This window comes from Somniosus microcephalus, chromosome 10 (assembly GCF_052327205.1).
Source record: "Somniosus microcephalus isolate GS21.2 chromosome 10, FLI_Smic_1.0, whole genome shotgun sequence".
In the NCBI taxonomy this organism is placed as follows: Eukaryota; Metazoa; Chordata; class Chondrichthyes; order Squaliformes; family Somniosidae; genus Somniosus; species Somniosus microcephalus.
Window position 1 is genome coordinate 146826661 of NC_140996.1, and position 72089 is coordinate 146898749.

The following is a 72089-nucleotide window of genomic DNA, read 5'->3' on the forward strand; positions in this document are numbered from 1 at the left end:
GAGCGACTGGGGGAGGGAAGAGAGAGCGACTGGGGGAGGGAAGAGAGAGCGACTGGGGGAGGGAAGAGAGAGCGACTGGGGGAGGGAAGAGAGAGCGACTGGGGGAGGGAAGAGAGAGCGACTGGGGAGGGAAGAGAGAGCGACTGGGAGGGAAGAGAGAGCGACTGGGGGAGGGAAGAGAGAGCGACTGGGGGAGGGAAGAGAGAGCGACTGGGGGAGGGAAGAGAGAGCGACTGGGGGAGGGAAGAGAGAGCGACTGGGGGAGGGAAGAGAGAGCGACTGGGGGAGGGAAGAGAGAGCGACTGGGGGAGGGAAGAGAGAGCGACTGGGGGAGGGAAGAGAGAGCGACTGGGGGAGGGAAGAGAGAGCGACTGGGGGAGGGAAGAGAGAGCGACTGGGGGAGGGAAGAGAGAGCGACTGGGGGAGGGAAGAGAGAGCGACTGGGGGAGGGAAGAGAGAGCGACTGGGGGAGGGAAGAGAGAGCGACTGGGGGAGGGAAGAGAGAGCGACTGGGGGAGGGAAGAGAGAGCGACTGGGGGAGGGAAGAGAGAGCGACTGGGGGAGGGAAGAGAGAGCGACTGGGGGAGGGAAGAGAGAGCGACTGGGGGAGGGAAGAGAGCGCGACTGGGGGAGGGAAGAGAGCACGACTGGGGAGGGAAGAGAGCACGACTGGGGGGGAAGAGAGAGCGACTGGGGGGGAAGAGAGAGCGACTGGGGGGAAGAGAGAGCGACTGGGGGGGAAGAGAGAGCGACTGGGGGGGAAGAGAGAGCGACTGGGGGGAAGAGAGAGCGACTGGGGGGGAAGAGAGAGCGACTGGGGGGGAAGAGAGAGCGACTGGGGGGGGAAAGAGAGAGCGACTGGGGGGGAGATAGAGCGCGAGTGGGGTGGAGAGAAAGCGCGAGTGGGGGGGAAAGAGAGAGCGAGTGGGGGGGGGAGAGAGAGCGCGAGTGCGGGGGAGAGAGAGCGCGAGTGGGGGGGAGAGAGAGCGCGAGTGGGGGGGGGAGAGAGAGCGCGAGTGGGGGGGAGAGAGCGCGAGTGGGGGGGAGAGAGAGCGCGAGTGGGGGGGAGAGAGAGCGCGAGTGGGGGGGAGAGAGAGCGCGAGTGGGGGGGGAGAGAGAGCGCGAGTGGGGGGGAGAGAGAGCATGAGTGGGGGGGAGAGAGAGCGCGAGTGGGGGGGGGAGAGAGAGCGCGAGTCGGGGGAGAGAGAGCGCGAGTCGGGGGAGAGAGAGCGCGAGTGGGGGGGGAGAAGAGAGAGCGCCTGGGGGGAAGAGAGAGCGCCTGGGGGGAAGAGAGAGCGCCTGGGGGGAAGAGAGAGCGCCTGGGGGGTAGAGAGAGCGCCTGGGGGGGTAGAGAGAGCGCCTGGGGGAAGAGAGAGCGCCTGGGGGGAAGAGAGAGCGCCTGGGGGGAAGAGAGAGCGACTGGGGGGGAAGAGAGAGCGACTGGGGGGGAAGAGAGAGCGACTGGGGGGGAAGAGAGAGCGACTGGGGGGGGAAGAGAGAGCGACTGGGAGGAAGAGAGAGCGACTGGGGGGGGAAGAGAGAGAGCGACTGGGGGGGGGAGAGAGAGCGACTGGGGGGAGGGAGAGCGACTGGGGGGAGGGAGAGCGACTGGGGGGAGGGAGAGCGACTGGGGGGGAGAGAGAGCGACTGGGGGGAGGGAGAGCGACTGGGGGGAGGGAGAGCGACTGGGGGGGGAGGGAGAGCGACTGGGGGGGAGGGGAGAGCGACTGGGGGGGGAGTGAGAGCGACTGGGGGGGGAGTGAGAGCGACTGGGGGGGAGAGAGAGCGACTGGGGGGGAGAGAGAGCGACTGGGGGGGAGAGAGAGCGACTGGGGGGGAGAGAGAGCGACTGGGGGGGAGAGAGAGCGACTGGGGGGGAGAGAGAGCGACTGGGGGGGAGAGAGAGCGACTGGGGGGGAGAGAGAGCGACTGGGGGGGGAGAGAGAGCGACTGGGGGGGGAGAGAGAGCGACTGGGGGGGAGAGAGAGCGACTGGGGGGGGAGAGAAAGCGACTGGGGGGGGAGAGAAAGCGACTGGGGGGGGGAGAGAAAGCGACTGGGGGGGGAGAGAAAGCGACTGGGGGGGGAGAGAAAGCGACTGGGGGGGGGAGAGAAAGCGACTGGGGGGGGGAGAGAAAGCGACTGGGGGGGGAGAGAAAGCGACTGGGGGGGGGAGAGAAAGCGACTCGGGGGGGGAGAGAAAGCGACTGGGGGGGGAGAGAAAGCGACTGGGGGGGGAGAGAAAGCGACTGGGGGGGGGAGAGCGCGTGACTGGGGGGGAAGAGAACTCCCTCCCCCCCTCTCCCTCACACTCCCCCTCCCTCTCCCTCACACTCCCCCCTCTCCCTCACACTACCCCCCTCCCTCACACTACCCCCCCTCTCCCTCACACTGCCCCCCTCACACTCCCCCCCTCCTCTCCCTCACACTCCCCCCCTCACACTCTCCCTCCCCCTCACACTCCCCCCCCTCCCTCCCCCTTTCCCTCACACTCCCCCCCCTCACACTCCCCCCTTGAGCTGAGCGGCGGCCGGCGCCGGGAGCGGGAGAGCGGGCTCCCGCGGGCGGGCGGGCGGTGCAGGCGCGGTCAGTGCCAGCGGCGCGAGGCGGCCCGCGGGGAGCAGGCAGGGAAACCCCGCGGCCCAGCGGCCGTTAGCGAGCGGCTCGAGCGGGAAACTTCGGGCGGCCCGCCCGCGCTCCGGCCCCGGCACCGTCAAACCTCCCCGCCCGGTGGAGGAGCCCGGGCCCCGACACCTGAGAGAGAGAGAGAGAGAGAGAGAGAGAGAGAAACCTGAGAGAGAGAGAGAGAGAGAAATTTGTTGATTTTAAAAACCGCCGGTTTTTCCGGTCCCGCACTCACGGGAAGAGAGAGGGGGGGAAGTAGAGAGAGAGAGAGAGAGGGAAGAGGAGAGAAAGGGAAGAGGAGAAGGAGAGAGAGGGAAGAGGAGGAGAGAGCGAGAGAGGGAAGAGAGAGAGAGAGAGAAATTTTTTGAGCTTCAGGCCTGCCTGCAGCGGGGCCTGGAGAGCAGCCCCGAGTCCCCCCTGCGCGAGGGTGAGGAGGAGGCGGGGGGACGGCGGCGGTTAGGGGAGCACTTAATTTCCTACTGTTGCTAAACACAATTTAAAACTCAAATAAATTGTTATTTAATTCCCTAACACATAATTCAAATATTTACCTTAGTTCCCTAACACACAGAAAGTGTGGGAAAAAAATTGTGAACAATCAAGATGGCGGCCACTCACCTCGGTTCAGAACGATAAGGCCCGCCCACACACGCACCGATTGGTCGACCGTCAGGTCACCGAAGCGTAGGATTGGTCAATCGTCAAGTCACTCAACACTCAACTGTAGGATGGCACGCGCCAGGAACCCGCCGTACGATTGGTCGACCTGTCGCTAATGAGATGCTAATGAGCGGAATGTTGAACGTTTTTTGGATACCGCAGGCGCGATTTTTGTCCGGCCGAAACGTAAATACGCCTATGACCGGTCCGTAATCATAAGCTTTCTTTTGACGTGACGCGCGCGTCGGTACGCTCTATAACTTTCAAACGTATAGAGAACGGACAGACAGACAGACAGACAGACAGAAGAGGTCTTTTATATATATAAACTAGACGGGGGTGCCCGGCGGTGCCGAGGCTTTTTCGAGGGCATGTTGTTGTTGGAAGAGAGAGAGAGAGCGACTGGGGGGGGGGGAAGAGAGAGAGCGACGGGGGGGAAGAGAGAGAGCGACGGGGGGGAAGAGAGAGAGCGACGGGGGGGAAGAGAGAGAGCGACGGGGGGGAAGAGAGAGAGCGACGGGGGGGAAGAGAGAGAGCGACGGGGGGAAGAGAGAGAGCGACTGGGGGGAAGAGAGAGAGCGACGGGGGGAAGAGAGAGAGCGACGGGGGGAAGAGAGAGAGCGACGGGGGGAAGAGAGAGAGCGACGGGGGGAAGAGAGAGAGCGACGGGGGGGAAGAGAGAGAGCGACGATGGGAAGAGAGAGAGCGACTGGGGGGAAGAGAGAGAGCGACGGGGGGAAGAGAGAGAGCGACGGGGGGAAGAGAGAGAGCGACGGGGGGGAAGAGAGAGCGACGGGGGGGAAGAGAGAGCGACGGGGGGGAAGAGAGAGAGCGACGGGGGGGAAGAGAGAGAGCGACGGGGGGAAGAGAGAGAGCGACGGGGGGGGAAGAGAGAGAGCGACGGGGGGGAAGAGAGAGAGCGACGGGGGGGAAGAGAGAGAGCGACGGGGGGGAAGAGAGAGAGCGACGGGGGGGAAGAGAGAGAGCGACGGGGGGAAGAGAGAGAGCGACGGGGGGGAAGAGAGAGAGCGACGGGGGGAAGAGAGAGAGCGACGGGGGGGAAGAGAGAGCGCGACGGGGGGGAAGAGAGAGCGCGACGGGGGGGGAAGAGAGAGAGCGACGGGGGGAAGAGAGAGAGCGACGGGGGGAAGAGAGAGAGCGACGGGGGGAAGAGAGAGAGCGACGGGGGGAAGAGAGAGAGCGACGGGGGGAAGAGAGAGAGCGACGGGGGGAAGAGAGAGAGCGACGGGGGGGGAAGAGAGAGAGCGACGGGGGGGGAAGAGAGAGAGCGACGGGGGGGGAAGAGAGAGAGCGACGGGGGGGAAGAGAGAGAGCGACGGGGGGGAAGAGAGAGAGCGACGGGGGGGAAGAGAGAGAGCGACGGGGGGGAAGAGAGAGAGCGACGGGGGGGGAAGAGAGAGAGCGACGGGGGGGAAGAGAGAGAGCGACGGGGGGGAAGAGAGAGAGCGACGGGGGGGAAGAGGGAGAGCGACGGGGGGGAAGAGAGAGAGCGACGGGGGGGAAGAGAGAGAGCGACGGGGGGAAGAGAGAGAGCGACGGGGGGAAGAGAGAGAGCGACGGGGGGGAAGAGAGAGAGCGACGGGGGGGAAGAGAGAGAGCGACGGGGGGAAAGAGAGAGAGCGACGGGGGGGGAAGAGAGAGAGCGACGGGGGGGAAGAGAGAGAGCGACGGGGGGGAAAGAGCGACGGGGGGGAAGAGAGAGAGCGACGGGGGGGAAGAGAGAGAGCGACGGGGGGGAAGAGAGAGAGAGACGACGGGGGGGAAGAGAGAGAGCGACGGGGGGGAAGAGAGAGAGCGACGGGGGGGAAGAGAGAGAGCGACGGGGGGGAAGAGAGAGAGCGACGGGGGGGAAGAGAGAGAGCGACGGGGGGGGAAGAGAGAGAGCGACGGGGGGGAAGAGAGAGAGCGACGGGGGGGGAAGAGAGAGAGCGACGGGGGGGAAGAGAGAGAGCGACTGGGGGGGAAGAGAGAGAGCGACGGGGGGGAAGAGAGAGAGCGACGGGGGGGGAAGAGAGAGAGCGACGGGGGGGAAGAGAGAGAGCGACGGTGGGGAAGAGAGAGAGCGACGGGGGGGAAGAGAGAGAGCGACGGGGGGGAAGAGAGAGAGCGACGGGGGGGAAGAGAGAGAGCGACGGGGGGGAAGAGAGAGAGCGACGGGGGGGAAGAGAGAGAGCGACGGGGGGGAAGAGAGAGAGCGACGGGGGGGAAGAGAGAGAGCGACGGGGGGGAAGAGAGAGAGCGACGGGGGGGAAGAGAGAGAGCGACGGGGGGGAAGAGAGAGAGCGACGGGGGGGAAGAGAGAGAGCGACGGGGGGGAAGAGAGAGAGCGACGGGGGGGAAGAGAGAGAGCGACGGGGGGAAGAGAGAGAGCGACGGGGGGGAAGAGAGAGAGCGACGGGGGGGAAGAGAGAGAGCGACGGGGGGGAAGAGAGAGAGCGACGGGGGGGAAGAGAGAGAGCGACGGGGGGGAAGAGAGAGAGCGACGGGGGGGAAGAGAGAGAGCGACGGGGGGGAAGAGAGAGAGCGACGGGGGGGAAGAGAGAGAGCGACGGGGGGGAAGAGAGAGAGCGACGGGGGGGAAGAGAGAGAGCGACGGGGGGGAAGAGAGAGAGCGACGGGGGGGAAGAGAGAGAGCGACGGGGGGGAAGAGAGAGAGCGACGGGGGGGAAGAGAGAGAGCGACGGGGGGGAAGAGAGAGAGCGACGGGGGGGAAGAGAGAGAGCGACGGGGGGAAGAGAGAGAGCGACGGGGGGGAAGAGAGAGAGCGACGGGGGGGAAGAGAGAGAGCGACGGGGGGGAAGAGAGAGAGCGACGGGGGGGAAGAGAGAGAGCGACGGGGGGGAAGAGAGAGAGCGACGGGGGGGAAGAGAGAGAGCGACGGGGGGGAAGAGAGAGAGCGACGGGGGGGAAGAGAGAGAGCGACGGGGGGGAAGAGAGAGAGCGACGGGGGGGAAGAGAGAGAGCGACGGGGGGGAAGAGAGAGAGCGACGGGGGGGAAGAGAGAGAGCGACGGGGGGAAGAGAGAGAGCGACGGGGGGGAAGAGAGAGAGCGACGGGGGGAAGAGAGAGAGCGACGGGGGGGAAGAGAGAGAGCGACGGGGGGGAAGAGAGAGAGCGACGGGGGGGAAGAGAGAGAGCGACGGGGGGGAAGAGAGAGAGCGACGGGGGGGAAGAGAGAGAGCGACGGGGGGAAGAGAGAGAGCGACGGGGGGAAGAGAGAGAGCGACGGGGGGAAGAGAGAGAGCGACGGGGGGAAGAGAGAGAGCGACGGGGGGAAGAGAGAGAGCGACGGGGGGGAAGAGAGAGAGCAACGGGGGGGGAAGAGAGAGAGCGACGGGGGGGGAAGAGAGAGAGCGACGGGGGGGGGAAGAGAGAGAACGACGGGGGGAAGAGAGAGAGCGATGGGGGGGGAAGAGAGGGGCTAATGAGGTTATTTAGTCAGTTTTTATTGAACATTTTTACACACACTCCCCCCCCCCCCTCCCTCACACACACACTCCCCCCCCTCCCTCACACACACAAACTTCATTAAGATGGAGAATGAAGTAGTTGACTCGGAGACTAGGGTCCTCAATTTAAATAAAGGAAACTACGATGGTCTGTGTGGTGTATGTGCCTTTAAGAGCCCCTGTGTACTGTAATGCCGGTAATGGCCACTCGGGCTATATAAGCCTGTGTAGTGTCTTGTATCTGTTAGTTCACCTCCAGACTTTGTTCATTAAACACCTGTGAAACCAACTCCTGCATTCCGTGTCTCCATTAACACACGGATACAACAGTGGCGACGAATTGGAAACGGACTTACCTGCAATTCGGCAGCACCTCAAGGAGATCGAAGACAAACAAGAAAGAAAAAAAAACTGTGGTTTCACCAGCTTGCCGAGCTGGTGGCAGGTACTGCAATAATCCTTCCTGAGCGGCGGGCTGGGGCTCCATCGGCTGGCTCTGCAGCGGGGCCGAGCAGCGAAGTCAGAGGCAAACAGAGACAGAGGGGGGGAGCACTCGAGAGACGGCCGGCGCTGCAAAGCAGGTCAGCGTTCGGACCAAGCAGAGGGAGGGAAAAGTCCCAGAGAGTCCGGCGGGAACGAGTCTCCACCTATTGAAAAAAAAAACTATGTAAATAAAAACCGTGGAGAACAGCGTTGTCAGCAGCAGCAGCGGCGGGAAAGCGCCATTTTTTTCTGCAGGGAAGAAAGGAAAGCGCGGGAGGCGCCATTATTTTTCAGGATGCCTAAGGCTGGCAATATTAATGCTTTCGATAGCGATATAGAGGATTGGACCACGTATGTGGAAAGAGTGGAGGTATATTGCACAGCAAATGAAATAGAAGATGATAAAAAGGCATCAGTACTTCTAAATCTAATGGGCGCAAGGACATACGGGCTGTTATGAAACTTAATCACTCCAGCCAAACCAAAGGACAAGAATTTTAAGGAGATTGTTGACACCCTACAGGAGCACTTAAACCCAACACCGCTGCTGATAGCGGAACGATTCAAATTCTTCAAGAGGAATCAGCACAAGAATGAAAGTAACGCTGATTACCTCACCGAATTAAGGAAGCTGTCAAAGCACTGCCAATTCGGAGCAGGACTGGCAGATTCTCTTCGAGACAAATTCGTCTGCGGTCTCCTAAGTGAAGGAACACAGAAAAGGTTACTTTCTGAGAAAGATTTGACACTGGACAAGGTTTTCAGTATGGCTGTATCATACGAAGCAGCCGCAAGAGGAGCTGCAGAGATACAGCAAAAGCCACAGGACTTCGGCACCCATGAAATGACACAGGGTTTCGAGAGATGTTATCGCTGCGGCAGATCCACCCATGACCAGAGGTACTGCTGGTTCAAGGACAAAGTATGCAGGCAATGCGGAAAGATTGGACACATTGCACGTGTATGCCGATCTGGACACAAAAAATCCACGGACAAGAAAAAAATCAATAAGGAAAAGTACAGAAAGGTACAAATGATGACGGACAGTAGCTCCGAAGACCAGAAGAGCGATAGCGACTCCGGAAACAAGAGACTAAGTTGTCTCAAATTACATAATGTAATTGCCAAAGAAGATTACCAGACCATTTGGGTTACCCTCACGATAGCGGGGTCCCCAGTTAAAATGTAGCTAGATACACGATCAGCTCTGACCGTCATAAATCGACGGGATTACGAGCGGCTATTTCCGCATATACCTTTGAAAGACACATCCATTATCTTGAAAACATATACGGGGCAGAAAGTATACCCCAAAGGGAAAATAAAGGTGCCTGTTGTATACAATGGTAAGGAAATACAGAAGTTGTATTTATACGTTCTGCAAGATGGTGGTCCACCGCTGTTGGGACGTGAATGGATCAGGAAGATACGTTTAGACTGGCACTCCATTCAGGCACTGACGGTGACCAGTAAGAAAAAAAATGATGATGACGTCATACCTGTGATTAAAAGACATCTTGGCCAATGCCAAGGAAGTGTTTCAACAGGAACTAGGAACCTTGAAAGGCGTCACCGCCTCAATAAAAGTGGAAGATGCGGCAATTCCCAAGTTTTTTAAGGCAAGGCCGGTGCCATACGCAATTCGTCCAGCAGTCGTGGCAGAGCTGGAGAATTTGGAAAAGGCAGGCGTATTATCCAAGATAGATTGGAGCGAGTGGGCAACACCCATCGTCCCGGTCATGAAGAAAATGTTAAATAATGAAAAATCTGAAGAACAGAGAAAAATTCGCATCTGTGGGGACTTCAAGGTGACTGTAAACCCGGTCCTTCACACGGTACAGTATCCTCTTCCGAGGATAGAAGATATTTTCGCCTCACTATCCGGAGGGAAACGTTTCACCAAAATTGACTTGGCACAGGCATATCTACAGGTGGAGGTTGAAGAGGCCTCTAAAAAGTATCTCACGATAAATACACACAAAAGCCTGTACCAGTACAATCGACTGGTTTTCGGAGTAGCATCAGCTCCAGCTATCTGGCAAAGAGCTATGGAGCAAGTCCTCCAAGGGATTCCGGGGACTCAATGCTACCTACACGACATCCTTGTAACAGGAGAAAACGACAATGAGCACCTTGCCAATTTGGAGCAGGTGCTCACTAGGCTGAGAGAACGGGGCCTACGAGCAAATTGCCCCAAGAGCAAATTTTTCCAGAAACAAATATCATATTGTGGCCACATAATTAACGAGGAAGGGTTGCATAAGTCACCTGAAAAAATTGAAGCGGTCATAAAAGCCCCAGCACCTGAAAATGTCTCACAATTAAGGTCATTCCTGGGATTGATAAATAACTATCATAAATTTTTACCAAACTTGTCAACTCTTCTGCACCCTCTTAACAAACTGCTACAAACGGGAGTAATTTGGAAATGGAGCAAAGACTGTAAACGTGCCTTCAATAAATGCAAAGGCTTGATCACGTCCAAGGAAGTTTTGGCTCATTACAACCCATCACTGCCAATCAGACTGGCGTGCGATGCATCCCCTTACGGCATAGGAGCGGTATTATCGCATAGATTCCCTGATGGCTCGGAGCGGCCGATAGCTTTTGCGTCACGCTCATTGAACTCAGCTGAGCGTAACTATGCCCAGATCGACAGGGAAGCACTCAGCCTGGTATGGGGAGTGAAGAAATTCAACCATTACCTACACGGACAAAAATTTACCTTGTTGACTGACCATCAACCCCTCGTCTCCATATTCAACCCTAAAAAGGGGGTTCCCATTATGACAGCGCAAAGGCTACAGAGGTGGTCCCTTTTCCTAGGGGCACACCAATATGACATAGAATACAAAGGATCAAAACAGCATGGGAATGCTGAGGGTTTATCGCGCCGACTGTTGCCAACGGTAAAAGAGGCACCTACAGTGGACCCAGTGGAGATGCTCCACTCAACCATATTGGAATGTCTACCAGTAACAAATTCTGCCATTGAAAAGGAAACGAGAAATGACCCAACTCTCTCACGAGTCTACGATTTAACGGTGAAGGGATGGCCAGCACATGGCGAACCACTGTTGCCAGCATTCTCGCAAAGAAGACAACAGCTGTCAGTGTGCCGAGGAACCTTGATGTGTGGATCCAGAGTGGTGATTCCACCCAAACTCCAGGATAAAGTGCTAAAGGAGCTTCACGAGGGGCATCTGGGTGGAGTGAAAATGAAGAACCTAGCCAGAGCGTTTGTGTGGTGGCCAGGTATCGATGGAGACATCGAAGAAATGACCAAGAGCTGCCTAGGATGCCAGAAGGTCCAAAACGCCCCACCACAAGCCCCTCTACATCCATGGGAGTGACCCTCATCTCCATGGCAAAGGGTACACATCAACTTTGCTGGTCCATTTATGGATTCAATGTTCTTAATCGCGGTTGATGCACACTCCAAGTGGCCGGAGGTAATAAAGATGTCCTCCACCACCACGGAAAAAACCATCACAGTATTAAGGACCATATGTGCCAGGAATGGGCTGCCTGAACAGATCTGTTCTGATAATGGACCGCAATTTGTGTCCGAAGAATTCAGGAAGTTCTTAAAAAACAATGGGGTTAAGCACTACACGTCCGCCCCATACCATCCTGCCACCAATGGATTGGGTGAAAGGTTTGTCCAGACCTTCAAGGCGGCCATAAAGGCCATGGGTAATGAAGACATAAAACTTCAGCATAAGGTAGATAACTTCTAGTTTGCATACAGGAATGCAACACATGTGGTTACAAACCATACTCCCGCCATGATGTTCTTCAATAGAAGACTAAGATGCCGGCTGGATTTGATCAAGCCAAACATCAGAAGGGACGTGGAGAACCGGCAATTTCAAGGCATGAATGAAAGGCCAACTAGAACCTTCCAGATAGGTCAACAAGTTTTGGCCCGGGACTACCGTACCGAGAAATGGCAGCCTGGAACTATTTGCACACGACTAGGACCGCTGATGTGCACCGTGGACATTGGAGAAAGCATAATAAGGCGCCATGCTGACCAGATCATAGTCATCCGAAAAGGGACAACCTACACCACAACTCTATACGCCTAATGATGAAGCAGAGATACCCATAGTATCTACCTCCGATCCGGTGATACTGGAACCAGATGAACCAGACACTGGCATTCAAGCCAAATCGACCTTGCCAAAAGAACCTACTACACCACCAAAAACTACTACACCACGGAGGCGTTATCCGGACCGAGTCAGGAAGCCTCCAGAGAGACTGACTTATAATTGATTAACTGCAGCAAATGTGTAGATTATTGTTCTTGTAATATGTTAATTCATGATTACTTAAAATGTTATGTACTGGTTGTCTAAAAGGGGAGGAATTGTGGTGTATGTGCACTTAAGAGCCCCTGTGTACTGTAATGCTGGTAATGGCCACTCGGGCTATATAAGCCTGTATAGTGTCTTGTATCTGTTAGTTCACCTCCAGACTTTGTCCAGTAAACACCTGTGAAACCAACTTCTGCATTCCGTGTCTCCATTAACACACGGATACAACAGTCTGAGGAGCGAGTTGGGTAGGATTGATTGGGGAATGGCACTCAAAGGGTTGACGGATAGGCAATGGCAAACATTCAAAGACCGAATGGATGAACTACAGAATTTGTTCATCCCAGTTTGGCATAAAAATAAAACAAAAAAGGTGACCCAACCGTGGCTAACAAGGGTATTAGGGATAGCATAAGGTCCAAGGAGAGGGCATATAAATTGGCCAGAAAAAGCAATAATCCTGAGGATTGGGAGCAGTTTAAGATTCAACAAAGGAGGACAAAGGGATTAATTAAGAAAAGGAAAATAGAATATGAGTGTAAGCTTGCAAGGAACATAAAAACTGACTGTAAAAGCTTTTATAAATATGTGAAGAGAAAAAGATTGGTGAAGTCAAGCGTAGGTCCCTTGCAGTCAGAATCAGGGGAATTTATAATGGGGAACAAAAATGGCAGACCAACTAAATACATATTTTGGTTCTGTCTTCACAAAGGAGGACACAAATAACCTCCCACAGATGCCGGGGAACATAGGGTCTGATGAAAGGGTGGAACTGAAAGAAATCAGTATTTGTAGGGAAATGGTGTTAGGAAAATTGATGGGACTGAAGGCCGATAAATCCCCAGGGCCTGATAATCTACATCCCAGGGTACTTAAGTGGCCCTAGAAAAGTAGATGCATTGCTGGTCATCTTCCAGAACTCGATAGACTCGGGAACGGTACCTATGGATTGGCAGGTAGCTAATGTTACCCCACTATTCAAAAAAAGGTGGTAGAGAAAAGGCGGGGAATTATAGACCGGTAAGCTTGACATCGGTAGTGGGGAAAATGCTAGAGTCCATTATAAAAGATGTAATAGCAGAGCACTTGGAAAGCAGTGACTGGATCGGACAAAGTCAACATGGATTTACAAAAGATAAATCATGCTTGACTAATCTACTGGAATTTTTTGAGGATGTAACTGGTAAAATAGATAAGGGAGAACCAGTGGATGTGGTGTATTTGGACTTTCAGAAGGCTTTCGATAAGGTCCCGCATAAGAGATTAGCGTGCAAAATTAAGGCACATGGGATTGGGGGCAAGGTATTGACTTGGATAGAGAACTGGCTGGCAGACAGAAAGCAGAGTTGGAATAAACGGGTCGTTTTCCAAGTGGCAGGCAGTGACTAGTGGGGTACCGCAAGGATCGGTCCGAGGACCCCAGCTGTTCACAATATATATTAATGATCTGGACGAGGGAATTGGATGTAATATCTCCAAATTTGCAGATGACACAAAGCTGGGTGGGAGGGTATGCTGTGAGGAGGATGTCGTGAAACTCCAGTACCATTTGGACAGGTTGGGTGATTGGGCAGAAACATGGCAAATGCACAATAATGTGGATAAATGTGAAGTTATCCACTTTGGTGGCAAAAACAGGAAGGCAGATTATTATTTGAATGGCAATAGATTGGGAGAAGGGGAAGTGCAAAGAGACCTGGGTGTTCTTGTGCACCAGTCGCTGAAGGCAAGCATGCAGGTGCAGCAGGCGGTTAAGAAGGCAAATGGTATGTTGGCCTTCGTAGCAAGAGGGTTCGAGTACAAGAATGTCTTGCTGCAGTTGTACAGGGCCTTGGTGAGACCGCACCTTGAGTATTGTGTGCAGTTTTGGTCGCCTTACCTGAGGAAGGACGTTCTTGCCATGGAAGGAGAGCAGCGAAGATTCACCAGGCTGATACTTGGGATGGCAGGAATGACGTACGAGGAGAGATTGTGTCGATTGGGCTTATACTCACTGGAGTTTAGAAGATTGAGAGGGGATCTCATCGAAACCTATAAAATTCTGTCAGGCCTGGACAGACTAAATGCAGGAAGGATGTTTCTGATGGCCGGGGAGTCCAGAACCAGGGGTCATAGTCTAAGGATAAGAGGTAAGCCATTTAGGACTGAAATGAGGAGGAATTTCTTCACCCAGAGAGAGTGGTGAACCTGTGGAATTCTCTGCCAGAGAGGGGGGGTGGAGGCCAGTTCATTAAGTATATTCAAGAAAGAGTTGGATATATTTCTTAAGGCTAAAGGGATCTGGGGAGAAGGCAGGGACAGGGTACTGAATTTGGATGATCAGCCATGATCTCATTGAATGGCGGAGCAGGCTCGAAAGGCCGAATGGCCTACTCCTGCTCCTATCTTCTATTTTTCTATGAAATAAATGGAGCACTTAAGACACTATCAGGCAACTTTGAAACTGGATAATGCGGATTGCATTTTGGCCGATAATGTCCACATTTAAAATGGGCAGTCACTTAAGTGGTGGGGACTATATATACACACCGAGAACAAAAATGGACCAAGCATCGACACCTAGTGAACATTTCTTATAGCCCATTTCAAAACTGATTCTCATTATGTTTCCTATCCATCAAACAACTTTCTATCTACGCTGGTACATTTCCTCTTATACCATATGCTTGAATTTTTATAAGACTTTTGAGATACCTTAGCGAGCACCTTCTGAAAATCTGTAGACACTGCAGTCGATATTTATCCAGTCACTTGTTCAAAAACTTTAAATTTGTCAAATGACTTGCTTTTAAAAATGATCCATGCTGTCTGTCTTTGATTAACTCGTGAATTATGGATTCTAACACTTGGAATTTCTGCAATGGTTCTCCTGATCTCCTGTTGTAACTTTGATGGGCGATTGACAGAAACCCTGAAAAAATGGCTTGACTGTGGAAGATTGGGGAAGTCCTAGATCTCTACCTCGAAGAGTTTGCTCCCACTGACATTAGACTAACTGGTCTATAGTTACCAGGTTTATCTTTCTGCCCCTTACTGAACAAAGATGTTACACTGGCTACTCTCCAGTTCAAATGGCATTATTTGCAAATTTAAGGAGTATTGAAAAATTGTGGGCAGACCCTTTGTTACCTCCTCTCTGAATTCTTTCAACAGGCCAAAGTGCATGCCATCATGGCCCAGTCATGTAGCCACCTTAGTTCAGCTAATCTTTTCAGACCCAATTCCTTTTCTACTGTTATCTCTAAAAATTGTTCTATATCCTCTAGTGCACCTACATTCTCTGGTGGCATCATTTGTAAAAACTGATGCAAAACATTTAATACCTCTGCCAAACTTTTACCTTCCATAATTAAACTGCTTCATTCATTTGTAAGCGGTTATAAATTCCCTTTAAGCATTTAGTTTTTATATTTTTCTTTTATGCTTATGAAAGTGCTTATTTCCTTATTAATCTCACCTTACTTCATATACCATTAGCCCCTCTAATCTCCCTTTATCATTTATGCTTAATATTTTGAAGTATCAGCCTAGGTCCAGCAATAGTACTCTTGCCTAAATCAAGTTATGGGTTCAAAACAGGACTGAAGCACATATCTAGGCTGACCCTTCGGTACAGCCTCAAGCGACTGTTACATTGTCATAGATGCGGTCTTTCAGATGTGTTTTCAGAGGGCCCTGTCTGCTGATGGCACTATTCAAAGAGCGAGCAGGGCTGTTTTTCTGGTATCCAAGCCAATATTTATCCCTCTACACCCAAAGCCACTAAAACAGATCAACTATTCCTTCATCGCATTTGCTGTTTGTGGGGCCCTGCACTATACACAAATTGTTGCTGCATTTGCCAACAAAACAACACTGACTATACTTCAAAGTACTTTACAGCCTGTTGATTACTTCCGTGACATCCTGAGGGCATAAAGGGTGCGATATAAATTCAAGTTCTTTCTTTACTAGTTTTCTTTTCAGGAAACTGCGAAAGCCTATAATACAAAGACTACCTGGCCTATAATTTCCTGTCTTATCCAAGTCTTTTTTCAGAGTCACATTTGCCACCTCTAGGGGCATAATTTTCCTTTCCACAAAGTTTTGGAAAGTCACAGGAAAATGTATTTCCTCAGGACGCTTGGATGCAAGCCATCAGGTCCCAATGATTTATCTACCTTAAGTTTGAGCAACTTCCATTGCATCATCTCTGAACAGTAAAAACAGGCAAAATATTTTTGTATCTCTGCCAATTCCTCATTCTCTATAATCTTACCTCCTTCACTTAATTGCTCTACCCCTACCTCGACTATCCTCATACTATTAGTGTCTCTAGAACCCATTTTGATTTGCACAATTTTCTCACTTAGCCTTTTTAATCCTTTTTGTAGGAAAAATGGTTATCCTGCCTTTCATTTTCATGATCTGCCCTGTAAGCATTAATGTTTTTTGTATAAAGCTTACCATTTCAAATTTGATCCGATCTCCCCATTCATCATGAAACACCCAGTCTTCAATACTCCTTTTGTCCTCACTGGAACGTATTTGATTTGTACCCTTTCCATCTCCTGTGGAAATATTTTGGTAGCTGATCTATAGTTCTGTTTACCATTCTTCTATTTCATCTGGGCAAAGTCTTGTTTCATTATAATTTGGCTTCCACCCCCAAAAAGATATGGGTGAGCAATTTTACTGAGTCAATTTCTGGATAAAATAGGCTCTATTTGTGAAAGTTACTCCATCAGTAGCATTTACTGCCTGTTAAATATCATTCACAAGGCACAGACTTAATTTAATCAGGGATGAATACAGACTGGATCAGAAGCCACTCTTTAGTGTGCTGGAGAGGGGCTTTTCTCATCGTGAATGTCATTACTGCATTGTGTTCCTATCCAGATATCACCAAAAAAAGTATTTTCACAATTAGATAACTTGGACTTTCTCCTGTAGTACATGAAAATGTGAATGAGGAATAACTTAATATATAGTGACAAGACATTTCAGAAGTAGTTTTTAAATCCAAATAAATATATTTTGTACTTTGTATAATACATATATACACAAGATATTGCAGCATATTGTATTAAATATTTTTGAAACACAGAAAAGGCATTGAATTGAAACATAAAACATTTTATGGTAACATGCCACACGACAGTGTACTAAAGATTTTTGAACACTAAATAAAAAGATCCAGACTTTAGATTAAAAGGCCTCTGGTCACATACAACACATTTTAATGAGAAATGCTTCACACCGATCCTTGAAGCTTAAAAACATGTCAGTTTCCGGTTCAAGTTCAATGAGGTAGCATACCATGTGCAACTATAATCTGAATGTAAACTGGTCTAGGGCTTGCATGGTGTAGTTGTGTTAAATAATAAAATGCCAGATTCTTTGACCATTACATGGCATCACCTTTAAAATCAAAATAACTTTCCAAAGAATTTGCAGTGTGCAAATGAGATTTTGTATATATTACTGCCTTTAAAAAACAAAAAGTGCTCTGTAGGCAGCAATTGTATGTTAATACAGCCACAGCTGAAAATTCATCATGCAGGTGTATACCAGCTGTGCAAAACAAATTTTGCATCTGTATATACTCCACTTAATTCACAACATACACCAGAAACAATACCAAAGATCAGTACAAATTAAATCAAAGCTAGTATTATTGGGCAATGCTTTTTGTGAGCCATATTCTTGTACAAATATATATCCTTGCTCATTTTGGTTTTCAACTTCAGGAACCAATGCATAAAGCTTACCATTTCAAAATAATCCAGTGTGAAAATGCATAGGAAATTGTATAAATTCAGCAACCATACTACTACAAATTAGTGAAGCATTTTCATGTCGTGAAATAAAATACAGTAAGATGGCACAGTTTAACATTGCAAACCTCGGTAACAATTCACAGTAACACTGGATTTTTCAAGCACATAATGGGTATTTCACAAACCAAGTGTTCAACATTAAGAACAGGTAAGCTCACAGGGTTTTAACAAAGGTGATAGGAATTAGAATTAAAAAATCTAAACTGATGAATGGCAGTGTTATAGGGTATATAAAACAGTACTAATCAAGCAGGGAATGAAAGGGGGGAAAAAACAAAATTAAAATCAGTAGGTGCTAGAGAAAATACAACTGAGGGTTGGGAGGGAAGGGAAAGGGGAGAAAAAAATGAGTATTTTCCTGTACCAGTTAAAGCAATTTCTTTCTTACTAGTTAAACCTCAGTGATTCTTAACAGTTTCACTTATAGTAGTTGAAGTCATATTTCAGAGATAGGAGAAAGCTGAAAAACGATCTTAACAGAATGGCAAAAGAGGTGCAATCACTGGGGGTTCACTACCAGTCATCTGCATACAGTGATGGCAGAAACATGTTGAAGCTATACTTTTTTTATTCATTTTTAAAAATCAGAAAGCTTCTCAGGCATAGTTAGTGACAGAAAATAGATCCTTGTTTTGAAATTTAGAATTTAATTTCAGGTAAGATGGTCATTCCCACCTATACCTACACCAATTAAACAGATCAAGGTTTGCAATTTTATTACAATGGTAATAAAATTCATAAGTGTATATGAATACATACATGTTAAAGCCATGGTTTAAAAAAGTTAAGGGATTTAAACAGGAGATGTGGTTTACCAAAAAGCCTAAAGGCAAGAAACAGTTACAAATGCAAAAATAGCCAAGAGGGGTTCAGCCTCGAGAAGTCCAGCAATAGGGTGTGAGGATGTGGCTTTTCTACCAAAATTCCCCATATGGTAACTTTATAAACTCAACTAAACAGAAGTACTAGACAGAGGACAAGCAATTAGTGATTTGCTGGAGGAAAGAGTTAGGGCAGAAAGCAAAAGGTGGGTGGAATCAATCCAATCTGCTTTCATGGGCCAAACAATTTACTTAAGTGGTACTGAATAATTAGACTTGGAGCAGACCTAGCTGAAAAGGAAACAAAAAACCCACAAAGGATCAATTATGTCTCCATAAAAGGTTGCAAATATTGAAATCTTATTTTGTGATGAGTAAGCTCTCCTGATGGCCTGCTGGATAAAGGCACTGCCCAGTGTAGTAGTGAATTATATAGAGAAGATCTCAGTCAATTCCTGATGTGATTTGATGGAACTCACTTGCAAAAGCAGGTGGTTCACTTCAGTATTTGTGAGCTAGTGTGAGAACAGAAAACGCCATCAGGTTTTCTACTCTTAAAAATCGATATCCAGTGACCTGTTAGAAAGCTTGTGTGTGTGGACTTTAAATAACTGAATTGAGGCTTTATTGCAGTGCTCTCTACCCAAGCAGCCCAAAGCTCATTGGCTGGAGTCACGAGCTCTCCGTTGAGTGAGATACCAATGAGCCATCAGGTGTGGTGGAATTGTAAACCGTAGGCCATTGCCTCCAGGACAGAAGGTGGGAAATATTGTAACAAAAAAAAAAAGTGCTCTTGATGGAAATAATGTCAATATTGAGGAATAAGTTTTAACTTGCCAAACTATCCCAAATCAGAGACAGTGCATTTTCCTACAGTGCTGCACAACTTGCAGTGATACAGTTAACCCCAAAAATTAACAGCAATTTCCCTGTGCTCCTAAAAATATCATGAGGAATGAGACCATCTGGAAGCAGTGGTTTGGTATCATTTGTGCTGTGTATCAACAGCATTGTGTATGCAAAGAATGACAGACATTCCCAATCCAGAGTGCATCATACTACGCATGTTGATAAGACATGTGGACAGAACTCCCAGATCTTCAAATCTTCCTACAAGCAGTGCAAATGGACTGTGTGCCATCCACTCAAGCATAACAACTGATGCAAAGTAAATTTCCCTATACACTGCCCTGACTCCAACTTCAGAATAGCACTATGAATTTTTATGTCCCAGATCTGCCACTCTTGGCTTCTTGCAATGGACAAAGACTTCCAAATTATTGGTCAGTTCTGTGCTGTGAACTCATATTTACTAGGAGTGGCTGACTCAGCCCGAAGATATTTTATCCAGAACTCTCTGCTTTGAGAGAGAATATTTTCCAATCAGCATTGCTTGGTTTCAACTACAACGGAGGTGAAAGGGCAGTTCTAACCAATGACACTGCATCCCTTGAGTGCATTTTCTTTGACTGTAGATTTCTTTCTTGATTTATATGGGAAGGAATGACTCGCTGTTCAGTTTAATTACACAAGTCTAAGAGATAATATTATTTTGGTTTCGATTGGACTTTAAAAAGTTTTCCATATATAGATTAGATCAAAAGGCAGCACTGATACCAACACTAGTTTTTGAAAACACATTTGGAATGCAGCTATAAACCCCATCAAGTCAACATCACAATGATCGATGCCGTCGTCGGGTCACAAATACTAATACACGGCGAATGGCAATAAGGCGATCTTTGAGCGAGGTCATTGAGAGAACAGCTAGTTGAGCACGACTTTCTAAAGGTAATACAGCCAACAGCCACCAGCACCAGGCAGGACCATTTTGACTTGACTGCAATGAAAAAGACAACCGTTAAAATATTTGCCTTTGTGCTCAAGTGCCATCAGTTTCAAACCCAATTTCTACCCCATTTAGAGTCTTATTTTCCCAAGTAATATGTGACCGCCCCTCTTTCTTACCAAAATGTAATACCTCACATTGGGTTGGGATAAGTAGCAGAATGGGTAGTTAGCTGGCTTCAAGACAGAAAGCAGAGAGTAGGGATAAGGGGTAGCTATTCAGAGTGGCAGAAGGTGGAAAGTGGGGTCCCACAAGGATCAGTGCTGGGACCAATGGTCACAATTTATATTAACTATTTAGACTGGAATCAAAAACACAATTTCTAAATTTGCAGAAGCCGCCCAATTGGGTTGTGTGGGGGGGGGGGGGGGGGGGGGATTGATTGTAAATACTGAGGACTGCAGCAAATTACAACAAGACATTAATAAACTTGCAGAATGGGCATGTCATTGGCAAATGAATTTCAGCACAGATAAATGCCCTCCACAGGGAACGTTATAACACTATCTCACTGACAGACTCGGCACTGAAATCAATGCAATGGCGTGAACTTTGTGTACCTGCCCACTAGTTCCCCACTAAAGACACCAGAAAAAGTTAGGGCTGGTGCATTGAAGAGTAAGTGAATATTTAATGGCATGATAAATAATTACTGCCAAACACCTGGACCCTGAAAATTTTATTTTATAAATGTGGAGTCTCATTCCTTCATAAGTTAATAAGTGTTGGGAGATTTAAAAACATTTAAATTAATTTTCTCTACTTTTTCTGTCCGTCTCTTAATCCATCTGTCTTTTCCAATCTTTATTTCACTTTCTGTAGATGAGTTAAAGCTAACTTATACTTCCCGGTTTAGACTGCGTGTCTCAGTGAGGATTCTTCAATCTTGCCATTTCTTGTGCTACTCACAGATGCCACAGATCCCCTGTAGAGAGCGCTACACTGGATGAGACGTCAGATTAGAGCAATTCTCTGCTCAAACGCGCGAGCAAACTGTGGGCAGCCGTCAGCGAGGTGAACGGCGAGTGCCGTTCCTTCTCCGCTGACCGCAAAGGCCAGACCATTGTCTAGGGCTGGAAAACCAATTGTCTCACTATTCTGTGGTGCTTTAACATGCTGCACCATCCCAGGTTTTATTTACTTCACAAGTAAAACTGCTTTGGAACTCATCAACTAATGTCCGTGCAATACAGTTGTATTGCTAAATGATTGTGGACCTCCAACACCCTCATTAGCTAAATTGAACCTGCAGCATAGTATTGTGCAATCATATTTACCCGCGGTGTAGGCTCCTTTCCTGGCATTGCTCCAAAATGATTCAGAATTTGAGTTCTCATATTGTCCTTGAGGGAATTAAACCAAATGAAAGCTTGGTCGTATACGGAGTCAGACAGACAGACAAGTTCATTATACTCCTCTCCTTCCACCTGTTAGAACCAAAAAATAAACCATTTAAAAAAGGAAAATGAACCAATCTTCAAAAAAAGGTAGGAATAGCTTTTGGTAACATTTGACTAAAACATTTTTGCACAATGATAGCTACATCAATTTCAAAATGTTCCACTGGAACTCATACATTAGTGTATCCCAATTTAGAGAAACTGTTTGACTATCAGGTCATTTATTCATGTTATAAAATTACTACTCATTTGGAGTTGAAACTTAATCTTCTTGTTCAGTCCCAAGAAGCAGTAAAATCCACTTCAAGTGGAAGAAAAATCCATGTCTCCAGTCATGTGTTTAATTTCTGCAAACTTGCTGCATCTCAAATCACAAAAAAAATAGAAAGCCTACTCCAGTTGAGCTGTTGGAAACATTCACTCATCTTTTATTGCAAAATCTGCAGTCAGGCTCATTATCCCAAAAAAGGACAATACAGCTAGGACTTCACTAACTAATTTCCTCAGTTTAATAAAATGGGAACACTACTGCCTCTGAATATTTATAGAAACTTCTAATATGGTAAAAGCAACTCCCATTGAGAGAAGAGATGCTTAACATATCCTAGTCACTCTAGAGTTAGCCATTTGAAGGTCATCACAAGTTTCCTACTTGACATTAATGCAAAACAAAATTACATCAAATAAAATTGATCAGGGTAGAGGTTCCACTAGTTTTGCGCCCAGATACCAAAGCTATCGGCCAAACCAGTGCAAAAGATCAGGTATTTTAAGCATAAATGAGTTATGCCCAAAACCACTTATGTTCGTGTTTTCCACTGGTTCAAGATTCAAATCGCCCAGATCAGATACCACCCACAAAACTGGCTATGCCCCCGATCAAAATTGAGAGATTCCGCTCATTTTCTTAGGTGCACTAGCAGGCAAGTTTTAAAAGATTTTCATATCAAATAATATTTAATTTACTAAGTCACTATCTAATGTACAATGAAGTTATTAATGGTTCAGTATAGTTTTTTTTTTAAGTCATTTTCAGGTGATTTTAAATCAGGTTACTTACAGGTGGAGGACAGGACACCCTTATTAAAAATGCTTATCTTTGCTGATAAACCCATTTTCAGCTGTATTAATAAAACTCCAGGTTATCAATCTTAAATACATAAATGAATACTTTTTAATGGAAAGAAAAAAAACATTCTATTACGTTGCCCAATTGTGCTGCCTCATGGAAGATTAAGTTTGTGGTTCTGCAAATGAATTTTACCAGAAACTTGAACTGTAACCTAACCAGCACAATTTCAAAGCGCATTTTGGCTGCAGTTTCTCCATCTCTACCCTGTTACATTTATTGAAAATGTTAAAAACACTTCAGGTATTACAAATACCAGTTTTGAGGGGGGGGGGGGTACGGTGGCATAGTGGTTATGCTATTGGACTAGTAATCCAGAGGCCTGGATTAATAATCCGGAGACACAAGTTCAAATCCCATCACAGCAGCTGGGGAATTTAAATAAATCCGGAATAAAAAGCTAATATCAGTAATGGTGACCATGAAACTACTGGATTGTCGTAAAAACCCAACTGGATCACTAATGTCCTTTAGGGAAGGAAATCTGTCGTGACTCCAGACCCACAGCAATGCGGTTGACTCTTAACTGCCTTCTGAAATGGCCAAGCAAGCCATTCAGTTGTATTCAAGGCAGCAGCTCACCACCACCCTCGGGGGCAATAAATGCTGGCCTTGCTGGCAGCAACCATATCCCATGGGTATTAAAAACTATTCAATCTGCATAAAAGGAGTTTTAAATTGGTTACCTATATTGAAGCAACCCACTAACAGATGATGGCATGGACTAATTGCCGCTTTGCTATTGTGGAGATGCAGAACTCAAGTAACTCCTTAGGTGAAGTTAAATAGAAAAAAAAGTCACCCTGGATGTGGCTGATTTTCTATGACTAGTTTCAGGGAGTTTGGGCTATTTAAGACCTGGAAATATTCATACCCCTAGCTTCTGAACTGGGATGTTGAGTGGTACGTTAAGGCCCAAGAAGGGAGAAATTTTATATAAATCTTAAAACATTTACCTCCTTGTCTTCAAGATATTCAATGTTGGCAGTATTATAACCATCTCTCTGGCCATGGCGTAAAACTTTAAATCGACACTTGCCAATTGTATCAACTACAGAACGACCATCAGGAAAAAACTTTACATCCCTGATTTCTAGCATACAGCCATAGTCAGCAAACCTGAACAAAAATTATACATAAACTTAAACATAAAATGTTGCAGACAATAACATCTACACTTGGGCGTTACATTTGAAACATCAAGAAAATACAGAAAGAAAAAAAACAGTTCTACTCCTGCTGCCTTGAAGTACTTTGCAAAACCTAAGTGCTAGAAGGGCAGGGGGCAAGTCTATAACACAAGTCATTATATCTTGCAACCTAGGGTCATGTAGTTTGACCAAATTTAATCAAATACCTTTACTTTTCTTTTGCATCCAAAAGGCAATCATTTAAAGTTTACATTTTTTCTAAGAATGCATTCACACAATAGGAGCAGATGGCCGTGAACTGAACCACCATGTTAGTAAAAGATGTGTCCATCATTACAAACAAAGATAAAATGAACTCTGCAGTATACACTTGTATTACAATTTCAGCCATGCCTCGTTATTTTTATTTTTTTGGTACACATCTATTCTGCACGTTTGTGAAGTTTCATTCAGTACTTGCAGGTTAGTTGCATTCTTACACTACTAGATGAGCATCCAGCCATACTGTATTCCTTGGTCTCTAAAATCTGTTCTCAGGTCTTCTTCCCAAGCCCCCAGCACTCATGTTATGGTCATCTCGTCCCATAATACTTTGAATGGGTTAGATACTTCTGCTACAAAAGTATCTACCTCTTATGAAGTTTTCCAGCATCTTTTAGATCAGAGATACCTACCTAATTTCAACACCCCCCACAACCCCCAAAAAACTGTGCCCTCAATAAAATTGATTATGTGGCAGTAACAATTCCTGGCATGAAATGGCTTAAACACCTCCTCCTCGCCACAATTCCAACGTCAGCCTCCATCCATTCCTTAAACAAAGGGCTGTATAAGAATAGCCCAGTTTTGTTTACCCACTGTTTTTGTTTTTTTTGTGTTTTTTTTTAAAATTTTTAAGTCAGTCCAACTGGAGAAGTACCCATCACAATAGCCTGTTCAAGTTTACCACTGCTTGTGAAGCAGTCAACCAGCTTCCATAACCTTGGCTGGTGGGTGGGGGAAGGAGTGAAAGAAACTGGGAAAATTCCTGGCATATACAAAATATGACCATTGCAATCTACAACCCATGCCCATTAGCTTTCCTATGGTTCATATATTGTATTAATATTTTGGTAGTCAAATTTTTCAATAAACTTGTTATGCAACACATCACAAATCACTCCTTCAGCAATCACTGATGCATTTGGCAAAGTCACTGGCAAAATATGCCACTCACCTCAAAACACGAGGACTTGAAGAATAAACACACACTTATATAGTACTTTTCCCATTATCAGGACATCCAACAAACTCCTCCCAGTTAATGAAGTATTTTTGACATGTAGTCACTATTATAATGCAAGAAAACGCAGCCACCAATTTGCACACAGCAAGATCTCAACAGCAATGTGATAAATGACCAGATAATCTGTGTTGGTGGAGTGTTAAAGGTTGGTCAGGGTACTGGGTGAACCCTCCTGCACTTCTTTGAACTGAGCCATTAAGTTTTTTCACATCCATCTGAGCATGAAAATAGGGCCTCAGTTTAACAGTTCATCTGAAAAATAGCACCCCTGACAATGCAGCACTCAAGTGTCAACCTAGATTAATGCTGTCAAGTCTCTGGAGTGGGGATTGATCCCACACCCTTCAGACCAAGAGGCAAGTGTGATACCACTGATCCAAGGCTGACACTTGTGTATATATTCAGGTTATCTCTAGGAGCCTTTACAAGGTAGTAACACACACACACACACATATATATATTTATTTACCCTTACCCTTTAAGTTCATTTCCAATGCACATTCCAAATTGCTTAGTGCCCGTTTCCATACACCTGCGAATCATGAGCCGATAACGTGGTTCAAAAACATGAAGAGGGCATGGAATAGTTGGGAAGCCCATGGTGCAGACAAAAATTGGAACATCTTCAGTTAGGCTATAAAAGCAAATAAAGACACATTTCACTCACTGTTCTCTTGCTTCTATTGCTGGTTTAATTGGTTGTAGAAGTAGTAGAAAAGACCAAGTGAATAGCGCCTGCAATGTAAAACATCAAAATTTTTCATAGGGGATTGAGTGGGTGACAGTAATTAGAAAGTTGACCCTGGCGCTTTTCTAAAATTAAATTATCAAAGTGGAGTTAAATACCAGTTGTGGAGCATCCCTTTAAACTGGATTTTTTTTTTTTTTTTTTAAACTGCAGGATAGAAAGCAGTCTACACAATTACCACTAGATGGTGACCAAGTTTTTTTGAACAAAAATATGAACAGATGCACAGAAATGCATAGACGTTACAATACTTAAACAGGTCATTTTGTCCAACCAGTCAGTGTTGGCGTTACCCTTCATGCGAGCAAATGGTTCTAAACACATTTAACTTTGTTCCCATAATCCCTTCAACATTTTTCTTTCATCCACCTATCCAATCTAATCTTGAATGTTGCATTTTGGCCTCGAACAGTAATCCAGGAAGTGAATTTCACAGCCTCACAACTGTGTAAAGAAGTGCTTAAATCTCATGCATTTAATGCCCCTAGATCTTGAACCCTCAACTACTGAAAACAGTCCATTTCTATCTACCCCATCCCATCCTTTTATTATTTTAAAAACACCCATCATATCAGATGAGAAAAGACCCAATTTTTCAAGCCTTTTCATATTTTTATTTTCCCCATACCAGGCAGAATCTTGGTGAATCTGCCCTGTACCCGCTCTAAAGCCTCAACATCCCTCTGACAGTATGGAGCCCAATAGGTACTCAGGTCATTTTATATAGGCTTGGCATTACCACATGGCTTTTATATTCTATACCTAGTGATAAATCCTATAATTACCATACTAAAGACAGTATAATTTAGTCGTCTCCTCTTAGTCTTAGGCAGTCCCTCGGAACAGAGGATGACTTGCTTCCACATTAAAAATGAGTTTGCATGTGACTGACGAGTCCAATGCGGGACCTACAGTCTGTCACAGGTGGGGCAGACGGTGGTTGAAGGGGCAGGTGGGTGGGGTGCTTGGGTTGACGTGCGCTCCTTGCGCTGCCATAATTTATTAGTGCAATGAACAACAGCATTAACTCTACAACCTTCATCCACATTGCTCTGATATTCTTAACTGGAAGGGCCCCTCTACGCCAGAAAGATTTACACTCCTCTATAGTGCCTCCTGCTGAAGCAGCTCCAAAGCATATCACCGCGGTGCAATTCTGCCTCTGTCTTGCTCCTACAATTTACATAGAAACATAGAAGATAGGAGCAGGCCATTCGGCCCCTCGAGCCTGCTCCGCCATTCAATGAGATCATGGCTGATCATCCAAATTCAGTACCTTGTTCCTGCCTTCTCTCCATATCGCTTGATCCCTTTAGCCTAAATCCTTCTTGAATATATTTAAATGAATTGGCCTCTACGGCCTTCTGTGGTAGAGAATTCCACAGGTTCACCACTCTCTGGGTGAAGAAATTCCTCCTCATCTCTGTCCTAAATGGCTTACCCCTTATCCTTAGACTGTAACCCCTGGTTCTGGACTCCCCGACCATCGGGAACATCCTTCCTGCATCTAGTCGGTCTAGTCCTTTTAGAATTTTGTAAGTAATACAATAGCAGTTCCCCTTTAAGGGCAACCAACAGTCTGAGAATTGCTGATGCCAGATATTCTACTCGCTGACCAGTGCGTGCTCCCATCGAATCATGCAGCATGCACCAAAGCCACTAAAAACTTCTTATAGCACAAGGTGTACACGGAGCTAGGCACTCTTGGTGCCCAAGGAGCAATAGTCCCAGTGCCTCTATGCCAAGGATTACAGTCAAAGACTGAAAATAGAGTACACTCACCAATATTAAGATTGGTAACCTTGCATATGCCAAAAATTGTGAGCACTAAATCCAAAAAAAGAGTCCATCTGCAGGGTTCTGTCTCATGGCAACAATATTCTATGACAACTTCAAAGTTATTTTTCAGCCCTCCCCAGACGACAAATTAAAATAATGCAATTCAATGCAGATACAAAAAAAGCAAATTATGAATGTTTTCTAATTAAACCTGTGGAAGAATCAATGAAATCGTCAACACCATCCCCACTGCCATATCTTTTCCTCTTGTTCTTCCTCCTATTTTATTGTTTCCACACATTTAGTCATGACCTTAAAAGTTAGCTCATCTAAAATTTAGCTTTTTAATTACACTTGCTTTTATGCTTGGTCCTCAACTAGATCCCAGATGCTTGGCCCTACTTGGCTTAACAGTCTCTGAAAACCAATCTAATATTGCACTTTACCTTGTAGATTTCCTCATCATCTAAAACAATTCCTGCATAACTAAGGAATTCCCACTCACATACAGACTGCCCCTTTTGTACATCCCAATAAACATGGGATTGAAATTTTCCCTAATTACAATAGTGGACGAGTACTAATCTGTTTTGTGGCTTCCCACAGCAGAGCATCTACCTCATTTGCTGGCGGCCTATAGCTTATTTTTATAATCACTAACTTTTTCACCTTCCAAATCCAACACCCTCTCAGTAACAGATAACCACTACCTGATCAATAGTCCCAACCCTCTTCAATTTTCCCTCCTTTGCCTTTACTAAATACAAAACCCTGCAGGCTCACTTCCCACTCACTTGAGCCAAGCTTCAAATTATTCCCATCATGTCTACTTGTTCCCTATTCACCATCCCATCCAGTTGACCCATTTGCTTCTTTAAACTCCTTGCATTCATAAGTCATCCTTTAAAATCTTGAGTCTATTTTCCCTAATTCCTTAGTTGGTGGTATGTTCTGCTTTCATCAGTCTTCCCTCCCCCAATCCCACTAGCTTAAAAGCCTTTCTAACTCAAGTAAAGGTATTACTTTGATTCAGGTGAATGACTGCTCATCTGCGTAGCCCCCAAAATAGCTCCAATGCTCCAGGAATGTGAAACCTTTCTTCCTACACCACTATAAGCCACACTGACTCACCTCTAACAAATATTTATATTACTATCTAGAGTCACCACGAGTTTTAATTTCATAAACAGTTTTAAACTAACCAAAAATGGCTGGTGGGCCACCTTTAAAATAAAATTTCCCCATGAAGTTGTGAATGGCAACTGTCCAAAAATGTCAAAAAGGGTGTTATCTATACAATTACTGGCATCTCAATCAATTCCTTTTATCATGTTTTAAAATTACTGATCAGAGGAAATCTAGGTACAGGGAATTTGTACAAATCTTCAGTTGACAGTGGCATAGTGGTTAGCACTGTTGCCTCACAGTGCCAGGGACCCGGGTTCGAATCCGGCCTCGGGTGAGTGTGTGTGGAGTTTGCACATTCTCCCTGTGTTTGCGTGGGTTTCCTCCGGGTGCTCCGGTTTCCTCCCACAGTCCAAAGATGTGCGGGTTAGGTTGATTGGCTATGATAAATTGACCCTTAGTGTTAGGGGGATTAAATACGTGGGGTTACAGGGATAGGGTGGGATATGTGTTGGTGTAGGGGTTACGGGGATCGGATGGGATATGTGTCGGTGCAGGCTCGATGGGCCGAAATGGCCTCTATCTGCACTGTGGGGTTTCTGTGATTCTGTGTGATGTTCCACTCTATTAAAAGAAAAATTAGACTTCATTAAAACTGCTCTGCAAAATAGTGTCATGGAATCTTATGTCCACCTGAGACAGCAGACGGAGTCTCAGTTTAACGTCTCATCCAAAAGACAGCACCTCCAAAAGTGCAGCATTATCTCAGTCAGCCTAGATTTTGTGCTCAAGTCTCTGGAATGGGACATGAACCCCACAACCTACTGACTCAGTGCTACCACTGAGCCACAGCTGACACCTGACATGAACAGAGATCAGAAGCAGCTCAACATTACCACTGTCAATGGATGCCCATCAAGAATTCTACATATTATGCCCGTTCCCCACTACAGGAAACACTGTTATCCGGAGGCTAACTGTCCGGAATGCTCAAGCCACCGGCAAAAATCAGGTGCCGTTTTCGTTGGTTTTTTTTTTTCCTCTCGTTGCTTTTTTCCTCAACAGTCAAGCTCTGCTGAAGCTGTTGCTAAGCTACAGAGACGCTTGGACTGTTTAGAAGCAGCAACAGGGTTTGTTGACAGATACGGAGCTCAGAAGCTTCCATATCTTTCAACATTAGTGCTGGAGTGTCCGTCAGTTTTGAGGGAACGGCAACAGCTCGGTCCCGTCGGTGCTGGATAGCACAAAGTTTCCTGTATTAGCATTTTTCAAGCGGAAAACAAGAAGGGATAGCCAAATGATAACTTCCACTTGGTATAATTAACTGGCCTTGAATTTTCTAGAATGTCACATTTGGCCCCAAATGCTTAAGTTAGACCATTATGCTGCCCAATCCTCCAGTGGCAAATTTATGCCAAAATTTGCTGGAGAACCCATTAGAATACAGTGCAGCGAGCATAGCAACAACTCAAGCAGCGCAGCAAAGGTCCGATACATAACCAAGTTGGCAGGGCGGGACATGGAATGGAACAGGTTAGTTAACGTTTCCATAAGTCACGGTCCATTATCTTTAATCATTTGCAACTCTGAACATTTAAGATTATTGCCCTTCGAGTTATTTAGTAATATTTTGTATAATGCAATATAAATTGTATTGCCTCTCATTCTTCTTTCCAAAGTGTATCACTTCACACTTCCCAGCTTGAATTTCATCTGCCATGCGTCTGCCCATTTCACCAATCCATTTATGTTCTCCTGAAGTCTGCCACTATCCTCCCCACTGTTTACTACATTTTCAAGTTTTGTCATCTGCAAACTTGGTAATTTTGCCTCCTATACCCAAGACAAGGTCATTAATATATATTAAAAAGAGCAGTGGTCCAAATATCAACCCTGATGGACACCACTGTATACTTCCCTTCAGTCTGATAAAGAACTGTTCACCACTACCTTCTGCTTTCTGTCTCTTAGCCAATTTTGTATCCACTCTGCCACTGCCCCTTTAATTTCATAGGTTTCCATTTTGTTAACAAGTCTATTATGTGGCAATTTATCAAATGCTTTTTGAAAGCCCATCTACACATCAACCTTTGCAGTTATTTCATCGAAGAACTTAATTAAGTTAGTCAGACACAATTTGCCTTTAACAAATCCATGTTGGCTGTCATTTATTAACCCACATTCTTCCAAGACAATTAATGTTGACCTGGATTATGGTCTCTAGAAGATTTGCCACCACAGTTAGGTTGCCTGGCCTGCAGTTACCAGGTTTATCCTTCTCCCCTTTTTTGAACAGGGGTGTAACATTTGCAATCCTCCAATCCTCTGGCACCACTCCTGTAATCAAGCAGTCCTAGGAACTTAGGGAAGCAGCTCCAGATCTTCAGCTGATTTAGATTGGAATTTTACATATATCTTTGTTGTGTTAACTACATGCTTTATTACATGATGAGCCTGTATTTTGTGCATTTTGTTTATGGATTTTAAAAATAATCTGTTAAATTGCTTATTCATTAAGAAAAACAGCATTCTATAAAATTGGAACCCATGTGCATTGGGCCGTCACCTGAACTGTGTGTGGCCCCTAACCATATTTAGTTACCGGTTGCAATCCATGCTTAGTGCACAAGCTCAATAAATATTCATTCAACATAATATGGGGAGGAAATGTCTGGCTGTCAAAAACACTATTACTTAATTGAGGTTTAAGATTTCAATGAAGTTCTTGGAACAAGTCAGCAAAAATGTTACCCTCAAGGATTCTTTTAAGCGCGAGACAAAATTAAACTTTAATTATTATAAAATGAAGCCCTTCCTCAGTGTGTAGTGATAACGCTAATATGAGAGCACTGAGCACAGCAGCCTGCATGCAGCTGTACCTGGTTAAGATTATGATCAAGACAATGATATATTAAAATAGTTATCTTTATTACAGGCAACTTGCTGAACAATTGAATACTTCACTGATTGTGAGCCCACCAGCGCCAGTCTGTAAGTCTAAGTGGCAGCAGCAATCAAATTAGCGTTACTTCACCAAATTCACGATTGCCATGGATTTTGATGGGGGTGGGGCCATTACAACTTTTAGCAAGGGTCTCTGAAGCGGGAAAAAGTCCCAATAAATTATGGCCTGGCATAACTAACGGCATATCACTCACACTATAATTTCCTGCCAGCCCATGTTTGCAGGCAGTCCATCCAGCAACTCGAACTTACGCCGAGGGTTTGTGAGCTTGAGGGGCAGCTGGATTCACTGCAAGGCATACAGGTAGCTGAATCTTTCTTGGATCACAGGTTCCAGGAGGTGTTCACCCCACAACCAGATAGAGTTCAGAGTAGCAAGTGGGTGGCCACCCAGAAGGGTAGGAAGAGGTAGACAGTGCAGTAATTCTCCAGGAGTGTAGGAATGCAGTAGTAATTGGGGATCCGATAGACAGGGGACAGATGGGCAGTTCTACTACCATTGATTCAAGACCCATATTGTATGTTGCCTCCCTGGTGCCAGGTTAAGGGACATCACCAAGAGGAACATTCTGCAGCTGTGGGGGGGGGGGGGGGGGGGGGAAAAGAGCCAGAAGTCATGGTCCATGTCAGAAAGGAAGAGGGTTGAGGTCCTACAGTCAGAGTTTAAGGAGCTAGGGAGGAATTTAAAAAGTAGGAACTGAAAGGTTGTAATCTCTGGATTACTCCCAGTGCCACATGCTAGAGTAGAAATAGGAGGGTATGGCAGGTTAATGTGTGGCTAAAAACATAGCGCAGGAGGGAGGGCGGGCAACAGATTCCAGAAACATTGGGACCAGTTCTGTGGCAGGAGGGACCTGTTCAAGGGTTGCACCTGAATAGAGCTGGGTCCAATATCCTTGTGGGCAAGTTAATTAGTGCTGTGGGGGAGGGTTTAAACTGATTCAGCAAGGGGTTGGGCACTAAGATGTAATATTAAAAAATAGAAACAAGGCACACAGAGGACTGGGAGAGCCAGTTAAGAGAGTCAGAAATAAAACAGAATTAGATGGGATCATTGAAAATAAAGAGGTCCAAGTTAGGTTTGGAGTGCATGTGTGCAAATGCAGGGAGTGTGGTTGGTGAGCTGGAGGCACAAATAGCCACATGAGAATATGATTTGTGGCGATATCCAAGACATGGCTCCAAAAAAGGGGTAGGGTTGGATGCTTAACATTCCTGGGTACAAGGTATGCAGGAAATATAGGGAAGGAAAAAAAAAAGAGGGGTAGCACTTTTGATTAAGGAAAATATTAGTGCTAGAGACTGTCCTTAAGGTATCAAAGACAGAATATATTAGGCTGGAATTGAGAAACAATAAAAGGAGCTACTACTTGGTGTATTTTATAGGCCACCAAATAGCAGGAGGGAGGTAGAGGAGCAGATTTATAAAGAAATTACTGAGGGGTGCAAGAACTATAGAGTAGTGATAACAGGAGATCAATATTGAATGGGGCAGTGATTGTGTTAAGGGCAGAGAAGGGGAGGAATTTCTGAAGTGTGTTCAGGAGAATTTTCTTGATCAGCATTTTTCCTGCCCAATGAGGAAGGAGGTATTGCTGGATCTAATCGTGGGAAATAAAGGGGGTCAAGTGGAGAATGCAGGGAGCATCTCTGGAATAGGTGACCACAATATCAGATGGTTTAGATTAGTTATGGAGACTGATAAGAAGCAATCTAGAATAAAAATACTTAACTGGAGGAGGGCTAATTTCAGTGAGTTGAGGAGGGTTTTTTTACATTTTTTCTTTAATTTTATTTTTTAAACATGGGATGTGGGCATTCCTGGCAAGGCCAGCATTTATTGCCCATCCCTAATTGCCCTTGAGTGATGAACCACCTTCATGAACCTCAGGTCCATTCCAGGCAGACAGAAATGTAGTAGTCTAGGTACATTCCTACAAGAGGGAAAGGGAGGGCAACCAAAGCCAGAACTCCCTGGATGACGAAGGAGTTGGAGAGAAGGATGAAGCAGAAAAAGGGGCGTATGACAGATATCAGCTTGATAATACAAGGGAGAATCAGGCTAAATAAAGTAAGTACAGTGGAGAAGTGAAAAAGGAAATAAGAGGGGCAAAGAGACAGTACGGGAATAGATTGGCGGCTATCATAAAAGGGAATCCAAAGGTCTTCTATAGGCATATTAACAGTAAAAGAGTTGTCAGTGAGCCCAATTAATGACCAAAATGGATATCTATTGGTGGAGCCAGAAGGCATGGCTGATGTACTAATTGAGTACTTTACATTGGTGTTTACCAAGGAAGAGGACTGCCAAAGTTATGGTAAACGAGGAGGTTGCTGGGATATTGGACAAGATAAAAATAGGTAAAGAGATATTAGAAAGGCTGGCAGTACTTAGTGGATAAGTCACCCAGTCCAGATAGGATGCATCCTAGGTGACAGAGGAAAGTAAGGGTAAAAACTGCAGAGGTGCTGGCCACAATCTTCCAATCATTAGATACAGGGGTAGTGCCAAAGGACTGGAGGATTGCAAATGTTACACTAGTGTTCAAAAAAGCCGAGAAGGATAAACTTGGCAATTACAGGTCAGTCTGTTTAACGTCGGTGGTGGGAAGCTTTTGGAAACAATAATCTGGGAGAAAATTAACAGCCACTTGGACAAGTATGGACTAATAAAGGAGAGCCAGCACGGATTTGTTAAGAGCAAATAGTGTTTCATTAACTTGATTTGAGTTTTTTTGATGGAGGTAAGAGAGAGGGTGGATGAGGACAGTGCAGTTGATGTGTAACCAGACTTTCAAAAGGTATTTGATAAAGTACTACATATTAGGCCTGTTAGCAAAATTGAAGCCCATAGGATAAAAAGGGTAGTAGCAGCATATACAAAATTGGCTACGGTCTAGAAAACAGAGTTGTGGTGAATGGTTGTTTTTCAGACTGGAGGGAAGTATACAGTACCCAAGGTTCAGTACTAGGGCCACTGCTGTGTGCAGTTTTGGTCTCCTTACCCAAGAAAGGATATACTTGCCATAGAGGGAGTGCAGCGAAGGTTCACCAGACTGATTCCTGGGATGGCAGGACTGTCATATGAGGAGAGAAGATTGGGTCAACTAGGCCTGTATTCACTAGAGTTTAGAAAAATGAGGGGATCTCATTGAAACGTATAAAATTCTGACAGGGCTAGACAGACCGGATGCAGGGAGAATGTTTCCCCTGGCTGGGGGGGGTCTAGAACGAGGGGGTCACAGTCTCAGGATATGGGGTAGGGCATTTAGGACTGAGATGAGGAGAAATTTCTTCACTCAGAGGGTGGTGAACCTGTGGAATTCTCTACCACAGAAGGTTGTGGAGGCTAAGTCACTGAATATATTTAAGGAGATGATAGATAGATTTCTAGACACAAGAGGCATCAAGGGGTATGAGGAGAGAGCAGGAATATGGTATTGAAATAGAGGATCAGCCATGATCATATTGAATGGCAGAGCAGGCTCGAAGGGCCGAATGGGGTGTGTATATATATCTCCGCATGCCCAATACGAGACTCCCAAAACAAGCGCTCTACTCGGAGCTCCGGCACAGCAAGAGAGCCCCAGGTGGGCAGAGGAAACGCTTCAAGGACACCCTCAAAGCCTCCTTGAAAAAGTGTAACATCCCCACCGACACCTGGGAATCCCTGGCCCAAGACCGCACAAAGTGGAGGAGAAGCATCCGGGAAGGCGCCGAACACCGAGTCTCTTCGCCGTGAGCAAGCAGAAGCCAAGCGCAGGCAGCACAAGGAGCGCACCCCACCCACCCGCCCCTTCAACCACCGTCTGCCCCACCTGTGACAGAGACTGTAGGTCCCGCATTGGACTCATCAGTCACCTGCGAGCTCATTTTTAATGTGGAAGCAAGTCATCCTCGGTTCAGAGGGATTGCCTAAGATACAATTTCAAAATTTGCAGAAACTTGGAAGTGTAGTAAATAGTGAGGAAGATAGTATTAGACTTCAAAGGAGGACAGACAGGCTGGTAGAATGGGAGGACACATGGCAGATGAAATTCAACACAAAGATGTGATACATTTTGGTAGGGGGAATGAGGAGAGACAATACATGCTACAATTTTAATGGGGATACAAGAGGAGAAAAACCTGGGGGTGTTTGTGCACAGGTCAACAACACAGTTAATAAAGCATATGGGATCCTGTGCTTTATAAATAGAGGCATACAGTACAAAATCCAGGAAGTTATGCTAAACCTAAAGAAACACTAGTTCGGCCCCAGCTGGAATATTGCATTTAATTCTGGGCACCATAGTTTAGGAAGGACATGAAGGCTTTGGAGAGGGTACAGAGGAGATTTATTAGAATGGTTCCAGGGATCACAGTTACTTGGATAGACTGGAGAAACTGGGGTTGTTCTCCTTAGAGCAGAGAAGGCTAAGAGGAGATTTGATAGAAGTGTTTAGAATCATGAAGGGTTTAGAGTAAATAAAGAGAAACTGTTTCCAATGGCTGAAGGTCGACAATAAGGCGGCACAGATTTAAGGTGATTGGCAAAAGAACCAGAGGGGATATGAGGAAAAGCATTTTTATGCAACAACTGGTTAGGATTTGGAATGCACTGCCTGATAGGGTAGTAGATACAGCTTCAATAGTAGGGTAGTAGATACAGCTTCTATAGTATTCAAAAGGGAATTAGATAAATACTTGGAGAAAAAATTGCAGGGATATGGGGAAAGAGCAGGGTAGTAGGATTAATTGGATTGCTCTTCGTAAGAGCCAGCACAGACACTATGGACAGAAAGGCCTCCTTCGGTACTATTCTATGATTTACGCTATAAATGGCATGCGCCATAGATGCACCATTACCACTGCACAAGTTTTTAGGAAGTTCCAGGCCATTAATATTTTTAAACTCACCATGTGAGGGCAAGGATAATACAATTTAATTCTTTAACCTAACCTTTAAAACCAGATATTAAGTTTCACATACTTGGACAGTTCCTTCATTTCTTCTTCATGAAGCTTCCTCCTGTCATTTAATGCTTCAGGCAGGTATCTAATAATCAGTTCTTCGGTCAAGAATGTCTTACTGAAAGCCCTCGTTACCAAATACTGCAGCAAATGAAAAGCAAAGTTACAGCACACTAGTAAATCTAATTGGATAGATAAACATGTTTTTGAACTTAACCCTGAAAGCAGCTTTGAAAACATTCAATATCTTAAATGCCATTTTGTGCTTTGCATGATCACTGGAATATTCTTAATATCAGTGATATTTTTGTCTTTAATAAATCAGAACATAAGTGCATATAAAAACTAAAGATAAAGAATATTAACAGCCAAGTTAATTATTGCAAGGATCAGCATGTTAAGAGCTGAAGCCTATAGCCTCAAAGACAATTCCTTCTATTTCCCCATCCCAAAATACTTGCCATGGACACACTTCAAGTTACATGGATCGCTTCAGGCTTCCAAACATCTGATGCCCTTCAAGGCAGAGTGATGGACCGAGACCAAGTTAACTATCCTTTTAGGCTGTTACAAAGCAAACAAATGCACAACCAAGTCTAAAGCACTTTTATGGGTATAGTACCAATCCCAGAAGAGTGGCACGCAAATGGAAACCTGTGACCACCTCACAATCACAATTTGCCTTTGCTCCCACCATCACTCCTACTCAAGATCTGTGTATTTGCAGGCAAGTGAAAAAACCAATAACATCTCAAGTGATTACATGCAAATGTGGGACTCCAATGCTGTTGGGTCTGTGGCGATCCCTAGCTTTATAAGAAAATGCAAGGAAAATATGGGAGAACTGCACATCTGCCATTAACAGTATGCTTATTGGTGTAAAAGCAGCTGAAGTTGTCACCATTAACGAAAAGATTAATTATTGCAAATGATTACACTTTAAGAACGGAGGTCAACAGATTCATTCATTTTTTTTCTCCAACCCCAACATGTCTGCCAAGGACATTTCTTTTGCCAGTCTAAAGGTGAGCCAGTTGTCTATGCTTAAAGTCCTTGCAATAATTAACTTGCCTGCAAGCAGTGCTTTACTTCCACTAGATGCTAGAATTTATACACAGTGGTAAAAATACCAGACAATTGAATTATTTCACTCCTTTTATGAAAATTAGTGGAACTACAATCAGTACAGTACAATTATTTATTTTAAAACACACTAAGAAGCATTGCACTAACAGTACTAACCTCCGCTACATTTTCTTTACAGAGTGGGCAGCTAGAATTATGATCCAAACAGCGTTCCAGACACTTCAAACAGAAGGTGTGCCCACAAGAAGTGGTAACAGGTTCATAGAACAACCTGTGGAAGAAAACCCTTTTAAAAACTGCAATTTTATGCAGGTGTAAAATGTTCCATTACTTTAAGAGCTCAAGCTACAAATAAATTACAGAAAATAAAGCTACATCATATTCTTGCGTGATCTAACGCTACTATGGCCAGTCATGCTGCGAGGAAAGCTTAACCATGCAGACAGAGTGTGCATTGCTGTCTGCACATACAATCTTTTTGCACTCTAGGTGGAGATAAATTCTCACTTCTTAAATGGGGCAACTTCTGCTTCTCTTCTTCAGGATTCAAGATTGTGAAATGAAATGGTGGATAGTGAATTAGCTGCAAGCAATGGGGTATCCAGTCATAGTTGGGGTGTGCCAGGGTCCCAGCATTAGCTTCCATTCTATTATTTAATGATCTGAAAGGCTACATTGGCAGCACGGTAATTAAATTTGCCAACACCAAATTGTGTAGCAAAATCAAGACCTGAGGGCAACAGATTACAAATAGAGTTTGATATATTGGGGAAGTGGGCACAATTGGCAAATGGTCTTTAATAAGACAACTACACATTTGAGGGCATGAAATACATGAGTGGGTGTAGGTTATAAGTAACAAAGGGAGCAAGACTTGGGGTCCTGGGCTGTATTGCGCCAGTATTTACGCTAATGAGATCCACGTGCAATCTCGGCGTGACTTGCTGATGGGAAGGTCCACATAAATTAAGGTGCAACTTGCTGGTTAGAGTCTGTAAACAGGAAAAGACAGGTTGGTGTTTGGTATAGACCCTTCATCAGAACTGACATTTAATGAGTTTACATGAAACATTAACCTGAATTTTTCCTCTTTACAAATACTGAGACTAGTTTTGCATTTTCAGCCTGTTCTTTCAAAATTACAACTCGTTAGTGTGTTGGGACTAACATTCAATCCAAGAAGGATGCTGCTCCTTGCTTAGTTTGACAGCCAACTGAAGGCTAAAATCAGTTGAATGTCAGGAGCAGGATATTCCAATATACCAAATCTCCAGCAGGCAGCTCTTTTAATGTAAATTAGTTCCTGAAAAACAATGTCCAGTAAAAGATCATCTCTCCTCATTCACTGAAGTATTGGTCCTGCTTAACTTTTAACATTTTATATTACTAAAGCAGCCTTTAAACTTGGATTTTTTTAATTTATGTTCTATTGATTATGGAACAGTTCCTGCAGATTGGAGGGTGGCAAATGCAACCCCACTATTTAAAGGGAGAGAAAACAGGGAACTACAGACCAGTTAGCCTATCAGTAGTTGGGAAAATCTATTATAAAAGGATGTGATAACAGGACACTTAGAAAATATCAACAGGATTAGACAAAGTCAACATGGATTTATGAAAGGGAAAGTGTTTGACAAACCTACTGGAGTTTGAGGATGTAACTGGTAGAATAGATAAAGGAGAACCAGTGGATGTGGTGTATTTGGATTTTCAGAAGGCTTTTGATAAAGTCCCACATAAAAGAAGTTAGTGTGCAAAATTAAAACACATGGGATTGAGGGCAATATACTGGCATGGATTGAAGGAATAAATAGGTATTTTTTGGGGTGGCAGGTGGTGGCTAGTGGGGTACTGCAGAAATCAGTGCTTGGGCCCCAGCTATTCACAATATATCAATGATTTGAATGAGGGAACCAAATGTAATATTTCCAAGTTTGCTGACGACATGAAACTAGGCGAGATTGAGAGTTGTGAGGAGGATGCAAAGAGGCTTAAAGGCGATTTAGACAAGTTGAGTGAGTGGGCAATTACATGGCAGATGCAGCATAACGTGGATAAATGCAAAGTTATCCACTTCGGTAGGAAAAACAGAAAGGCAGAGTATTATTTAAATGGTGATAGATTGGGAAATGTTGATGTACAAAGGGAGCTGGGTGTCCTTGTACGCCAGTCACTGAAAGCAAACATGCAGGTGCGGCAAGCAGTTAGGAAGGCAAATGGTATGTTGGCCTTCAATGCAAGAGGATTTGAGTACAGGAGCAAGGATGTCTTACTAGTTATACAGAGCCTTGGTGAGACCACACCTGGAGTACTGTGTGCAGTTTTGGTCTCCTTACCCAAGAAAGGATATACTTGCCATAGAGGGAGTGCAGCGAAGGTTCACCAGACTGATTCCTGGGATGGCAGGACTGTCATATGAGAACAGATTGGGACGACTAGGCCTGTATTCACTAGAGTTTAGAAGAATGAGAGGGGATCTCATCGAAACGTATAAAATTCTGACAGGGCTAGACAGACTGGATGTTTCCCCTGGCTGGGGGGTCTAGAACGAGGGGTCAGTGTCTCAGGATACAGGGTAGGACATTTAGGACTGAGATGAGGAGAAATTTCTTCACTCAGGAGGGTGGTGAATCTGTGGAATTCTCTACCACAGAAGGCTGTAGAGGCCAAGCCACTGAATATATTTGATAGATAGATTTCTAGACACAAAAGCCATCAAGGGGTATGGGGAGAGAGCAGGAATATGGTATTGAGATAGAGGATCAGCCATGATCATATTGAATGGCGGAGCAGGCTCGAAGTGCCTACTCCTGCTCCTATTTTTCTATGTATGTTTCTATGCTCATTTTAAAATATACACTCTACTCTTAGCTCTTCAGGTCTTCTTGAAAAAGCCACTTAATGGATTTATGGCTACTGGTCAAACAGAACATATTCTAGCACTGAGTCACAAAGGTAGTCCATGCAGTCTGTAAATTGAGGAATGATTTAAAATCAAATTATAAATTCTACATTTTATGTAGTGTACACAGATCATTTCTGATCAACTTATTGTAGACCCATTTGGAAAATATATTTAAAAACTAAATACCTCATACAAAGAGAGCATTCAAAATCGAATGGCTCCACAAGTTCACTGGGAATCGCTCTTGATGCTTTAAAATTGTCAAATGTCAATGGTACAAATTCATCTGGTTTAAGAGGGGAAAAAAAGTATTTTTTTTAAACCACTGTAAATACACAACAAAATTAGTAGCTTCCTTCTAGTGGTTTCACTTTTAGCGAGACTAAATTTTGACCAGTTCAAGAGTTACAAAATGTTCCTTCAGTTCACCTTGACAAATTGAAAGATGAGATCATCAATAAATATTTTAAAATCTTGGATCTGTATGCATTTCATGTCTGCTCCACTTGAATTCTTGTCATGTTTATATCACAGTCAATTATAAATTCCAATATTTACAATTATCATGGAAAACACCCATGTAAATTTGTCACACGGAGTGGCCTTTTAATGACAGGAGCACAGCCCCATAACCGGTGGAGAGTGGGGAGTACAGCAGTGGGGAGGGCACAGGCCCATCCACCCCCCCAGCCCAGTGATGGGGCGCCTAATGGATGATACCTTTGCACCAGTTATTAACTACCACCTAACTAATTAATGCAAAACTGATGTCATAGTCAGAGTTATACAGCACAGAAAGAGGCCCTTCGGCCCATCGTGTCCACACCAGCCATCAAGCCCCATCTATTCTAATCCCATTTTCCAGCACTTGGTCCGTAGCCTTGTATGCTATGGTGTTTCAAGTGCTCATCTAAATGCTTCTTGAATGTTGAGAGTTCCTGGCTCTACCACCCTTTCAGGCAGTGAGTTCCAGATTCCAACCACCCTCTGGGTGAAAAAGTTTTTCCTCAAACCCCCTCTAAACATCCTGCCCTTTACCTTGAAATTATGCCCTCTGGTTATTGGCCCCTCTACCAAGGGAAAAAGTTCCTTTCTATCTACCCTATCTATGCCCCTCATAATTTTGTACACCTCAATAAGGTCCCCCCTCAGCCTTCTCTGCTCTAAGGAAAACAACCCTAGCCTGTCCAGTCTCTCTTCATAGCTGAAGCGCTCCAGCCCAAGTAACATCCTGGTGAATCTCCTCTGCACCATCTCCAATGCAATCATATCCTTCCTATAGTGTGGCGACCAGAACCGCACACAGTATTCCAGCTGTGGCCTAACTAACATTTTGTACAGCTCCATCATAACTTCCCTGCGCTTACATTCTATGCCTCAGCTAATGAAGGCAAGTATCCCATGTGTCTTTTTAACCACCTTATCTACCTGTCCTGCTGCCTTCAGGGATTTATGTACATGCACACCAAGGTCCCTCTGATCCTCTGTCCTTCCTAGGATCCTACCATTCATTGTGTACTCCCTTGTGTTGTTAGTCCTCCCAAAATGCATCACCTCACACTTTTCAGGGTTAAATTCCATTTGCCACTGTTCTGCCCATCTGACCAACCCATCTATATTGTCCTGTACACAGGCTTCCAGTCACAAAAACACCCTTCGACCAATTTTGGATCCACTGTGCCAAATTGCCCTGGATCCCATGAGCTCTTACCTTCTTGACCAGTCTCCCATGTGGGACTTTGTCAAAAGCCTTACTGAAGTCCATGTAGACTACATCAACTGCACTACCCTCATCCATACACCTAGTCACCCCCTCAAAAAATTCAATCAAATTGGTAAGACATGATCTCCCCGTCAAAGCCATGCTGACTATCCTTGCCTCTCCAAGTGGAGACTATTTCTGTCCCTCAGAATTTTTTCCAATAATTTCCCTACCACTGATGTTAGTCTCACTGGCCTGTAATGCCCTGGTTTATTCCTACTACCCTTCTTGAATAATGGCACTACGTTAGCTGTTCTCTAGTCCTCTGGCACCTCCCCTGTGGCCAGAGAGGTTCTGAAAATTTGTGTCAGAGCCCCTGCAATCTCCTCCCTTGCCTCACACAGCAGCCTGGGATACATCCCGTCTGGGCCTGGGGATTTAGCCACTTTTAAGCCCACTAAAACCGCTAGTACCTCCTCCCTCTCAATACTAATTTGTTCAAGTGTATCACAATCCCCCTGCCTGATTTCTATGCCTGCATCGTCCTTCTCCATAGTGAGCACAGATGCAAAATATTCAGATGAGGAGGAATTTCTTCACCCAGAGAGTGGTGACCCTGTGGAATTCTCTACCACAGACGTCTGTCGAGGCCAATTCATTAAATATATTCAAGAAGGAGTTAGATATATTTCTTACGGCTAAAGGGATCAAGGGATATGGGGAGAAAGCAGGGACAGGGTACTGACTTTGGATGATCAGCCATGATCTCATTGAATGGCAGAGTAGGCTCGAGGGGCCAAATGGCCTACTCCTGCTCCTATCTTCTATGTTTCTATATGTTTACGTATCCCATCCCCCTGCCAATTTTGTTTAAACACCCCCAACAGCACTAGCAAACCTCCCCGCAAGGATGTTGGCCCCGTTCCGGTGCAACCTGTCAAGACTTGTACAGGTCCCACCTTCCCCAGAAACAGACCCAGTGATCCAAGAAACTAAAGCCCTCCCTCCTGCACAAACTCTTTAGCTACGCATTCATCTGCTCTATCCTCCCATTCCTATACTCACTAGCACGTGGCACCGGGCGTAATCCAGAGATTATAACCGGAGGTCCTGCTTTTTAAATTTGCTACCTAGCTTCCTAAATTCTTGTTGCAGGACCTCATCCCTCTTTCTACCCATGTCGTTGGTACCAATGGGAACCACGACCTGACTATTCACCCTCCCCCTTCAGAAAGTCCCGCAGCCGTTCAGTGACATCCTCGACACTGGCACCAGGGAGGCAACATACCATCCTGGTGTCACGTCTGCAGCCACAGAAACGTCTATCTGCTCCCCTTACAATAGAATCCGCCATCACTATTGCTCTCCCACTCTTTCTTCCCCTTCTGTGCAGCTGAGCCACTCGTAGTGCCACAGACTTGGCTCTTGCTGCATTCCCGAGAAACCATCTCCCCCAGCAGTATCCAAAACGGAAAATCTGTTGGAGGGGGAGATGGACCCAGGGGACTCCTGCACTACCTTCCTAGTTCTTTTACTTTGTCTGGCAGTCACCCATTCCCTGTTTGCCTGCGCACTCTTCACCTGTGGTGTGACCACCTCGTTAAACGAGCTATCCATGAAGATCTCAGCTTCGCAGATGCACCACAGTGACTCCAGCCGCAGCTCCAGAACCGAAATGCGGATTTCGAGTAGCTGCAGCTGGAGACATTTCCTGCACGTGTTCGCCCTGCACACCGAAAGTGTCCCCGACTTCCCACATAGCACAGGAGGAGCACCACGCTGCCGAGCTGCCCTGAATGTATTCCCTTTACTTCCTTTAAATTAAAGATTAAATACACTAGGGACCTTACTTCCCTTTAAACACTACTTACTCTAAACTAGAGACCTTATTTTTACTTCAACACCTGGACTGTAGAAATACTCACCAGATCCTACTTACCAATCAGCTCCTTCCCTGGTTGTGACATCACTTTAGCTGTTCGCAGTTGCTGTTGTTTGACTGCTCCCACTCTGACTCTTTCCCAACTCGCAGCACTCTGGTGTCGGACCTCCTCTGCCGCACTCCTTTATGGCCGCTCCGCCTTCTCAGGTCCCACTGCTGCTCCCACAGGTCCACCTCCTCCGGTCAACTAACCATGATGTGGTTACTAACTAGCATTTTAATTACCTCAAATTTATTTAACACTGATTATTTATACTAACTGAATTAGAAAGTTATACTAACTGATAATTAGTAGGTTAGTGAATACATCTGTTAACTAATTTACTAACTGCTAGTTAGGTCATTGGTGAGCAATTTAATTGTTAATTACTGTACTAATTACAGCTATTAACAGCCCAAATTTTTAACTAGTGTTCAACTAATTTACTGCTCAGACTATTTATTTACTACCTTAACACACACCCTGTTCATCAAGCAATTGGTGAGCAATTTAAGTTGTGCTCATTAATTTACTAATTGCACAACTATTGTTCCCTAATTTTGTAAACTCATACTGATATTTACTAACGTGACAAATTCTCTGTTCATGTTCGATCAGTTGAATCATTTCCCGCAACAGTTCACCCATATAATAATCAAACTTATTTTTTTGTCAATTAATCACTAATTGGCTAGGGTGAAATTTTGCAAGAGGAAAAAAAAAATCTACTAGGATTTTGCAAAGTGATAGCGCAAACAATAAACTAAACATTCTGGAATATGCTCAGAATCAAGCACATTCAGGAATCACTGTGGCTAATGGACTGTGGTCGGTGGGCTGTACTCTAATCCAAGCTTTCATCTTGACTACACATCTTGTGTGAAAGGCCAGGTGATGTTAACATCTTTCGTGCTAGTGAATGACAAGTTTCAGCACCAGCTGCTTATAGTCAAGTTTCAACAGAAGCAAGTGGGGTAAATATTTTTTGCTTGCATAGAATGTATAGCACAGAAACCAGCCACTTGGCTCAACTGTTCTATGCTGGCATTTATAACAAGAAATATGAGGTGGTCAGTCATATGGCCCCTTGAGCCTGCTCCACCATTCAATACGATCATGGCCAATCTTGTCAAGTAACCAGTTTTAATTATGGCATATCAATGGCCAAGATAGGTTTTGGGCATCATGTCCGTTAGCATGTTAATGAGTGTATATGGAAATGACGAAGGGTTTTTTATACAATAAATGCTGTAATAAATTTTAATCGTAGCTATTAACACAATTCATTATGTGCGTGCACGGCAATGTTCCCGCTAATTGTTTTGGATGTGCAGCTCCTTTAACGGGCTGCGCGGCCCATTCAAATTTCTGCGCATGCACGTTTTTCCAATTAAAAGCCACTGAGTGGGACATCCAGACCGCTGTGCAGATGCGCTGCTTAGCGGAACGTTGGTGTGCAGCCCTCAACAGCTCACCAAAACTTAAGTGGCCCTCCAGCCCAAATAATTGCCCACCGCGGCCTACCCTGTAAACAGCTTCACAAATCCCCAGAAAAGCTTCTGAATCCCACCCACCATTTTGTTTTATCTGTAGGGGACTAAGTACTAAACTTAGTGACCAGGTCAGGCAAGTGCTCTCAAAAATTGAACATCAAAATATCAATCAAACCTTTTTTGGCGATTTTTCTGGGTATTTTGAAGCTCTGGTCGATCTCTGTCTCACACGATAGCTTTCTCTTTTGGCTGCCATTAGTTAAACTAGATAGAACTGCTTCAGTTAGGACAGATGTTTCACCTAGTGTTGCCTTGGACTTTTTCAGTATTTGATATGATGCATTTGGCTCTTGCACTGAAATTTTGTTCATTTTGAACAAAACCTACCAAGGATAAAAAAATGTAAGGAATGTCACAATTTGAAATCCAAGCTCACATGGGGACACATTTACGTGTTTAAGAACATAGATAAAAGGTTAGTTGACAGTACAGTCAAAGATTCCTTCATACAAATAAATCTAAGTCATTAATGTACAAGTCACTGAATAACTGTGCCCTCCAACCAAGATTTTCTGCAGATACATTAGAAGCTTTATATTAAGTATCATCTCCACTCAAAATCTACAAGCTTCTAGAGGATAAACTCAGGTTGATTTTATCAGCTAGCCATTTGTACAACATACCACATGTTCTATTTGGGTCAACCCTTTCTGAAGCATGATGCTTCCATTTTACATTATCTAACACTTCAGTTTCCTATTTCAAATTGTCAAGCAGAACTAGCTAGGCTCAAACTACCCAACCTAAACCTTGGATTGGGTCCAGAATAAAACAAATAAATCACAGAAATTTAGTTCTATCTTAGGTTCCTAGGCCTTATTGAAGCAAGTAGAATACGAAGTGCTATTTGTTTAGTCCGAACTTAATCAGTTTCCCAATTGCACTAAACTATATTTATGTTTTCAGACACTTTTAAAAGTTAGAACATATACCTCAGAAGGCCCAGCAACTGTACAGTCTCTGGCAACTGATGCAGAACTAAAAGTGCTGAGAAAAGTAGGCTTAGGTCTAATGCAAGATGATTGTGATCGCATGTTGGCTGGCAGAGTGTCCTGCATATTCTCCAAGACAGGTGAAAACATATCACACAAGATCTATGATGGAAATGAAAGTTAATATCACACTTAGATCATCCAATAAAGATGCACAATAAAAAAGTAGAAAGTTTGAAAAACTTTGGGCTGCCAATCACACTGACCCACTTGTCATATGGGCGAGTTAGCAATTCTTAGCCGAGCAGCTAGATGGACCATATAGCAACACTTTTTTTCTCCAAGTGAAAAAAGAGAAGTCACTTTTAGTCTCATTCTATTTCGGTTGGGATTCGTGTCTCATGCTAGCTGACCAGTGAACAGCACAGGTGCAAGTTAACACACCTGTGCCCAACCGGGAACATATTTGGTTGAAGAACACGCTGGTCAGGAGTATAAAGGAATGAATATAAATTACCTTTTGTGCTTCTAGTTTTACAGATTTCCAGTCTGGTCTCAGAGCAATACAGTACAAGTACTCCTTTAAAGCTTCTTCAGTTCTACCCATTTCAGCAAGCACTTGAGCTTTCCAAAAATGCCCCTATCAGGAAAACAGGTACAAAAACACTGAATAATCATGGTGTGAGCAGGATCAATTGTGCCATTTAAAAACACACAAGTTCTTAAGTCAGACGAAAAAAAATTCCACAATACAATGTATTACCTTCGTCTTTAGTGGTTTAAGAGTACATGCTGCATTTCCATCACAAAGTGCTTCCTCGTATTTTCCTATAGTTACATATAGCTCTGCACGGTGACACAGCATCAAGTAGTCATGGGGTACTGAGGAAATATATTAAGGATAGAGTTCACTTAGAGAAAATGTTTTATCAAAATTAAATATGGTTGAGTATATCATCTTTTTCAGTAGCATTTAAGAATTTGACTTGCACATCTTGCAGCTGGTAACAAGTTTCTTGTACATTCAAAATGCTCTTTTTCATTCCTTGGTATTAATAGACAACTAAAGTCACACACCATCCTGACTTGGAAGCACATTGCCGTTCCTTCATCATTGCTGGGTCAAAATTCTGTAACTCCCTCCTTAACAGCACTGTGGGAGTACCTTCACCATGCAGGCTGCAGCTGTTCAAGGAGGCAGCTCACCACCACCTTCTCATGGGCAATTAGGGATGGGCAATAAATGCTGGCCTTGCCAGCGATGCCCACATCCCATGAACGAATAAAAAAAAATCTGATCATTTGACCATTGGCAGTGGGAATTTCAGTAAAATACTGCTGCCTGCTGGGGAAGAAAACACTCTAGCCTGTACTACCAAGTTGCAACAGCTGGCACTCGTAGGATTAAAAACTGAAGACAGATTTAAATTCAATAAACCAAAATTATCTTTAGAAATTGTTGAGAAACAGTAAATCATCATGTTATTTAAAGTTGCAAAAATATATCATAGTCAACTTCAGATAAAATGCCCAGACTTCATGCACAGGATTCTAATGCATTAAACCATACACTTCCATTGTATAAAATACCTGATATAAGACAAGTAAATTTTACCAATTTGGGCATCTAGACAACACACTGCTAGATTTATTTTTATTTTTTATTTTTTTATTTTTTTAAACCCACAATATTTAGCTGCTTTTTTTGTAAAATGTTGGTCAGCTCTTTTTAAATGTGTGTTTAAAAATAGGCTGTGGCACAAATATGTGCAAATTGGCTATCATCCACAGTTAACAAACAATAGTGAACCAAGCATATTTCCTGGAATGCTGGTTGTGCTCTTTATCAGGATTAACTGGACTATGTTCAGAACTAGCACTGGATTCTCTCAAACTGGTCTGCAGTTGTGAATTGCATTAGTAAGAAACTAAAGAAAAAGCATTATGGAATATAGACCTTTAAGCATTAATAAAAAAATGATCTGCAGGACAGCACTTTTATTAGCATTTGTCACTTGCAAATCAAATATAGCATGGGTTAATGCTAAGTGAATCTCCTACTCAAGGTAAAATAAATATATTAAAAAACTGCAGTGGTGAATTCCCATTCCCACTGAAGCTAGACATGTGTAAAATCACTACACTTGATCCTGCATCATTTTAAATTCTATTTAAAAAGCCTCCAGAATAAATGTATACATTTTATAAAATATAGCATAAGTTATGCAATTTAACATGGTAGATAAGGGAGTGTCTATAGAGGTTATTTATATGGACTTCCAGAAGGTATTCGACAAGCTTCCACATAAGAGACTTAACAAAAATGAGAACGTATGGAATTGGAGGCAACCTATTGACTTGGATAGGGAACTGGTTAGGAGGTAGGAGTCAGAGAGTAGGGATAATGGGTACGTAGTAAACTGGCAGAATATAATTAGTAATGGCCCCCATGATCTTTATTGGGGTCAGTTTTTTTTTTTACTATATTTATAAATTACTCAGATGAAGGAAGAGAGAGCCATATATCTAAGTTTGTTGATGACACCAAGTTAGGTGGCACAATAAGTACTGTAGATGAGAGCAGAAAGTTTAAAAAGGGACATGATAGTTTTGCCCACTCACTTAATCTGTGTTAGATGGAGGTTAATATGGAATGATGTATTGGCCTTGGATGGGGTGCAGCACAGATTTACCGTATGGATACCAAGGCTAAAAGGGTTAAATTTGAGGACAGGTTGACTAGACTAAGCTTTTATTCCTTTGAATATTAAGGGGTGACCTAATTAGAATCATAGAATGGTTACAGAAGGAGGCCATTCGGTCCGTACCGGCTCACTGCAAGAGCACTTCAGCTAGTCCCACTCCCCCGCCCTTTCCCCGTAGCCCTGCAAATATTTTTCCTTCAGGTACTTATCCAATTCCCTTGTGAAAGCCACAATTGAATCTGCCTCCACCACCCTTTCAGGCAGTGCATTCCAGATCCTAACCACTCACTGGTGGGTAAAAAAGTTTTTCCTCATGGCACCTTTGGTTCTTCTGCCAATCACCTCAATTCTGTGTCCTCTGGTTCTCGACTCTTAAGAAGTGTTTCTCTATCTACTCTGTCTAGACCCCCTTCATGATTTTGAACACCTCTATCAAATCTCCTCTCAACCTTCTCTGCTCCAAGGAGAACAACCCCAGCTTCTCCAATCTATCCACATAACTGAAGTCCCTCATCCCTGGAACCATTCTTGTAAATATATTTTCTGCACCCTCTCCAAGGCCTTCACGTCCTTCCTAAAGTGCAGTGCCCAGAATTGGACACAATACACCAGTTGAGGCCGAACCAGTGTTTTATAAAGGTTCATCATAACATCCTTGCTTTTGTGCTGTATGCCTCAGTTTATGAAGCTCAGGATCCTGTATGCGTTTTTAACCGCTTTCTCAACCTGCCCTGCCACATTCAGCAATTTATACACATATACCCCCAGGTGTCTCTGTTCATGCACCACCTTTAGAATTGTACCCTTTAGTTTATATTCTCTCCTCATTCTTCCTACCAAAATGTAACACTTTGCATGTTTCTGCATTAAATTTCATCTGCCACGTGTCCACCCATTCCACCAGCCTGTCTACATCTTCCTGAAGTCTATCACTCTCCTCCTCACTGTTCACTATATTTCCAAGTTTTGTGTCATCTGCAAATTTTGCCCTGTACACCCAAATCTAAGTCATTAATATATATCAAGAAAAGCAGTGGTCCTAGTACCGACCCCTGGGGAACACCTTCCGCCAGTCTGAAAAACAACCGGTCACCACTGTTTCCTGTCACTTAGCCAATTTTGTATCTATGCTGCCACTGTCCCTTTTATTCTATGGGCTTCAATTTTGCTGGCAAGTTTATTATGTGGCACTTTATCAAATGCCTTTTGGAAGTCCATGTACACATCATCAACCCCCTCTGTTGAGATGATTAAAGGATTTGATAGTGTAGAGAGGGGGAAACTATTTCTTCTAGTGGTGGAGTCCAGAACAAGGGGGCACAACCTTAAAATTAGAGCTAGGCCGTTCGGGGGTGTGGTCAGAAAGCACTTCTGCACACAAAGGGTAGTGGAAATCTGGAACTCCACCCACCCCCAAAAAAAAGGCTAGGTCAATTGAAAATTTCAAAGTTGAGATTGTTGAATTTTTATTAGGCAAGGGTATTAAGGGTTGTGGAACCAAGGGGGGGGGGGGGGGGGGGTGGAGAGTGGGTGTTCGGGCCAGCAGCTGCAGATTGGGGGGTGGGGGGAGCGCGGAAATCAGAAGTGGGGGGTGGGGGGGGGGAGGAAAGGAAAATCGGAAGGGTCGGGGGGGGTGGGGGGTGTCAGCAAGTAAGTGGAAAGGCACTTACTGCCTGGATCCAGCAGTACTCACCTTCCTTTAGCTGCCGGGTTCCCAGATGCCAGGGAAACCCACCCGCACAAAACCAAAGCAATATAGTGCCATTAAACCCAAAATATATATCCAATACTTTTACAGGAGAATAAAATTCACCATGTTTTGTTTTCAAATCACAATGTACCAGTTAGGTTAAAACAATCCACATGATTCACCACATTCTAGAAGATACCAAATCTTTCACTAGCTAAAGACATTATAATTGTGCATAGTATTTTTAAAAAACTTCCTACAAGGTTGAGACATTGTCAAAACAAACACTCAACTTCAAGAATGCATTAACGTGTAACACTGAAACTTTTGGGTTAACAAGTGTCAGCTGTGGCTTAGTGGGTAGCACGCTCACCTTGGAGTCAGAAGGTGTGGGTGCAAGTCCCACTCCAGACACTTGAGCACAAAGATTAGGCTGATCTAATACTCCAGTGCAGTAGTGCATGAGTGCTGCACTGTCAGAGGTGCTGTCTTTCAGATGAGATCCCATGGCACAATTTCAAAGAGGAGCAGGGGAGTTAGCCAGTGTCTTGGCTGATATTTATCCCTCAATCAACATCACTAAAACAGATTATCTGGTTTGATTATGTTTGAGGGAGCATGCTCTGTGTAAATTGGCTCATTTCCTACATTGCAACAGTGACTTCATTTCAAAAAAGTACTTCATTAAGGCGCTTTGGGACATCCGGTGGTCGCGAAAGGAGTTATATAAATGCAAGTCTTTCTTAATGAAAATTCTCAATATTTAAAAAAAGGAGCGAAGTCAAATGACGGCCGCTACAAAATTATCTTTAAATGTAGAGTAACTACTTGGGTTTAGTAGACTCATCTTCATATCTCACTGAAGAGGGTGCATAACAAGACATTAAAAATCCCAATTGCTATTTATTAGTGCAAGAGTTCAGCAACAAGTATTTCCTGCAACAAACCATTCCAGTTCCTATATATTTATATAAAAACGAGTTTCCCCTCCTCCTTTCGGCCAAGCATATTATGTAAACGAAACCAGAAGTAGGTCACTCAGGCTTTAACTGTCCTACTTCAGATCCGCAACAACCCCACAACAGCTTTACGTTATTAATCTGACCTCAAAGAAAAACCAAGTCAGCCTTCCTACGGCAATCGGCCAAGAAAGCAAACTTGGCATCTTTCAACCCTCGAGCGGCTGCATCATGTCCGTCTTACCCAGAGAAAGCGCCTGGTTATACAGCCCCAAGGCGGCCGAATAGTCCCTGCTCCGGGCCAGCCTGCCCGCCTGCACCTGCAGTCGCTGAGCGCGGCAGTCGGACGGGAACCATTTCTCCAACAAGTTGCACAGAACCACGTTGAGCCTGAAAGGTGTGCCGGGGGAGGCCGGGGCTGAAGCGGCTTGGGCCGCGCCCCCGACCCCGGTAATGGGGAGCTTGCAGAGTCTACACTCGGTCACCGTCTCCTTCTCCACGCATCTCCGGCAGAAAGTATGTCCGCACGGCAGCGAGACGGGCTCGAAGAGCAGCGCCAGGCACACTCGGCAGCTCAGCGGCTCCGAGGGAGCTTCGTCCTCTTCCTCCTCGTCGTCGCCACTGTCCCCGGAGCCGTGAGCTGGGGCCCGACCCCCGGGGTGACTGGCGCCGGCCCGGAGCCGGCAGAGAGTTTGCGGCCTGCTGCTCAGCAGCACCTCGTTGTAGCGGATGCTGGCGGCGATGCAGTCCAACAGGTTCTGCAGGTTCTCGGGCCGCAGCCGCTCCAGGACCGCGGCCTTCTGGTAGGCCTCGAAGGCCTCGGTGAAGCGGTCGCAGCGGGACAGAGCGTCGGCCTTTCTCAGGTAGAGGGGCCGCTCGGGGCCCAGCTCCTGCAGCTGGCACTCGTAGATGTCGGCCGCCAGCTCGTAGTTCTTGGCCCGGAAAGCCTCATCCGCCAGCTCCAGCATCTCGGTACGAGCGGCCGGCGCCTCCATCACTCGGAACTGCCGAGGCCAACCCAACAACAAGAATATCCGGTGCCGGGCTCTGAGCCGATCTGCTCTGGCCGCCGCCTCCTCGGCTTCTGACGCCGGTCTGGGACCCCGCCCCGCCCCGCCTCGCCCCCTGGTGCAGTTATTGGGCCGCCGGTTCTCGGGACATTTATATAACCAGGCTGTTGTGTAAATAGCAGCGAGCTGACACCCGCGCCTTTCAGCCTTGGGGCTTTAAAAATAGATCATGTATTTTCGGTCTGTTTAGCTCATTTATTCAAATAGCAGAAGAAACGAATGAATGAGTGGTCTCTCTTTCAGGAAAATAAAAATCACGGGACATCTGAATTGAAAACACAAAATGCTGGAAATGCGGAACAGCTCAACCAGTATCTGCTTTTTCCAACAACTTGGTCATGATTGCACTGGGTTGCCCCAGTGTGAGCAACAGTAAGCCAGATTTACATGTGCCCATCCCCCTTTTCTTTTAAAGTGGCACAGCTGATAAAATAACTTAACCATAAACGAAACTTTCATCAAAGCAAAATGAAACTTCTAAAGCTACATTATAATGTTAATGCCTATAGGACACTCCAGTCCTTATGGTGCTCACCAGTCACGGAAGGCCTCAAGCCTACCAGTTTTGGGGGGGAGGGGTGGAGAGGGGGGGTGGTGGAGAGGGGTGGAGAGGGGGGGGTGGAGAGGAGAGGAGGGGGGGAGAGGAGAGGGGGGGGAGAGGGGGGGGAGAGGGAGGGAGGGGAGAGGAGGGAGGGGGGGAAGAGGAGGGGAGGAGGAGGGGAGAGAGGGGGGAGGAGGAGGGGAGAGAGGGGTGGAGACACAAGAGGGGAGGGGTGGAGACACAAGGGGGGAGGGGAGGGGTGGAGACACAAGGGGGGAGGGGAGGGGTGGAGACACCGGGGGGGGAGGGGAGGGATGGAGACACCAGGGGGGGGGAGGGGAGGGGAGGGATGGAGACACGGGGGGGGGAGGGGAGGGATGGAGACACGAGGGGGGAGGGATGGAGACACGGGGGGGGAGGGGGGAGGGATGGAGACACGGGGGGGGAGGGGGGAGGGATGGAGACACGGGGGGGGAGGGATGGAGACACCAGGGAGGGGGGGGGAGGGATGGAGACACGGGGGGGGGGGAGGGGAGGGATGGAGACACGGGGGGGGGAGGGATGGAGACACGGGGGGGGGAGGGATGGAGACACGGGGGGGAGGGATGGAGACACGGGGGGGAGGGGAGGGATGGAGACACCGGGGGGAGGGATGGATGGAGACACCGGGGGGGGGGGAGGGAGGGATGGAGACACCGGGGGGGGGGGAGGGAGGGATGGAGACACCGGGGGGGGAGGGAGGGATGGAGACACCGGGGGGGGGGAGGGGGGAGGGATGGAGACACGGGGGGGGAGGGGGGAGGGATGGAGACACGGGGGGGGAGGGGGGAGGGATGGAGACACGGGGGGGGAGGGATGGAGACACCAGGGAGGGGGGGGGAGGGATGGAGACACGGGGGGGGGGGAGGGGAGGGATGGAGACACGGGGGGGGGAGGGATGGAGACACGGGGGGGGGAGGGATGGAGACACGGGGGGGAGGGATGGAGACACGGGGGGGAGGGGAGGGGAGGGATGGAGACACCGGGGGGAGGGATGGATGGAGACACCGGGGGGGGGGGAGGGAGGGATGGAGACACCGGGGGGGGGGGAGGGAGGGATGGAGACACCGGGGGGGGAGGGAGGGATGGAGACACCGGGGGGGGGGGGGGGGAGGGATGGAGACACCGCGGGGGAGGGCGGGGGAGGGAGGGATGGAGACACCGGGGGGGGGGGGGGGAGGGAGGGATGGAGACACCGGGAGGGGGGGGGATGGAGACACCGGTGGGGGGGGGGGGGGGGAGGGATGGAGACACCGGTGGGGGGGGGGGAGGGATGGAGACACCAGTTGGGGGGGGGGGAGGGATGGAGACACCGGTGGGGGGGAGGGATGGAGACACCAGTGGGGGGGGGGGGGAGGGATGGAGACACCAGTGGGGGGGGGGAGGGATGGAGACACCAGTGGGGGGGGGGGAGGGATGGAGACACCAGTGGGGGGGGGGGGGAGGGATGGAGACACCAGTGGGGGGGGGAGGGATGGAGACACCAGTGGGGGGGGGGAGGGATGGAGACACCAGTGGGGGGATAGAGACACCAGTGGGGGGGGGAGGGAGGGATGGAGACACCAGTGGGGGGGGGGGGAGGGATGGAGACACCAGTGGGGGAGGGAGGGAGGGATGGAGACACCAGTGGGGGGGGGGGATGGAGACACCAGTGGGGGGGGGGGGAATGGAGACACCAGTGGGGTGGGGTGGGGGGGGGAGAGATGGAGACACCAGTGGGGGGGGGGAGGGATGGAGACACCAGTGGGGGGGGGGGAAGGTTGGAGACACCAGTGGGGGGGGAGGGATGGAGACACCAGTGGGGGGGGGAGGGATGGAGACACCAGTGGGGGAGGGGAGGGATGGAGACACCAGTGGGGGAGGGGGGAGGGATGGAGACACCAGTGGGGGGGGGGAGGGCTGGAGACACCAGTGGGGGGGGGGAGGGCTGGAGACACCAGTGGGGGGGGGGAGGGTTGGAGACACCAGTGGGGGGGGAGGGATGGAGACACCAGTGGGGGGGGGGAGGGATGGAGACACCAGTGGGGGGGGGGAGGGATGGAGACACCAGTGGGGGAGGGGGGAGGGATGGAGACACCAGTGGGGGGGGGAGGGCTGGAGACACCAGTGGGGGGGGGGGGAGGGATGGAGACACCAGGGGGGGGGAGGGATGGAGACCCCAGTGGCGGGGGGGGGGGATGGAGACACCAGTGGGGGGGTGGAGACACCAGTGGGGGGGGAGAGGGGTGGAGGCACCAGTGGGGGGGGGGAGATGGGTGTAGGCACCAGTGGGGGGGGGGGAGAGGGGTGTAAGATAGGGATGGAGACACCAGTGAGGTAGGTGGGGTGAGGGGGGGGGATAGGGATGGAGACATCAGTGAGGTTGGGGGGGGGGGGGAGAGTGATGGAGACACCAGTGAGGTGGGGCGGGGAGAGATAGGGATGGAGACATAAAAGAAAGAGATTGACGTGACTGGTGGGAAAGGAGTGTGGGAGAGTGCACCTGTATCTTCAAATCTCTTCACGACCTCAACCCAACTTTCTGCAACCTCCTCATTTTATACCCCCTCCTGCATCCTTTAGCCTTTTGACTCTGGGCTTTTGTGTGTTCCCAGTCCCTTCACCTCACCAGTGGTGGCAGAACCTTTAGCTGCCTCATCTCTTTCTCTGGAACTCCCTCTTTAAACCCCTCCACTTCTTGCTTCTCGACCCATCTTGAAAAATCAGCTCAATACACTACGTGCAATTTTAGACAAAATAAAGACAATTTAAGAAAATTAATGTCTGATGCCTTTGAAATGATAGATTCCACATTAGAATTTTTCAATACAATATTTCTTATATACTGTGACCTTTGTGCAGGATTTAGAGTTCATATTTCCTACACCTACCTTCATAAATTGTTTCCCCTTTTTGCTACAACTCCCCACACAGCTTAGTTTCTGGATTTCACACATGGATTAAAAGAAGCCTTCTGTTGCACGCCTCGTAGTTTTGAACCATAAAGACACCCATCTTATATGTCACATACTTAACCCGCATTGAAAATTTGCTATCATAGAAGAAAGATCAAAACTCCTCTTGCCCCCTTTACAGTGCAGATCCGAATATCTCTATCTAAGCTACAGTTGAGGCAGGACAGCTATAGTCCTGTCATTCAACAGGTACAGTCCTGTCAATCAACTAGTGGACAAGTAGTTAGCCCTGCCCCCTCCCCTGGATTATCCTGCAGGGTCAATCAGTCAGTATCTTACTGCATGGTCATGCCTCCTTTATGCTTTGCGAAGATGCCATCGAAATGTACCTGTCAATTAATCAGTGTCCAGGTATCGGGAGCCCGTCCCCTTTCGAAATTGGAACATTATACAGGTGCACTATCCCTTATCCGAAACCCTTGGGACCAGATGTTTTTCGGAATTCGGAATTTTCGGATTTCAGAATGGTATTCAGAATCAGTATGTAACACCCTAGCGGGGTCTGGGCAGCACCCCATAAGCAAACACATTAATATTTCTGCAGCGAACCTTATGAATATTCACACTGAGTGGGATAAATAAAGACTATAAATAGTATTACAGTTTATTTGTACAGTAATAATTTGGTAAATTAAATAGTGGCGATAAATATAGACCATAAATACTCTAGTTACGCTCCATGAAAAAACTTTCGGTTTTCAGAGGTTTTCGAATTTCGGAATTGCGGATAAGGGATAGTCTACCTGTATATAGAGATGTGTGGGGCACACAGGTAGAGTTCAGTTTTTTTCTGTTCAGAAGTTCTGGTTTGGAATTAATCAACTGTTCAACTGCGAGTTTTCTGAGTTAAATCACGAGATCATTGAACTAATCGATCGGGGGAGTTTCATTAAAAATCATGTGTCTCGCGATTAAATCGTGAGAGTTGGCATTACTGGGAAGGAAGTGTAAGGGAAAGCAATAACAAAGAAAACACTTCAAATACAGAATAGATCAGTTTTTAAAAGTAGATTATGACATTTTGGGTGTGGACCCTTACATGCCAAACATCATAACGTGTTTGTTACAGATGCAGTAATGCCAACCCCACTATCTCATAAATCATGAGACAAACTCTTAAAAATCATGAGATTTTGTAAGAAATCATTAGTTACAATTTTTTGGTTTATAAACCTCATTAGTGACTTTATTTAAGCTCCAATAGGTTACAGCTCTTTACTAAAACTATATTACTGCATATGAAAATGCTTTACAAAAAACTTTTAAAGAATTCTACCCATTATCACCACCCTTCATCTGGTGCCCAACACAGCCACCACGCAATGCAATCCCTGCAGCTGCCAACCAAAAGTAAGTTTTGGGGGAAAAAAATCAAAAACACCTTCCCATGGAGACAGGAGTTGCAATCATCGGCAATGAACATTGATGTGATTGGTGATGTGAAAACTTTTATCTTCCCTTCAGCTGAAAGGTAACCCTATGTTCAGCAACATGTCTGTGGAATGTTTCACCGCATGACACTTCCCTGCTCGTCCTGGAGTGGGATTACGCTCGGTGGCTCCTGTTGGGAACACTGGCACTGTTTCAGGTGTAACCCTCCATCATCCATCCAATGACTGCACAGCTGCTGAGTGTTTCAGGGTTTCCCCCACCCCCTCTGCTGTTTACCGGCCTGTTTGTGCGGACCCCAGTTTGAGAACCACTGGATTATTCTCCCATTATGCAAATACATGGGAGGGCTGCTGTCATATCCAGTTAGCAAATTACAACAAGTGTTCTGATTGACCTTGGGCAATGCTACAAAACCGGATATTGGCATATACAGTCAATTCAGTTAACTGGGCATGTGGGCTTACCTACAGGAATGACTTTTGTCCCTGGACTCAAGAAAACCATCCGGTGTAGCCTAAAACCTTGAACACCCTCCTCATCACCCTCTTCTTTCCTGTCCCACCCTATCCATCTATCAGTCTTCTCCTTTCTTCTTCTCCTCTCCCCTTCCCTCCCCTCCTTTGTCTCTCTTTCTCCCCCTTGCCTCTGGTCTTGCTCCCCAACCCTTCTGGCTTCTCTCTTCTGCCCCCTCCTTCCATTCCCTCTCTTTCAAATCTCTCTGTCAATTGCTCTCCCTTGTCTCTCTCAGTCTTTTCCCCACTACCTCTCAGTTTCTCTGATCTGTATCTCACTATTTCTTGCCCTCAGTGTCTATTCCTCTCTCTACCTGCCCAGCCTCTCTCTCTCTAAATACTCTAGTTACGCTCCACGAAAAAACTTTCGGTTTTCAGAGGTTTTCGAATTTCGGAATTGCGGATAAGGGATAGTCTACCTGTACCGACAAAGATTCTAAATTTACAATGTGTTGGGGAACACGCAGCCAAAGTTAGTTTGTGAAAATGGAGATAATGGGTGAACAGGACTGAGTGCAGAAAAGAATAAGAGTAGCTAAGTTTTGGACAAGTCAGAAATTATGGAGGTTGGAGTCAGAGCCAGAAAGAAGGCATTGGAGAAAAATATTCTCTCGGTGACAAAAGCATGGATAAAGGGTTCCATCATTGCAGGAGTTGAGGTAGGAGCAGAAACAGGGAGTGTTGCAGAGATGGAAACAAGAAGTTGTGGTGATGGGTTGGATGTGGATCAAACAGAGGTCAAGGTCTTGCACTGTCTGGTTCAGCCCAAATGAGTGGCTGGGGAGGAGGATGGAGTCAATGACAAGAAGCAGAGTTTATGGTGGTGGCCAAAAACAACGGTAAAATGTATTGTTACTTCTGGACTATCTCAGACACAGCATTTAAGAGTAGGTTTTGGTTTTGGCTCACAGGAGATTTGAGGCTTAATTTTAACATCAGGCGTGAAACAGGCAGGCAATGGGCAGAATGCTCACCTCTTCCTGCTGGCAGGTGGCCCAAGCCATAGATATATATGCTTAATATTGTGTAACTAATTTATATTAGTCATTGTAACCTTAAACTGTGATGCATGGCAGCGTGGTGATAATGGGAAGGATTTTTTAAATGATTTTTAGATGCAGTAATATAGTTTTTGTAAAGAGCTGTGACTTGTTAGAGATTAAATAAAGCCACCAATGCGGTTTATAAACAAACTGTCAATGCTTGAAAAAATAGCAACTCATGTTCAATATTGCCATTGAGCTGCGCGGCTGCGTGGCTGTACAGCGCTCTGCAGGTTCTGCGCAGCCAATCAGCCGGCTTTTAAATAGAAAAACCACGCATGTGTGGAACTTTGATTGGCCCGCACAGCCCATTAAAGGGACCACGCGGGCCAAAAAAAAATTAGAGGGAATATTGCTCATGATGTCTTACCAAATCTCATGATTTTTAAGAGTTTGTCTCAAGATTTATGAGACGGTGGGGTTGGCATTACTGCTTTCCAATCAGTCAGAAAATGGCTAGTTGGTTTTGTTTTTTTCCGTAACTATTAATAAGGTTTTTGTCAAAGGAATATTCACTTTTTAGTAAAGCTAAAAACAATATTCTGTGCATTACAAGGTCCCCCTTTTCAAGTTTATTGCATTGTAAAATGATTCACCACTCAGAAAATATTAAGGTTGAATGCAACACATCCATGTTTTTAGAACAAATTCTCTTTGTTCATTTAATAGAGAATTCAGAAGAAACTTCTTTACCCAGAAAGTGGTGAGAATGTGGAACTCACTACCACAGGGAGTGGTTGAAGTGAATAGTATAGATGAATTTAAGGGAAGGCTAGATAAGCATATGAGGGAGAAGGGAATAGAGGGTTATGCTGATTGAGTTAGATGAGGAAAGACGGGAGGAGGCTAGAGTGGAGCATAAAGGCCGGCATGGACTGGTTAGACCGAGTGGCCTGTTTCTGTGCTATATATTCTATGTAATTGTATGTAATTCCTCCTACTCTTTTCCTTTGTGCATTCTTCCTTCCCTTCGCCCCACCAGAACCTTCAACTGCCTAAGTTCTACTGTTTGGAACTCTATCCTGAAATCCCTCCATCTCTACCTCCAACCATAAAAACTTCCTCAAGGCCCATCCCTCTGACCAAGCTTTCAGTCAACTGCTCTCCAACCACCCCCACCCCACCTTTCCCTTCCAGGCCCAGCATCGATTTTCCATTTATGTATTTGTGAAGTGCCTTAGATCAGTGGTTCTCAAACTCTTCTGGTTGAAGGACCCCTTTTCAAATGGATTAGTAGTCACGGACCACCCCTCCCCCATCTAACTTATAATACTATAAATACCTTGCACATTTATATTTCTGAATGTAAAGTTCATCAGTGTCTTGTTGAAGGGACGTGCATGAAATTTTGCCAGGGCTGGCCAATATAGTGAACATTGATGTGATTGGTGACATGAAAATTTTTATCTCCCCTTCAGCTGAAAGGTAACCCTACAGGTTCAGCAACATGCCCGTTGAATATTTCACCACACGCTACTTCCCTGTTCTTCCTGGAGTGGGATTAGGCTCGGTGGCTCCTGTTGGGAACACTGGCAGCATTTCAGGTGTAACCCTCCACCGCTCATCTACTCACTGCACAGCTGCTGACTGTTTCAGGGTTTTTTCCCTCCCCTTCTGCTGTTTACAGGCCTGTTTGCGCAGACCCCAGTTTGAGAACCACTGGATTATTCTCCCATTATATACATGGGAGGGCTGCTGTCATATCCAGTTAGCAAATTACAACAACAAGAGCTTTTTAATTCCAGATTTATTTAATTAACTACATTTAAATTCCCTAGTTGCTGTGGTGGGATTTGAACTCATATCGCCGGATCTTACAGCTATTAGCTCTCAGCTCTGGAACTCCCTCCCAAAACCTCTCCACCTCTCTACCTCTCTTTCCTCATTTAAGACGCTCCTTAAAACCTACCTCTTTGACCAAGCATTTGGTCATCTGCCCTAATTTCTTCTTATGTGGCTCAGAGTCAAATTTTTTGTCTTATAATACTCCTGTGAAGCATCTTGGGACGTTTTACTATGTTAAAGGCACTATATAAATACAAGTTGTTGTTGTTATTGTTGTTGATAGGCTGTCAATCAAGCATCTGCTGGCCCGCAGTCTTTTTCCCTCCCTCCTTCTCCTCCTCTTCTTCCTGCAGCACACAGCCGCTGCTGCAGCCACCATGGTAATCATTCAACACCCTGGTCAGCAGCGCCCGGCCGCTCCGAACCAGCTCGCTCTCCATCACCGATTGGGGGGTTTTCCGAGGACCCCTGGAAAGTCTCTACAGACCCACAAGGGTCCGCAGAGCCCAGTTTTTGAGAACCGCTGCCTTAGATAGTTCCTTACATTAAAGGCATTTTCTTAAATAATTACAATCTTAGCTTCCTTAGTACGATTTATGACTACACTAAAATCCAGGAATAATATTGTTGTCCTTCCTACATCTATGTATAGAATTAACAGTTTAGCATGTGGCATAGGTCTCATCTGTTTTTAAAGTGCAAGAACATTTCTGTCATATGTTCCTTCAGGGAGAGAGTTTTCACTCCATATTGAACAAACAGAAATAGGATGATTGGGCAGTTGGAGGTTGCTGCTTGTAAGGAGGCAATGGAGTGTTAAGGGCCAGTAGAGTGTGGAGTTAGCCTCAGAAGGAGTTTAGCCTGGAGGTGCATTTGGCCTAAAATTATATATTCAAAAGATTAAATCATTAAGTTATGTTTGTTCTTATTAAGCATTTCAGGGAAAATAGTTTAGTTTAGTATGAAGGCTGAGATGTGCAAGTGTTATATGAAAGGTCTTGGATCATTTGTTTGTCTGTGTTGACCACATCTGCAATGAAGTGTCTCCGATTGCTTGTGCTCAAGCTCAAAACTGCTAGAAACACTTTATCACATACAGGAGATGGAAGTGTTCCTGGAATATACATTTGAGGATATGGCCACACTGCAGGCAGAGGGAGTTAGTGAAAAAGAGAAATTGGGGTTGGAAGCAGAGATAGAGAAGGGGCACAAATTGCTATGGGGAGTATGATATAACAGCATTTAAAGATACATTTCTTAGATTAGAGCCAGACTGGGTCCTAATATTACTGTCTCAAAATGTTCAGGAAGGATAGAGTAGGAGAACTGAGGGAGTGGTAGCAGTATTAATCAGAACTAGATAACACCAATCATATAAGGGATGGTGCAAAATCTGAGTCTATTTGGTTTGATTTAAGAAATAATGTTCTGGACTTATGGACTTTTTACATGCAGATAGCACCCTCTGGTGGTGGTTATTGTGTTAGCAGTGTTTGTATACAGCAGAGGTCCGTTGACCTTTCTTCCTGTTCGACCCCGGAAGTCGTTTTCCCAGAAAGAACCTGGCAGAGTAATGGAGAATTCCATGAGGGATTCGCAATCCAGTGTAATCTGATCTCATATGTTAGGCCAGATGCAATATCTGTGAGTATCTTTGTTTGTTAGCATGATAGCAACTTTGTCAGTGTAGAACATAAGAACATAAGAAGTAGGAGCAGGAGTAGGCCATACGGCTCCTCGGGCCTGCTCCGCCATTCAATAGGATCATGGCTGATCTGAATCTAGACTCACGTCCACTTCCCTGCCCTCTCCCCGTAACCCCTAATTCCCTTATCTGCTAGGAAACTGTCTATCTCCATTTTAAATTTATTTAATGTTGCAGCTTCCACAGCTCTCTGGGGTAGCAAATTCCATAGATTTACTACCCTCTGAGTGAAGAAGTTTCTCCTCATCTCAGTTTTGAAAGCGCAGCCCCTTATTCTTAGATTATGCCCCCTAGTTCTAGTCTCACCCATCAGTGGAAACATCCTCCCCGCATCCACCCGATCAAGCCCCCTCACAATCTTATATGTTTTGATAAGATCGCCTCTCATTCCTCTGAACTCCAATGAGTAGAGTCCCAACCTACTCAACCTTTCCTCATACGTCAACCCCCTCATCTCCGGAATCAACCGAGTGAACCTTCTCTGAACCGCCTCGAGAGCAAGTATATCTTTTCTTAAATATGGAAACCAAAACTGCACGCAGTATTCCAGGTGTGGCCTCACCAATACCCTGTATAACTGCAGCAAGACTTCCCTGTTTTTATACTCCATCCCCCTTGCAATAAAAGCCAAGATTCCATTGGCCTTCCTGATCACCTGCTGCACCTGCACACTAACTTTTTGTGTTTCATGCACCAGGACCCCCAGATCCCTTTGTACTGTAGCACTTTGCAGTTTCTCTCCATTTAGATAATAACTTGCTCTTTGATTTTTTCTGCCAAAGTGCATAACCTCACACTTTCCAACATTATATTGCATCTGCCAAATCTCTGCCCATTCACTTAGCCTGTCTATGTCCTTTTGCAGGTTTTTTATGTCCTCCTCACTCATTGCTTTCCCTCCCATCTTTGTATCGTCGGCAAACTTGGATATGTTGCACTCGGTCCCTTCCTCCAAATTGTTAATATAGATTGTAAAGAGTTGGGGTCCCAGCACTGACCCCTGCGGAACACCACTAGTTACTGATTGCCAGCCCGAGAATGAACCATTTATCCCAACTCTTTGTTTTCTGTTAGATAGCCAATCTTCCACCTATGCCAGTATATTACCCCCAATCCCGTGATTTCTTATCTTGGTATTTGACAATACTTTGTTTATAAAAGGTTAATATTTGGTAGTTACAGAAGTTAGTCCAAATGTTAGTTAGTTCTACAATTAGTCTATTCTACTGTTGTAAATGTTTATATCTTATGTAATATCTAATGTATAGTGCTTAGTTTTATGTACAAAACATACTTTGTCTTTGTTTACAGTTTCACAAATTTGTTCGAGTAAAGCTTCAAAACAGCAAACCGGCTTCACTTTGTGAGTGACTCTTTGTCTTACTACATTTGTTACACAGCTCTATTCCTTCCAGATAGAGGTATTCCTATGGGCATGGTCTGCATTTTTTGAAGATCAAGCCTGTACATGAAACACAGGTGAGACTGCACTTTACAAGCTCCCTGTGGACCTTATGCTGACCTTCGAGTGTACAGCACCAGTTGACTTTTTAGACTAGATTTGGCAGCACAAACTTCAATTCCTTTTCTTCGGATGCTGCAGAGATACCTGTACGTCGAGAATCCTCCTTGATGGTGTGCGCTGGCAACGTATTTCTTCCGTCAGCTGCATGGCCTCAATTACGACACGCAGCTCCTGTTTGTGGAATTGGGCGGTGACGTAATAAAGACTCACTACGCACTTGGTTGTACATAAAGCAAGGCTTTAATCGACTTGTAACAAAACATGGCGGTCTAGTTAGTAGTCACTAGCTTCCTGTTTCCAGACTGTCTCTGGCCAAGTTGGGCCCACGCCCGAGTATTTATACTCCTCGGGCGGCGCCCTCAGCTGGCCGTTCAGTAGTACTTCTTGTAGAAGTTGCGATTTATGACATTCTTCCTCCCTAAAAGGTTTGGAAGTCCAGTCTTCCTTTAATGGAAGAGGCGGACCAAAAATAGCCGTAGTCGTTTAGCTTTCTGCTTGTGACCGGAAGGCACGTCTCCCCGGACCATGTCCTGGTCCCTGGGTCGCTTGGCCCGTACCGGTAAGTCGGTAGAGTCCGCGTCGTCTTGATCGTCCTGTGCAGGCCTGGGAATATCATGGCTCCGGCTCCGGGTGCGGGTCCCCACAGGCGCAGAGCTGGCCTCATCCTGGGTTGTAGCCGGAGATTGTCCGGCATCCTGATTTCGGGTGGCCATCCTACAGGGAGCATTCGGCTCCCTGAGTTGATCCGGTAGCACTGCCGGCAGATCCCTCGATGTCCCAGGTAGGGAGTCATCTTCATAGGGGTGCAGAGTGTTGACATCATCGTCGTGGGATCCTACATCACTCGGGCCCGTGTGACCGGTTGGGCAGGGAGCCAGACCTCTGAGCGAGACGGTGGACTCCCAGCCATCGGGGTACTGCACGTGCGCATACGTGGGGTTTACCTCCGTTAACTCCACCTCGTCAACGAGAGGGTCATTCTTGGCCAACCGGACAAACCTCCGGAGTAGCACAGGGCCTGGAGCCACCAACCATGAGGGTACAGATGCCCCATGTGTAGAGCGACGCCGGAACTTGAAGAATCGCTCATGAGGTGTGACATTAGTGGATGTGGAGAGAAGAGACCTGATAGAGTGTAACACGTCGGGGAGCACAGTTTCCCATTGCTGGTCTGGTAGGTTGCGTGACCTCAGAGCCAGACAGACAGCATTCCAGATGATGGCATTGTATCGTTGAACCTGTCCATTGCCGATTGGGTGATATGGTGTCGTCTTACTCGAGGCAATTCCCCGTTGGGAGAGATAACTTTTAAGTTCACTCGACATAAAGGAAGAGACCCCGATCCGTGTGGATAAAATTGGCCGTCCCGCAGAGGGAAAAGATCTGATCGAGGCATTTAATTACCGTAGAGGTAAGCATATTAGGACAGGGGAAGGCAAAGGGAAAGCGTGAATACTCGTCTACCATCGTAAGTGGGTAGGCGTTCAGTGTCGACGAAGGCAATGGCCCTTTAAAGTCTATGCTGAGCCTCTGCATAGGCTGCATTGCATGTATGAGTAAGTCATCTGATGGGCGGAAGAATCGTGGTTTCAATTCGGCACAAATCCTACAGAAGGAGCATGTTTTCTTTACGTCCTCCGTTGAGAATGGTAGATTTTTGGAGCGCACAAAGTGCAACATACGGGTAACGCCAGGATGGCATAAGTCCATATGAAGATCCGCCAGAGTCGACGTTGACATTGAGAGCAAAATGCCCGTGTGAAGGTATCTGGGGCCACATTCTGTTTGCCGGGTCGGTAATGGATAGTATATCCAAAGGCGGCCAGCTCCATCCTCCAGAGTTGAATTTTATTATTTTTGATTTTCGTGCGCTCCCGGTTATCCAACATGAAGGCCATGGAGTGCTGGTCAGTTATGAGCGTGAAATGACGCCGAGCAAGAAAATGACTCCATTGGCGTATGTTACAGTACGGTGATGGACCTAAGTGCAGGCACACAACCAGAGGCTTGAGATGGCGTAAAACTCAAAAAATGCTTCTTCAGAAGGCTCCCCAGACACAGGGTGAGAGCCGAGATGGAGCAAAACCCAAAAGAAGCTTCTCCAGAAGGTTTCCCAAAACACAGGGTGAGACCCGAGACTGAGCAAAACCCAAAAGTAGCTTCTCAGAAGATTTACCAAAACACAGGGTGAGATCCGAGAGTGAGCAATACATAAAAGTAGCTTCTCAGAAGATTAACCAAAACACAGGGTGAGACCCGAGAGTGAGCAAAACCCAAAAGTAGCTTCTCAGAAGGTTTACCAAAACACAGGGTGAGACCCGAGACCGAGCAAAACCCAAAAGAAGCTTCTCCAGGAGGTTCCTCCAACACAGGACGAGCACAGAGCTGTGACTTGCAGGCATGAGAACTCAAGACTGAGCCCAGAGGACAGGAAACAGGAAGCTTAAATAACAGGCCTGATTGGTCATGTGACACAATTATTCAAATGAGACACAGGAGAGCCAAATACTTGAATAAGACACAGGTGAGGAGAGAGAGTGAGGCATCCTAAACCGCCCTCTGGCGGCCGGCAGAGGAAAGCGCAGCTGGAACCCTGACGGCGTACAGCCTCGATGATGGCTGTAGCCTCCTTCTCGATGGGGGGGGGGTAATGGAGCTCGCTACCCTGTAAGGTTCTGGATAGGAATGCTACAGGCCGACTGATGCACTATCAATTACTCATAAAAGACTGAGAGTTAAGAGAGTAACTAAAGGCTTTTATTAACAAAAGAATGAAGGTCTGCCTCGAGTGGTCGACCGGTCCAGAAATACAAAGGGCTGGGGAGCAGTCACCTTTATACTAGGACTTGTGGGAGGAGTCAGCCGAGGCATGTCCAGGCATGTACACAGTGGAATACAAACAGTGGTTTACCACATTCACCCCTTGTTTAAAATTGAGTCCGGCGGGGTGAAGTGTATTAAAAGTTAGTGTATTGGAGTCTCTCCGGAGGCCTTGTCTGCCGCTGTGATCGGCGTGGCGACGGCAGGGGTAGTGGAGCTTCCGGCGTCGAGTCCTGCATGGGCTGTGGCACAGGCGTGTCGTCCTCGTAGATGTCGAGCGGGTCGCGGGGCCCAGGCCTGCCGTCTGCTGGGGCTGGATATCGGATCGTGGGGGGGGGTGGTAGTGAGTAGTGGGTTACTGCGGCCCCCGAGGGTGCAAGGTCTCTTATGGAGACTGTGTCCTCCCGCCCGTCCGGGTATGCAATGTAAGCATACTGGGGGTTGGCGTGGAGGAGGTCGACCCTCTCGACCAGGGGGTCCGTTTTATGGGTCCTCACGTGCCTTCTCAGTAGGACCGGCCCTGGGGACGTCAGCCATGGCGGTAGCGATGTCCCCGATGTGGACTTCCTTGGGAAGACAAACATTTTCTCATGAGGGGTGGCGTTAGTGGCAGTGCAGAGCAGTGACCGAATAGAGTGGAGCACATCGGGGAGCACATCCTGCCAGCGGGAGGTTGGAAGGCCCCTAGACTTTAAGGCTAGCAGGGCGGCCTTCCAAACTGTCGCATTTTCTCTTTCCACCTGTCCGTTCCCCCGGGGGTTGTAACTGGTGGCCCTGCTTGTGGCAATACCCCTAGTTAGCAGGTACTGACGGAGTTCGTCGCTCATAAACGATGAGCCCCGGTCGCTATGGATATAGCTGGGGAAACCGAACAGGGTGAAGAGGTCGTTCAGACATTTAATGACCGTGGCACTGGTCATGTCCGGGCAGGGGATGGCGAACGGGAAACGGGAGTACTCATCAATAATATTGAGGAAGTACACATTGCGGTCGGAGGAGGGGAGAGGCCCTTTAAAATCAACGCTCAGGCGCTCGAAGGGGCGAGTGGCTTTTATCAGGTGGGCCCTGTCTGGTCTATAAAAGTGCGGTTTGCACTCAGCGCAGACTTGGCAGTTCCTGGTCATGGTCCTGACCTCCTCAATAGAGTAAGGCAGGTTGCGGGCCTTGATGAAGTGGAAGAACCTGGTGACCCCCGGGTGGCAGAGGTCATTGTGGAGGGCCCGCAGTCTATCGATCTGCGCGCTGGCGCAGCTGCCACGCGATAGCGCATCCGGGGGTTCATTGAGCTTCCCGGGCCGGTACAAGATCTCGTAATTGTAGGTGGAAAGTTCGATTCTCCACCTCAAGATCTTGTCATTTTTGATTTTGCCCCTCTGCTTGTTGTTAAACATGAAAGCAACTGAACGTTGGTCAGTGAGCAGGGTAAATCGTTTTCCAGCCAGGTAGTGCCTCCAATGACGCACAGCCTCCACAATCGCCTGGGCCTCCTTCTCAACAGCGGAGTGTCTGGTCTCCGGGCCTTGGAGGGTTCGTGAAAAGAAGGCCACGGGTCTCCCCGCCTGATTGAGGGTAGCGGCCAGGGCAAAGTCGGACGCGTCGCTTTCCACCTGGAAGGGGATGGATTCGTCCACTGCGTGCATGGTGGCTTTGGCAATGTCTTCCTTGATACGGTGGAAGGCTAAGCGGGCCTCTGCCGTCAAGGGAAAAGAGGTGGACTTGATCAGCGGATGGGCCTTGTCCGCATAGTAGGGGACCCACTGGGCATAATAGGAAAAAAACCCTAGGCACCTCTTCAGGGCCTTGAGGCAGTGGGGCAGTGGGAGTTCCATAAGGGGACGCATCCGGTCGGGGTCGGGGCCGATGACTCCGTGTTCCACAACACAGCCAAGGATGGCAAGGCGGTTTGTGCGGAATATGCACTTCTCCTTGTTATATGTCAGGTTCAGGAGTTGGGCGGTGCGGAGGAATTTTTCGAGGTTTGCGTCATGGTCCTGCAAGTCACGGCCGCAGATGGTCACATTGTCCAGATATGGGAAAGTGGCCTGCAACGCATTTTGATCTACCATCCGGTCCATCTCCAAGACGGAGACCCCGTTGGTGACGCCAAAGGGAACCCTAAGGAAGTGGTAGAGGCGGCCGTTTGCCTCAAAGGCAGTATACTGGCGGTCCTCAGGGCGGATAGGGAGCTGGTGGTACGCTGATTTCAGGTCAATGGTCGAGAAGACGCGGTACTGCGCGATCTGGTTGACCATATCAGCTATGCGGGGGAGTGGGTAGGCGTCCAGCAGGGTGTAGCGATTTATTGTCTGGCTGTAGTCGATGACCAGGCGCTGCTTCTTGCCGGTCTTACCGACCACAACCTGGGCTCGCCAGGGGCTGGTGCTGCCCTCAATAATCCCTTCCTTCAGGAGCCGCTCCACTTCGGTTTTAATGAAAACCCTGTCCCCGGCACTGTATCGCCTGCTCTTTGTGGCGATGGGCTTACAGTCGGGGGTGAGGTTAGCAAACAGTGGGGGGGGGGTGACTCTGAGTGTGGAGAGGTTGCACCTGGTGCGCGGCGGGCAATTTGGGAGCTGCTGGCTGCGGACTGTGAGTGGGGGTAGGGGTCCACCGTACGCAATCGTAACACTTTTAAGGTGGCACTGAAAATCTAACCCCAGCAGGACGGCAGCGCAGAGGTCGGGCAGGACCAGAAGTTTAAAATGATCGTACACGGTCCCGTCTACTACGAGTGTCACTACGCAGTAGCCGCCGATGTCCGCCGACTGGGACTCGGAGGCCATAGAAATCCGCTGGTGCGCAGGCAGGACTGGGAGAGAACAACGCCGCACCGTGTCGGGGTGGATGAAGCTCTCCGTGCTCCCAGAGTCAAAAAGGCAGATTGTATCGTGGCCATTTACCTTAATGTCCATTGTGGAACTGGCCAGCTGGTGCGGTCTCGCTTGGTCCAGTGTAACGGATGCCAGCGTAGGGGTCGGTGTGTCGCTGCGGGTATCAGATGAGGCGGTGTTGGGGGCCTGCTGCGTTCCGGCTGTCGTCCAAGATGGCGGCGTCCATGATCCCCATGTGGCTGGAGGCGTCCAAAATGGCTGCTGTACCGGTGGTTCGCACATGACCGGGGAGGCCCAAGATGGCGGCCCGCATGGCCCACATGCGGCGCTGCTGGGGTTCGGGGTGGCTTTGGCCCTGCAGACATTAGCGTAGTGTCCCTTCTTCCCGCAGCCCGAGCAGATCGCGTTTTTCGCCGGGCAGCGCGCTCTGGGGTGTTTTGCCTGGCCACAGAAGTAGCATTTCTGGCCTTGGGGCACTGCTGTCTGGCCTTGGGACACTGCTGCGGTAGTTGGGCCGTTGCTGGGGTGTGGCTGGGGTGGCACAGCGCTATGAGGCGGTCCTACCGTGTCCCAGGCTGTCATTCCCCGCGGCATCCACGGTGCAGAGGAGTAGGCATCCATGCCCCGGTAGGCTGCATCCAATGATAGTGCGAGTTCAGAGGCCTTGTTGAGGTCGAGGTCACTCTGCTCCAACAGTCGCTGTCGGGTGTAATTGGATCTGTGGCCCGCTACAAAAGCGTCCCGGATAAGTTCCTCTGTGTACACGGCGGCCTTTACATCCTTACAGCCACAGGCCCGGCCAAGCACAGACAGTGCCTGAAGGTATTCCATGGTCGATTCCCCAGGTTGTTGTTTACGACTCCCCAGAAGGTGCCTGGCGTACACTTCGTTCACTGGGCGCGTGTACTGGTCCTTGAGGAGCTTGATAGCGTCCGCGTACGAGTCGCGTCTTGGATGACCGAGTACACTCGGTGGTTCACTTTGGAGGTCAGGACATCCAGTTTGTCCTCGTCTGATTTGATTGCTGCGGAGGCGGTCAGGAATTTTTCGAAACACTTAAGCCAGTGAGTAAACTTGGGCCTAGAAATTCGGTAGGCTTAGCGCCGCATTTGAGGCGCTAGAGGGCCTAGCGCCGGAGTTATGGCCAGTTGAGAAATTCCCTGGGGCCCTAAATCGGCGTTGCACCGGTAGCGCTGCGCCGGCACCGATGACGTCATCGGTGTGCGCAGCGTCCCGGTTGCCGTGGTAACCCGGCCCCAAGCTGAAATTCAGTTGCGCCCGCCTCGCCCGTGGCAGGCGCAACTAAGACTCTGGCAACAGAGTCTTCCCCCAGTGTGCGCCGGTGCATAAAGGTGGAGCGGCGGCCGGCCGCGTTCCCGGCGGCCGCCTGCCCGCACCTCCCTTCCCGGACTCCTGCATTCCCCCCCCGCGGCCCTGATCAGTGTCTGATGCGAGCCCGGCACTTCCCCGAGGTGCCGGGCTCAGATGTCGGGTCAATCCGCTGGACAGTTGTCGGCTGCAGGCAGCTCCTCCTTAACAGGAGGAGGAGGCCTGCAGTTCCCCCGCCTGCCGCACCGCATCGGGTGCCGCAGCGGGGGATTAGCGCCGGGAAACCCAAGTTCACGCCCGTTTTGAGGCGCTAAAGGAGGGTTTTAGCGCCCGCCGCCGTCTGGGCCCGGCGCACCCGAATTTTCGTCGCGCGCTGCCGCATTACCGCTGGCGCAAACTTTCTGGCGCTGCAGCCCTGGCAAGACCAAAACCCAATTTCTAGGCCTTGGTGGATGAGTCCGCCTCCCGATGATCTAAGTCCAGGCATGCTGGTGTGAGGATCTTCTC

The 72089-nt window shown here is 46.8% G+C and overlaps 1 protein-coding gene across 1 annotated transcript; it reads right to left on the bottom strand.

The window, feature by feature from the left end:
• Positions 1-16548: 16548 nt before the first annotated feature.
• Positions 16549-53161, bottom strand: LOC147111736 (LON peptidase N-terminal domain and RING finger protein 2-like). The gene is made up of 12 exons (XM_085998923.1): positions 52281-53161; positions 47446-47564; positions 47200-47322; positions 46683-46844; positions 45866-46073; positions 40760-40859; positions 37825-37939; positions 36602-36723; positions 25489-25647; positions 23534-23696; positions 21326-21475; positions 16549-20039 (listed from the first exon to the last, which is right to left on the bottom strand). The coding sequence occupies exons 1-12, from the start codon at positions 53029-53031 to the stop codon at positions 19875-19877; spliced, it is 2337 nt and encodes a 778-aa protein (XP_085855049.1). The 5' UTR covers positions 53032-53161; the 3' UTR covers positions 16549-19874.
• Positions 53162-72089: the final 18928 nt, after the last annotated feature.

What these genes read in the sequence shown, in the direction of transcription:
- LOC147111736 (XM_085998923.1), bottom strand. Translation starts at nt 53,031, where the DNA reads ATGGAGGCGCCGGCCGCTCGTACCGAGATGCTGGAGCTGGCGGATGAG. An exon ending in TAACCAGGCGCTTTCTCTGG is followed by an intron (nt 47,565 to 52,280) that starts GTAAGACGGACA and finishes ATATTTCCTCAG; the next exon opens with TACCCCATGACTACTTGATG. An exon ending in GTAAAGAAAATGTAGCGGAG is followed by an intron (nt 36,724 to 37,824) that starts GTTAGTACTGTT and finishes CATTTGCTGCAG; the next exon opens with TATTTGGTAACGAGGGCTTT.